This window comes from Oreochromis niloticus, linkage group LG23 (assembly GCF_001858045.2).
Source record: "Oreochromis niloticus isolate F11D_XX linkage group LG23, O_niloticus_UMD_NMBU, whole genome shotgun sequence".
Lineage (NCBI taxonomy): Eukaryota > Metazoa > Chordata > Actinopteri > Cichliformes > Cichlidae > Oreochromis > Oreochromis niloticus.
Genome location: NC_031986.2, coordinates 5411702 through 5483790, shown reverse-complemented (window position 1 = coordinate 5483790; position 72089 = coordinate 5411702). Strand labels below are relative to the sequence as shown.

At 41.8% G+C, this 72089-nt stretch overlaps 3 protein-coding genes and 1 long non-coding RNA gene across 5 annotated transcripts; 1 reads left to right on the top strand and 3 right to left on the bottom strand.

Moving 5' to 3' along the window:
• Nucleotides 1–9887: 9887 nt before the first annotated feature.
• LOC112843931 (uncharacterized) lies at nt 9888–14315 on the bottom strand. Its single transcript, XR_003216477.1, has 3 exons — nt 14191–14315; nt 11325–11359; nt 9888–11105 (listed from the first exon to the last, which is right to left on the bottom strand). It is a non-coding gene; the product is annotated as an uncharacterized LOC112843931 (long non-coding RNA).
• An 8728-nt stretch (nt 14316–23043) lies between these two features.
• On the bottom strand, nt 23044–26948 carry LOC112843757 (SH3 domain-containing protein C23A1.17-like). 2 transcript variants are annotated; one of them, XM_025902699.1, is made up of 2 exons: nt 25963–26948; nt 23044–24725 (listed from the first exon to the last, which is right to left on the bottom strand). In XM_025902699.1, exon 2 carries the CDS (start codon nt 24183–24185, stop codon nt 23418–23420), a length of 768 nt encoding a protein of 255 aa, XP_025758484.1. In that variant the 5' UTR covers nt 24186–24725; nt 25963–26948; the 3' UTR covers nt 23044–23417. Both variants share the same exon structure in this region, with proteins under 2 accessions (XP_025758484.1, XP_025758485.1).
• A 17811-nt stretch (nt 26949–44759) lies between these two features.
• On the top strand, nt 44760–65804 carry LOC100696783 (heparan-sulfate 6-O-sulfotransferase 3-B). The gene is made up of 2 exons (XM_005449937.4): nt 44760–45847; nt 64294–65804. The coding sequence occupies exons 1-2, from the start codon at nt 45306–45308 to the stop codon at nt 65063–65065; spliced, it is 1314 nt and encodes a 437-aa protein (XP_005449994.1). The 5' UTR covers nt 44760–45305; the 3' UTR covers nt 65066–65804.
• A 2253-nt stretch (nt 65805–68057) lies between these two features.
• Nucleotides 68058–70800, bottom strand: LOC100699730 (2-oxoglutarate receptor 1-like). The gene has a single exon (XM_003440883.3). The coding sequence runs from the start codon at nt 70798–70800 to the stop codon at nt 69811–69813; it is 990 nt and encodes a 329-aa protein (XP_003440931.1). The 3' UTR covers nt 68058–69810.
• Between the last annotated feature and the right edge of the window lie 1289 nt (nt 70801–72089).

The following is a 72089-nucleotide window of genomic DNA, read 5'->3' as shown; positions in this document are numbered from 1 at the left end:
GAGAGCTGAGATGAGGTGTTTGATGCTGAATAAAAAAAGTGGAGTCTAGCTATATGGAATTTTAAAGTGTATTATCAAAACCTATTTTTTAATAAACTGAACCTCTAACATCATTCAGTCCATTTCGATTACTGTAGGAGTCACACTATTTACCGCATCGTTTCGCCAGCAGGGTTCAGTAGAGAGCTGATCTGCGCTTACGCAGGTGCTTTGACTCTATTGTGGAGCAGCTGTGGAGGTTCCTCCCTCATTCCCTCTTTGTCAGAGTAAATGTTGCCCACTGCTGCTGTGATGGAGAGCAGCTAGAGGAGGCGACACAGTCTGAGCATTAATAAGGAAGAACAACTCAGCAGGCTTGTGTTCAAGGAAAAAATGTCAGTCATTCTTTCTATGTTTCTTTTAGACATAAGATTAAAGAATGCTTCATATTCAGGGTGGTGCTGGCAGTGGCACAGTTTACTTAAAGAGTGAAACAAAGTATGAAGTTGTAATGAGTGTGCTGTCAAGAAGCAATCTTCACGGACACATCGCAGCATGTTGAACTCTCCATCTGAGTCCCACTGTTGGAATAGGCTGCCTGTGTGCTGTGTGCCATTTTCCCAGTCAGTCCCCGGACAGCTTCAGTCGAGTCCTGATAAATAGAGATTTTAATTCCTCCGGACAGGGCCTGTGACTGTCAGGATAGCCTGAGGCGAGCAGGAGAGAGTCTCCTCGCAGGCTTTGCCCGGGTAAAGACAGGCAGTAAAGACAGCAAGCTCTCACCAGTGGCATCACAATGAGGTGTCGGAGTTCAGCTGTAGGACAAGATGCTGATGCTTGCTCGTGGACCCAAATCCCAGCTAATCTTACTTTTCTGTTTCCCCCCTCACCATTTCAGATGCTCCCACACTCACTGTAGCCTCCAGGCCAGAGTTACAATGTTTACTTGAAAATAAAATCCACACTTTTTGATGAGAGTTTACCAGAGTGTGTGTGAGAGAGAGACACACATGCAGGGGCACAGAAGTTGTGGTGTTGCATTAGTCATGCAGTAAAAAAGGAGCAGGGGTGTGTGGAGGAAGAGGAGCAGACCTCTTGAGATGAGTAAGCACAGCCCTACACTCAATTTACTGCTTGATTTATGAGTTCATTTCCTGCATGAAGTTCTCTGTGGGGGTGAGGTGGTATATCTTTCCTGCTATAGGTAGCAGTGGCTCCACTTCCAATTCCCCCATGAGACTCACTCTCACCACTGCAAGCCTTAGTGGGACTATAAATAATGGTTCCTGTAACAAGTGCACATTGAACACAGAGAGGAGAGGATGCCCAAACATCTTTATTCATGAAGGAGATTCTTATCTTCCGCTGCAGAGGACCAGATGGATTTAGACCAATCTGCATACCGAAACACTGCATGCACTTATGCTTACTGTATCTCTGCTCTCAGATTAGCATCTTGATATTCAGAATAATCTGATGATAAAAGGGTACCTTTTGTGTGTTTTTCTGTCTGTATTCAGGTGTGATTGTATGGAATTCATAAATCAGAAAGACAGAGAAACTGTCTAAATACTTAAGAGTTTTATTCTTGAACAGGAAAGTACTCAAAGAACGGTGTTAGCAAAGAAAAAGCTGAATAGTCAAGAAGAGGAAGAATGTAGACAGGAGTACTGGGAGACTAAGCATACGACAACGAGAGAGGTGGGAAAGGCAAAAGAAAGGGAGTGAGCCATATGTGAGGCTGGACACTAAGGAAGGAGAAAAGGATCGATTGGTTGGGCAGAGAGATTGAGCTGGAAAGGATGTGCAACAGGTTAAGGTGATTAAGGATAGCGATGGAAATGTACTAACAAGTGAGGAGAGTGTGTTGAGAAGATGGAAGGAGTATTCTGAGGAGCTGATGAATGTAGAAAATGAGGAAGAGGAGAATGGATTGAGGACAGTTATTGAAGCGGCAAGTGCAAAGGATTAGTAAGAATGACGTGGGGGCAGCTATGATAAGGATGACATACTTGTAGAAGTATGGAAATGTCTAGAAGAGATGGTGGTGGATTTATTAGGTTTTTTTTTTAACGGAATCTTTGCAACTAAGAGGATGCCTGAAGAATCGGGAAGTGTACTGGCTCTGATTTCCAAGAACAAGAGTGATGTGCCAGTGAGCTCAACTACAGAGGGATCAAATTGATGAGCTATACCATGAAACCATGGAGAAGAGAGATGATGAAAAGTGAGCTGCAGTATGATTTCATACCGAGAAAGAGCACTACAGATGCGATGTTTATTTTGAGAGTGTTGATGGAAAAGTATACACACGTAGAAGCATAGAGAAGGTCAGAAGGAGTTACATGATGTATGGTCTGGAGACGGCGGGACGTACAGAAGACAGGTGGCAGAGATGAAGATGCTCTGATTTTCATTGGGAGTGAACAGAAAGGACAGGAATGAGCCAATCAGAGGGACAGTACAGGTTAAGCAGTTTGGAGGCAAACTTAAAGATGTAAGGTTAAGATGGCTTGGACATGTGCAGAGGAGGATTTGTTGATATACTGGACAAATAATGTTAAAGATGGAAAAGAGGAAGACCTCAGAGAATGTTCAGAGATGTACTGAAAGAGGACATGCAAACAAGTTGGAGTGACAGAAAAGGATGCTAGGCATAGGTTGAAATGGAGGCAGTTGATCTGTTGTGGTGAGCAGAGGGAGCAGCCGAAAGTAGAAGAAGACTTTTATTCTTGAAACTGCTTTAAAACTCAATTAATTAAGTATTATATGATCCCAATCCACTTTACTATTAGGTGTAAAAAAATGAAAGTCCCCAACATAATTATTTACAACTCTATAGTTGGTGGTTTATGATTCTTTGGTACTTTATATTCCCTTACGATAATAGCATGCTTTGTTGCATTTATGATATTATACAACTGAAGTTCCAGTTATTTATTATTATTGACATTTTTTTTTAAAAACCCAACATAACAAAATGAGTGAAAAGTGGAGAAAGACAATATCTATTAACATGTTTAGGCCTACTTTGAAAGAGAGAGCTTTGTGTTCTACCTCTGTTTGCAACAGTAAATAGACAGTTCTTATATAGCACTTTTCTTCTCTACCTTAGCACTTCAAAGTGCTTCATATAAAATGTCATTCATCCATTCATACAACCACTTTTTTCTGTGTTCAAGTCCTTTCTATCTAACATTCATGCTCTAGTAAACCAGTAGCCTTCTGATTAGTGGATGACCTGCTCTACCTCCTAAGCTACAGCCTCCCAATGAGCAAATGAATGAAATTACCCTGTTTTTAAAAAATACATAAAAGATCTCACAGTACAATAGCTTTGAAACATGTGAACCCCCCCCCCCCAAAAAAACCCCAAAACAACAATGAACAATTTTTTTTATTAAATTTTGACTCAAATACTCACAGCAATAATGAATAAAAACTTTAATGTTAACATTTATATTTATGTAACTGTAGTTTTGAAGGACTGATGAGGTTATGGCATGGCAAGACATCTGTCAGCTGTCTGTCCATCCACAATTCACAAGAATTGCTCCTCATGTCACGTCTGCTGTGGAGTGGAGAGAGTGTGGACCCAAATGCAGAGAACGGAAATGGAGTGAGGAGATTAATAAAAGCCTTTATTTGGGGCTGTAGAAAACTACAAACAAAAGCACAAAGTGACAAAGACTAAAACCTAAACAAAACCTAAACTGGGAACATGGGAGGCAACAAGGGGGACAATCCAGCAACAGGCAAAGAAAGACAGAGGACTAACTACACAAAGGACAACGAGGGGATGGAAAACAGGAGGGAAACACAGCTAGAACTAATCAGACACAATGAGACAGCGAGGAAGCAAAATTAAACACACTGAACACTAGGCGAGTGACTATCAAAATAAAACAGGGAACATGAGACATTCACAAAGACGCAGACTTGACACTGTGACATGGAGACATGACCAACTAGGGAACCAGAGACAAGACTAACGTGGAACACAGGTAAGGCACAGTGACAGAAAACTAAAGACTAGAAACGATAAATACAACACAAGCAGAAAATAATAAAGAGAACCCAAACCATGAATTAGAATTACAGATACACTGTAAAATATAACTTGTTGTTTCAACTTAAAAATATGAGGTAAAGGGCTGCCTTAAAATTTTAAGTTAAGTCAAGAAATAGAGTTTGTTCTTATAACACAACCAATTGTTATCTTAATGAAAAATCACATGTTGTCTAAACTTTCATCTTAGTTTAGTTGACTGAGATTTATTAGTCAGTTCAACTCCTTTAATTGTCATTTTTACTTGGGAAAACCCTTTCAGCTAAATTAAAATAATCTATTGTTTAAACTCTTGTCCTAGTTCAGTTGACTTGGGTTTTTTAGTTAATTCAAATACTTTAGTAGTTCTTTTAACTTAGGAATCTATTTTAGCTTAACTAACATAATCTGTTAGCTAAGTTGATTTAAGTTTATTAATTAACTGAGCTCCTTAAGGTAGCTGAGTGAACTTGTAAATCAGTTTCATTTTAATTATCAGAGTTGATTGACTGGATGTAAAGAAAAATGTGTATTAAACATCTTAAGTTTTGTTTTGTTTTTTTAGCTTTCTAACATCCATTTCAGCAAAACTACCTGTTAGGTTTATCTTAGATCTCAGGTTTAAATATCTACATTCCTTTAAATTAATTTTCTGTTGTTTACAGAAAAAAAAATAAAACCCCACAGATTCCATTAAAGTCTATCTGATCATTTCATACAGAAAGTTTGTTTTAAGAACATGACAAGACAATTACTCATGAGCACCCAACATTCACCATTTATTGTGCCATCTTAGTCATCTGAGAAACAGAAAAATCAGTGACGTAGCTCATCAGGCTCACAATCCATCAAAACTCAAAGGCTGCTCCCTGTGAAACAATAAATTTGAACTTGGTCTTGAGCCCAGTTTGGGTGAAGATTAAATTCTGACCAATACTCTAGGAGCAGTAGTGATTCTTGTGAAGTAATAACATAAAGTCTGCATTAATGTAATGTATCAACGGGACACTTGCTATTTTAGAAAAGTTATTCTTTACATTTACAAAATTTTTAAACTTCATTGTGCTCAGTCACACCTGTTAGCATAAAACTTGAAATATTAAAATAGTACAAAACCTTTGATAAGTGACAGTAAAGATCAGTTTATAACAAGTAAGACATCAAACTCTTGTATTTGTCTTCGTTTACAATTGCAACAAATTCCACAGAACCAATATCTCTGAAAATGACTGCATGCTTCTGAAACATTTGATAATATGGATATTTCAGATACATCAGTTTGAGTCTGCTCAATTGCAAAACAAAGGAAAAACTACTGACTTGCATGAGATAAGCATCTGCAAAGTCCACCATTATATTGTTGTTCACATAAGTTTCTTAAACCATGAACAAATGAGTAATTGTCTAATCTGGAATGTAAAGTGTAGTCATTTAGTGACATACAAAAGTGAGAATGAGAACATGCAAGAATAAAAAAACAAAAAGTAAAATAAAAACTGTCCTTAACACTAAGGAACATACAATTACAGTTCTGCATGGCTTTCTGCAAGAGTCTGTTTCTTAGACCATGCACTAGTGAGATGCACTGCCTTCCACCAATGTTCATTAGGATGTTCTGAATGACTTCAAAGATGTCCTTAAGTTCCTTTGGATAGTCTATGTTGAGGGCAAAAAGAAGGCCCATCAGCATGGAAATGGCACTTGAGACATCCCTCAGATTAGACAGGATTACTGCCGCCTCAAGGACAACCAACACATCGATGATGTCTTCTTCTTTCACCATCGCAATGCCAACTTTCATCCTCTTAGAAAACGTGTCTTCAATACCTGTCGGCTATAAAAGGGTTCAAAGACAAAAAAAAAAAAAAAAAATTACACAATTACAATTACACAATATCCCTTGTGCTTAAGAATTCATGTCTTTCCAAAGAAGAGCCATACTGATGCTTTGGATGATGGTGATTGGCTTTGGGTAACACTTATTAGTTGTTAAAGTTTTTTCAGAATGAGATATGCACCCCCATGTTACAAATCCATTTCTTGCTTTAAACAAAGACCATGTTCATAAATAACTGAGCATGTCTTCAATTGCAGAATTCAAACAAAAATTTCAATTTAAATGGTAAATGTCCTGTATTTGTATAGCGCTTTACTAGTCCCCTAAGGACTCCAAAGTGCTTTACACATTCAGTCATTCACACACATGGGTGGATGACTGAATCGCGACTCAAGAGTTGACAGTTTGTCTTATAATTGGAAGGTTGCCGGTTCGAGCCCCAGCTCCGACAGTTTCAGTCGTTGTGTCCTTGGGCAAGACACTTCACCTGTTGCCTACTGGTGGTGGCCAGAGGGCCCGGTGGTGCCAGTGTCCGGCAGCCTCGCCTCTGTCAGTGCGCCCCAGGCGGCTGTGGCTACAATGTAGCTTGCCATCACCAGTGTGTGAATTTAAATCTAGTTATGCTAAATATTGGCTGTGCTCTAAACCAAATCTGGCTGAGAATACATGAAATGTGCAAACTGCAGCTACACTACAGGATCAGATTGTGGCTCCATAGACAATGCTTCTTTAATCAGTTTATTGATTAAAGTTTATTTTTCCCCCTATATTAACAGCATGAAAAAAGAGCATATAGACGTGGCTGAACAGGTTGCATAATTGGCACTGAATATCAACATCCACCTTTACCCAGCTGCCCAATGACTCTCGGCCAGTAACCTTTAATTGCTTACCCAGTCTACACAGTCTCTTTTCCAGGGTCCAGGACATTTCACCAAAGTATTGCCCCCACAGCTGTAGCAGCCACTGCAGCCCCTTAAATATCCTAATATCTCTGCCATTACAATATACAATGTGAGAAATCAAACGTAAAGCTGAAGTGAACAGTACAGCAGCGAAATGTCAAAGACCCTGGTGAAGACATGAATAAACACAAGACACTAATAATATCAATGCTAGCTTGCCAGTTAGTTTCTCTGAAACCCAGACCAAATCCAGTGTCAAAGATCTTGTAATAATACATTTGGTGAGGAAAAAGTACACATGTACTTTTTAATTTAAAATCCACTGTGGTGCTGTCATTATTAAATTTACTAAAAGAAACAATGCTAACCTTCACAGTCTTGAAAGTGTGTGAGGGCTCTTCCTTTAGAAAATGAGGTCCTCTGTCCTCTTCCTTTGTGTAGGGCTCTGGTCAAAGAAGTCAAAAAGAAAACAAAAACATTTTTTAAACAGTGTTTATGAAGCATGTAGACAGCTCCAAATTCACAGCTTTTTGATACATAATTCCATCAATATATGATTATCATTGGAGATTTTGAATCAGGCTTATCAGGACATTCAAGTAGAATATGATATCCAACCTACCACCAATATACACAGATTCTGTAAAAGTTACCACACTAAATGTCCAGTTGTGAAATATGATGACAGACTTTACTTATCAGCTTTCTTTCAATGAGTTCATCAGTTGAACTGGATAACCTAAAACTTAAACAAAGGATTAGATTTCGCAGTTGAACACTTACATCATCTCCGAAGCATTTTATGAGCCTAGTTAGCCCTCCTATGCCGCTCTTGATTTTGTACAGCTCTACGAACCTCTCCATAATGGTCAAGCACAGCAAAAAGGAACCCTTTCAGGTCAACAGATGTAAGACGGGCAAATTCTGCTTCAACCTGAGCAATAGAAGAAGAGGGGTGGAGAGTACAGGCAAAATAAAAAAAATGATTCTTTGAGACCCAAATTTAAGCAAACAGTCATCTGAGGCCCATTAGAGAAAACACAAACACACAAAGCAAACAAACAAAAGATGCACTTTACCTGCCGTTCAGCAAACAAGGAAGTTCAGAGAACAATAAGCTCTGTCTTGAAATCTTTTAAAGTAGAATGATTATGAAAATGACTTATGTGATGTAAAACTTTAGTAAACGTGCGATTAAAAGAACACTGAGTAAAAGGACAAGTAACAGTTTCCTTATTCCTCAGATGTTTACCTTGATGAGCAATACTGGTTTAGTCCAACTGCCTCATTAAAGTTACACAACAGGCTTTTTACATTAAAGCCAGCAAGTCCATTACATACTCCCTTTTTAGATCTGAAATACTGTGCACATTCTGTGTATATGTAGTGGACAGCAATTTACCCAAAAGAGCGCAAAGTTTGCAAGTCCACCTCATTTAAATGACAAAGACAGATGTGATCATCTAGACCTGTGAAAATAAATTAATGACAAACTTGCAGTTATGGATGTTATTACAACCACAAGAACCTAAACAGTCTGCTCCATTGCTTTTGTTAATGAATCACTTGTTGGTAACAGGTCTGAATATTTAGTTTATGCCACCTGCATGTGATCATCAATAGTGCCATATTACTTCTTAAGAAGTACCCTGACACTACAATCTTTATATCATTTGTTCTACAGAGCTATTAAGTTACAATATAATCTGTGGTGTTTCCAGTATGACAAAATGCACAAATTGTAACTTACCATTTGAGTCCACTGACAAAAATAAATCCCCAGCATCAAGTTTGGCTTCACAGACCTAAAATAAGTAAAATAAAAATATATGTTATAATTATATTGTTTTCGCCATTTATTCATGTTTGCTAATTTTCTGACATATAAACAATGTTAGTTTTGTTACAATACAGAGAATGCAGTTTAATTAAAAGGTAAATTATGCAAAAAAAAAAAAAAACTTCTGCAGTATACCATGCCAAAAATCAGTGTCTCTGATGCCAATTATTTTATCACTACAGCTCTTTTAGTATGGAAACTCACACAAACTAGTCATACTGATCACAAGAGTTCAAAAATAAGTCAAAATAGTGAGCTGTTGTTAAGCATAAAGCATTTCAGGGTAACAAATAACTGCACAATAGAATTAAAGCAAAAACTAAACACACTGGAGGACTATCTGATAAAAACTAATATAATGCTGGTTTGTAGACCATATTTTGTCTCAGTCCTCAGTGCACTCTTGCAGCTTAGCATGCAGCAGTTAATAACAACTTAAGTGATTACATAGGGGTAAACAGATGACAACAAGCATCCGAGTCCTGCCAAAAAGTTCTTTTTGAACCCAGTCAGTTATTGGAAATATTGCCAAAATGAACTTCCTAAAAATACAACAGCCTGTGAACTTGAAAGAAATTTACAAGTACAGAGACAATATGAAATAAGCTTTATTAATTAGCTGAGTTAGCTTGCTAATATCGCAACAGTGGTTGAGTGCACAACCTTAAAGCTAGCGGCACAATACTTGTGATTTGGTCAGTGCCACATTAAACCCATAAAAAAGGCCATGTGTCAGTTTATTAGGTCAAGTTTGGTCATGACACACAAGCTGGACCTTGTCGGCTAAAGTTACATTAGCTAAAGCAAACATTTCGGTAAAAGAGAAAAACACACATCATGCCATAAATTCAAAACATGTTCCAACTTTTGTAGCTCTCTTTCCTTATAGTTATAACCAATGTTACTCACCTTGAAAGCATATTCCAAAGAAGACGATTAGAAAACGTCCAAGTAAAGTGAGCATGTCGTTAACCGCCAATTCCCCATGATGCACCTCGGTAGCAGTCACGTGAGGCAGTTTTGAATCCTGCTGTGCTCAACTTACCCACATTGTCAAGTTCACATAAGTTGCTGATTTAGCTGGACATGAGTTTTCAAGTTAGCTTTTTTTGGTGTAATTGGGACGTTTTTAACTTGTAATTCTATGTTATAACAACAACTTCAGTCATCTATCGTCAAACTGATATAGAATAATATGTTGAAATAACAAACATCTAGAATTACATTTTTACAGTGTACTGGTTCACAGACCAGTGCTGTGACACCTCATCCTCGAGTATTGGTCAGATTTGAGTGAAATTTACACACAATGATCACCTAATGGATTTTCACCCAAATGACCAAGGTCAAGACCTCATGTGGCTCTGGAGTCACAAGTTTCTGCACTAAACAATGCAAAAGGTGTGTTAAAAGAGTTATCCATGAGATGCCAGGAAGTGTCATTGTGTCTGTTTACATATGTGCTACATACACAAAGAACATACCTAAAGTTTGAGTATTATGCTCATATTGTGACAGTCCTGGTTCTTTGACCCAGTGTTTTTGTGTTTTTAGTATCATTCTTTCTGTTGACCCTGCCTCCTGTTTACTTACTTCATCTGGTATTTTGATAGACATGTTTCCTTGTGTTTTGAGTTTACTTCCCCATGTCTCAGTCTCAGATTTAGTTTAGCTGTGTGTAGTTCCCAAGGTGTTTCCGCTCTGCCCTCATCACCTCGTGTGTATTTATACCCTTGTTTTGTTTCAGGTCTTTGTTGCACCATACTGTTGTTTCTGAGCTCCTGGAATTATCCCTAGAGTTTCTTATGTTTATTCATGGACTTTGCTATTTTGCTTTTGGGTTTCAGTTACACCTTCAATAAAAGGTCTATCCTCATTCAGTCCCTGTCTGCTTATGAGTCTGCATTTGAGGTCTTCACTCATCATTAAACCTGACAATTGCATTCAAAATTAAAAAGTACAGACAGGACAGCAGAGCCAGGGAGTGACATGTGCTAAGGATGCTAAGGGTCTAAAACAGATACTCATTCTGTATTAACGTGAGGTCACATTAACATGCTTTAGCTAATACACAGTAGCTGAAGCTGTCCCAGCTGTCATAGGCTGTCATATTGGACAGATCACCAGTCTATCACAAGGCTATTAAATAAAGACAAGCTCACATTCACATCGATTTGATGATTCTAATTTAGAATGACCAGTTAAACAGATATGCTAACCCCAAGCATGTCTTTGGGCTGTAATAGGAAGCTGGAGCACCTGGAGAAAACCCATGCACACGTATGTCTCATTAGGTGTTCCATAGTGAGATTACAGGTATGAATCTCTGCACAGTCAAAATGTATTGATGGTTAAATCCTATGGTGCAGTGGTTAGCACTGCTTCTTCATAGCAAAAAGTTTCTGAGTCTCTTCTGCTCATCTGAGGCAGTTGCAGAAATGTTGAGCAGGAAGAGTGTCCAAATTGTGACACCAAATTTAAAGCATGGATTCCAGCCTGGTGGCAGAAACAAAGAAAAATTTATAGGAAACCCATCTAACTGCTCATGGTATAATTTTAAAGACGTATTACACCAAACAAACACGACAGATTTCACATTAAGAAGCTAAAGCAAAAATATTATCTAATGTGACTGAGAAAACAAATAATCCACAACTTTATATTTTCATTGAATAAAGCAGAAATGAGGAGAAATAAAAACCTGACCCGACTCACATGCCTTTTAGTCAATCAAACTGCAGCAGATGAGTCTACAGGAAGCAGAGAGACACGCTATGGGTAAATGGACTGGTTTTTATATAGCCTTTTCTACTCCTCCTGAGCACTCAAGGCGCTTTATACAATTTGCTTCATTCAGCCATTCATACAAGCACTTGTTTTATATGCTTGCCCAATATCCAAGCATATTTGGCATGCAGACTGGAGCAACCAGGGATCAAACCCACCTTCTAATTAGTATCTTACCTATGCTACCTCCTGGGCTACAGCCAGAGTCTAACAAAAACTGAATTTACCCCTGACAAATGAAAATTTCTCCATAGCCCAAAAGCTAAAACTAATGTACAGTATTAGCTTCTGTGAGCTCTGGATTATTGGCTTATTGTCTGGCTATTTGATGTTCCCCTGTGTCTCACTTCAGTTTAAGATCTTTATTTGTTCAAGTAACTATCTTCCCCATATAGGAAGTAAATTCCTAAATAAAACACTTTTCAAGTGAAATACCACAAATGAAGATGTTTGAGGTTTTTTATTAATTCAGCAGACCATTTCTGGTTTGTAAAGATACAAACACGGGTCTCAGCAACAGCCAAGTGTAATAAGAATACTGGTTTTTAGGTTAGAACAGTCACAGTAGTGTCACACTATGTAATGATTACATTTAAAAAATCATAATGATGATAGGTTTGGTAACATATAACTGACAAACATGTGGTCTCTAGTGAAACATATGCACGTGACTGTATCTAGGCAGCAATAAATACCAGGGGAGACCTCGTTTGAATGAAATCTGCAGAACAATCAATGGAAAAACTCTGTTAGTTCTTTTTTGGCCTGCGCTATAGGGCAGCATGGTTCTGCCAATACTGAATGCAATGGCATTCATTTTCATGAAAAGGTGCAGAAGAGCTTTTTTCCTTTTCAGAAAATAAAAAAACAAGCAACTGGCCATGCATAGCCTAGGGGCTGGAACCATGGGCAGAGCTAGCTTGCAGTTGATTTCAAAGCTTTGGCGTTGAGTCACAGGTTCTGCTTTCTCTTTCATATGTGTCCAACCCTAACCTCAACCCCACCCTTAACCCGATCTGTATTATGATGCGAAGTTAGTTCGTTTACATTAAACATTATTGCTTTAAAAGAAGTTTACAGTTTAAACTGCCTAATCGATTAAATGTGACTCTACAGGATAGATGCATTTTGCAGCTTCAACATTATCTTGTGTTTAATACTCACAGCTGTGAGTGCATGAAAGTGCCAGCCTGCTCCCTTCTACAGTGCAAGCTAGACAAATGGATGTGTCAGCTAAGCTCAGGGAGAGAGATCTTGCCACTGCCCAGGCAACTTGAAGCTGAGCGGCAATCTAGCCTGCAACTGCCCACCAGTTTTCATCTCAGACACTTTGTTGTCTATTTTCAACGAGGCAGCCGCAGGGGTCACCAGTGGTGAATCAGCCTTGTAGGAAGGGGAGATGAAAGAGTGCCACGCTGGGGAGGAGAGAGAGAGAAGCATCCCACCGTTTCCTTTTATTGTCCCCTATGAATGTTGCTGGGGTCATAAAAGACCCCAGCACTAAAGAATTATATATAGCAGACAAATGACGAGGTTTGCACTGCTTTTTTTTTCTTATCCTCCCACTGAGCGAGGAGGCCTGGACTCTATAGGGCAAATCAGCCACAGCAGCAGGGAATCTTTGGAAGGGAGTGCAGGTAATGGAGATCGAATATATATGGAGAGTGTAATGTATGATGAATGTGCTCATGGTTGTACAACAAAACTCAGAATTTATTGTAACACAGTATACACTGCTTGAGCCTGCAGCATTACCAAGATGGGCACATTTGCTTTTCATCATTGCAAGAGTACATATTTATAAATGTTTAGTTTTAGACTTTTTCCCCACATGGCTGCAATCTTGAAAGCTTATGGTGAAGCTGACTGAAATGACAGATTCCTTCAATGTGTCTCCTAATTAACTGCTCTGAACACAAGCCACTGCTTCTTCTTCCCCTTGCAAGTAGAAGGTTTGAGTGGCTCTGTGTTCCTGGGCTTCTGTTGTCACATACTCATCAGCCACAGTATTGAAGGACCAGCTTTAGCACCTACTCCCCACCAGATTGCTGTCTCCCTCATTGTGCTAATCAGTCTTGATGAGTTTTGCTCTTTGTAACTGTTGGTTGCTTCTTCTGTCTTCCCTTAGTGAAACACATTTCTTAAGAGATGCTTAAGGAAGAAAATGTGCTTTTTTTGCTTAGTAATTTCTAAAGTTTATATCAATTGAATTCTGTTCAGTGCTGTTTAGACAGGTGCTTTACACTCCCAAATTACTTTACGGTATTGGTCAAACAGTGTTGGGAAGGTTACTTTTAAAATGTATTCCACTACAGATTACAGAATACATGCCCCAAAATGTATTCTGTAACGTATTCCGTTACGTTACTCAATGAGAGTAACGTATTCTGAATACTTTGGATTACTTAACATATTATCATGCTTTTTACAACTACGTGAATGTACTATTGCTGTGTGATTTATTACTGTTACTGAAGGTCCGCAGCTCCGAACCGTAGTAAAGGGACCTCTGGCTAATACGTCGGGTTTGTGTCGGGCTCGTAGCCGAAAACTAGCTTTACTTTGTTGTCTGGGTAAACTTCGCTTGCAAGACACAGAGAGAGGCGTTGAAAGGCTGCTCCAACGGAACTTTTTGTTTCGGAGGAAAACACGAACACAGTGTACAGTCGAGTCTTAATAGCTTACTTACAACTGGGCTCGTCAGGCACTCTTTTTGACTGCAGTGGTTATTATTATATTTACATGCTTCCATCTCCCGTTTTTGCTCGATGACAACTCCTATTTTTCCACTCACCTTTTTCTCCCTCCTCGCGTTCACAGACACATAACGAGTATGGCAGTCCATGCTCTCTGCAGCATGGACTACACTGCCCATGATGCTACATTCTTTAGAGCTATACCTGTATCATTCTTAGCACAACAACTACAACAACAACAAAAGGCGCTCTCTCACCCAGGAAACACGCAGAGAGAGAGCATCACCCTGTAACCATGGCAACCGTAACGCTGCCGACTAGGAACAACAGAACGTAGCTAATCCCAGGTTTGCTTCAATTCTCTGCGGCATAGATTCAGCAGCATGCTGGAAGCATACCTTTTTACATGATAGCATCATGCAGGTGCTTCAGATTTTGAGGCAATTTGAGTGCATGTTCAAGAAACCAGTCTGAGATAATCTGAGCTTCGTAATATTTTGTTAGGGAGCTGGACAATGGTACACTGTGGTCATAAAGGGATGGACATGATCAGCAACGGCAATCAGGTAGCTGTTTTTACTCTGTGTTTGTTGGGTAATCTAGAATAAACCTTACACTTTCAGCATCAGTGGATTCAGAAAGAATCAGACCCATTGTATAGTCTTGTCTTGTTATATCTAAAACAGTTTAAATCAATATTTCTCACTATCTATTTAAAAGGTTGCCTTTTTTTATCACTGGATTAGGAGTGCAACTAAAAAACACCTATAAAATAAACAGAAATATGCTTGTTAAATAAGCCTTAATTTAGGTCAACTAGTGATTTATTCAAAGATCACATTTTTCTCCATGAGATGTTTCAGTTTTTTGTTTTTAATACACTTTAATACACTTTATTATACAGAAATGTATATGAGGATAAGGATGCAATCTACAAATGTGGAAAATTAGAGTTCTCTGCATACTTGCTGAATACACGCTTTTTGATGTGCTGAGGACAACACACTTTTGATTGCTGATTTTCAAGGTATGTTTTTCCACCTTGTCGGCAGGTTTGCCCTTGTGAGTCATGAATGATGAGAAAAGCAGCACAATGAATGCTGCTATTAACAAGAAGGTAAACGGGAGACATTGTGTTTCTGTCTCAAAGTTGCTCAGGTGCAACTTCAGACAGCTAAAATAGCATCGTGTTATAACATTAGCAGTTAAAGAGTCATAGCTTCCTCAACATTGTCCTCTTGATATCTTCCCTGGGGAATCTAATTATATCTTCCTCTTAGTATTAAGTTACGGAGTGATTAGTAAACAGCTTGTGCTCATGCTGTTTTTAGATATATCTGTACAATGGTGAGGACTGTTTTAATTTGAGTTACACTGACTAGAATTTTAATCCTGCTCTTCCGAGCAGCCACGACTTGTGCTATATGAAAGAAATCTAGCACTCAAATTTAGTTAGGACCAAAAGTGGAAGACTCAGTCGTCCTTTGGGTAGCCCTATTAGAGGCTAAATGTTACTTCTGACAGTTTGAACAAATGAGGGAGAGAGCAGGAAAGAGGAAAGCAGATAACTGTCGCTCCCTTTGAGCTATGGCAGCCATCCAGTATGGGCCTTCTTTGTATTCAGAGAGCACCTCGTTTTCGTGTCAGTGCGGGACAAGAGAAGCACTTAACGTGACATTTAGAGATGCTCAGAGATTCTCTCTGGAGACCAGAGGGAGGGAGAAAAGAACCAATGATGTTATCGCAGACATGTGTTTTAAATGCCAGGAGGGCTGCTTTGCCAAAGAGCTTTGGCCACAAAGATAAGAGAATAACCCGGCCTCTGGTCTTGCACCTCTTGCACCCATTCTAGGGCTCACGTTAAGCTTTGTCTGAAATGGTTTCATCGCTTTTCTATCAAATATGCTCTTGTAAAGCTTACAGAACAATCTTCTTAGATTGTACATTAGGGCTGTGGTTATCCTTAGAAGAAATCCTTGCATGCATGGTGCATTTTAAACAGTCGGCCACAGGATACGACACACTTAGCTTTATGCGTGGGCGACTCATGCTTTCTGGGATTCTGGATCTTAACCAGATGGCTGTAATACACATCTTAACTGTGGATCATAGCCATTTTTAAAGACTCATGAATAATGTTGAAAATCTCCCTTTCATTAATACTGCACTAAATATGTTATTGATGCGGCTTTATCCTGAAGGGACAACAAGACAGCATGAATATTTAACAGGTAAGGAAAGGTCAGTCTTTGGCATGGCATACTAAGATTCAACTAATCAATCATCGTTTGTGTGAAATCAAATTCATTTAAAGCAAAACTGCTGCATGCTGTGGAGATTTGTCTTTCCTGTGATGGTATCAGAAAAGTTTAACAAATATGTGTAATTCCATGAAACAACCGTTTGAATGTTTTGCAATTCAAATGTGCAGCCCTCATCTATCTTACAAATGTATCTTTCCTGATGCAGTCTATGTAAGCATTTGTACTTGTGCACAAAACGCCTCAGTGTTTGATGCAAGTTCTGGTGACTGTGCCCTACCCTCCAATAAATCAGGCTCGGAGTTAGATGTATGAAGATAGAGCTGCATAGTGATGAAGCTGCTGCACAGGAGCAGCGTTTAGGAAACAAGGTTAGCCATTCATCATGAAAACATCACACACATACATCTTGAGAACTTTTCCACAGGCTCATTTTTCCCCATTCGTGTCTGATATGGCAAATCGTTCTTGTTGGTTTTATGCTTCATCACAGCTTCACAATATTTAACAATTTTCTGGAAATGGCGACTAATGTTACAATCAAGCAGTGGTATAACACCAGCTTTGTCTTGGAGATCTATTCTTCATTTATTAATCTCATCACCTCCCGTCATATTGAACCAAGTGGTTCAATTTGCCAAATGCTCTCTTGCATGCAGTTTTTTCTCCTCACTGTGTCACATGGTTCTATTCAGTGTGTTTACTTAAGGAGAAATCATCCATTTGTACATTACTTGCCATCTCAGGGCTCCTTGAAAATTTAAGGCTTTGATGTTTGGTTGTCTAATGCAGTTACCTAAGCAGCTTGCCATAACCGGCCTCCCAGAGATTTTCCCTGCACGCCTCTCTCCTATTTTGTATCTGGATTGTGACAATAAAGTATCCATTTGAAGCCTCTTCTTGCTGCATCTCGGGGAAGGTGTTTTCTGTAGATAATGACTTATTCCAATTCACACCTCAACCAAAGAGTGCAGCACACATCTTTTCCTTTTTTCTTTTTTCTTTTCATTCTTGGTAAGGGATTGAGAACCTGCAAATATTGTGACAAGAATTCAATGACCCACTGGTAGAAGCACACAGAGTAGATTTGGCCGAACATTAATTATTCCTTCCTAATGGTTAATATAACAAAGAACAGGTACTGGCATGGGTGCAATATGAAAAAAGAAGCATAAACATGCCTGAAGATCTGGACAGTTTCCAGTGGATGTGTGCCTGGAATGTGTGATGAGTGAATTCATGCACCCTGCAGTCTTGAACAATGATCCTGTAAATTGGCTGTAAAGTAGTGAACTGTTGGCTGCAACAGTTTTCGGGCTCGTGGCCCAGACAGTCACTGACTCAGCTCAAAGGCACAGTTAACTTGGCACAGACACACAGACCAGCTAGATAGACTGTTAACTTCCATAATCAGCCTGAACCTCACCAGAATGAATTTAAATCTTACAGACTAATGTTTTTATGCTAATATGATTTTTTGTTGGAATACAAATTCTCCCTTAGAAGGAATAAAATGCCTAATTAATCTTAACTAAAATAACACTTATAAAGAAAACATTGCCATGATTTTTTTATTAGTTAGTTAATAAAAAACAAAGTAATAAATTAAAAGGTAATTGATATTTTTGTACTAAAGTATGAATATTTTTATGAATATAAGTAACATGTTTTTTTCCCATTTACTATAAAATGTGAGAAAACAGTGTTTAGGGAGTGCAGAGTTCAGGATCTGACTGAGGGACACTGAATGCTCGTACTATACACTATATTGCCAAAGGTATTTGCTCATCTGCCTTCCCACATAAATGAACTTTAATTAGATTCCAATCTTAAACCATAGGCCCACTTGCTGTATCTATAACAGCTTCAACTTTTCTGGGAAGGCTTTCCATGAGGTTTAGCAGTGTGTTTATAGGAATTTTTGACCACTCTTCCTGAAGCGCACTTCTGAAGTCAGACACTGAAGTTGGATGAGAAGGTCTGGCTCACAGATTCTGCTCTAATTCATCCCTAAGGCGTTCTGTCAGGTAGACATCACTGCTCTGTGTAGGCCAGTCAAGTTCTTCTACTCCAAATTCGTCATCCATGTCTTTGTAGACCTTGCTTTGTACACTGGTGCGCAGTCATGTTGGAACAGGAAGGGGCCATCCCCAAACTGTTCCCACAACGTTGGGAGCATAAAATTGTCCAAATTGTCTTTGTATGCTGAAGCATTATGCGTCATTTTTACTGGATTTAAGGGGCTGAGCTCAACTTTGGAAAAACATTCCCACACCATAGTCCCCCCTTCAACAAACTTTACATTTGGCACAATGCAGGCATACAAATACCGTCCTCCTGGTGATTACCAAGCCCAGACTCATCCATTGGATTACCAGATGGAGTGTGAGTCCAGTGGCAGTGTGCTTTACACTACTGCATCCAACACTTTGCATTGTGCTTGGTGACTTAAAACAGCTGCTCGGTCATGGAAACCCTTTCCATGAAGCTCTCTAAACCCTGCTCTTGAGCTGATCTGAAGGCCACATGATGTTTGCATGTGATTTGTTCTGCAGAAAATTGGTGACCTCTGTGAACTATATGCAGCTTAGCATTGACCCCCGCTCTGTGATTTCACATTGGGTACTATCTGTGGGTGAATTGCCATTGTTACTTCCACTTAGTGGAGTGGAAGTAACAATGGCTTGAATTACTTCCACTTAGTTATAGTATCATTGACAGTTACTGTGGATTAATTGGAAATTTCACAACTGGACCGCTGTACCACACTGGAATTCACTGAGCTACTGAGAGTGACCCATTCTTTTATGAATGTTTGTAGAAGCTCTCTGCATGCTTACATGCTGGAGTTTTTACACCTGTGGCCATGGAAGTGATTGAAACATCCGATTTTAATTATGGGTTAGTAAATACTTTTGGCAGTGTACTTTTCAAGTTACCTTTACAGCATTCCTGGCTCCTGGCCACTAATTTTAATTTTTTTATTTTAAACCCCTTGTACTCCCACATGTGGGAAATTTCTTAGTCCTCTGCATTTAACACATTCACTCAGTGAAGCACTGGGCAGCTACCAATCCAGCGCCCAGGCAGCAGTGTGTAGAGACGGTACCTTGCTCAAGGGTACCCCAACGTATTCAGTGGATTCAAACTGCTAATGACAACCATAATTTCTAAAATAAACATTATATTGTTTTATATTGTATTCAGTTACTCTTGAAACTAGTGAATTGGGCCCAGAGTGCACATGAGAAAACTCATTAAAAGATGGACGTATCTACTGTGATGTCATCAATTGGTTTCCGAAGCCCTGTTTAGGAGCCTCAAGATGAAGAGGCAATGCCATTGCCATCTTCATTTCAATTCATCCATCCATCCATTCTCTTTGCTTATCCTTCCACTTATCAATTCAATTCAATTTTATTTATAGATCTCCCTCTTCCTAGCCACCTCCTCCAGCTTGTCCGGGGGAACACCAACGTGCTCCCAGGCCAGCCGAAAGATATAGTCTCTCCAGCGTGACCTGGGTCTGCCCTGGGGTCTCCTCTCAGTGGGACATGCCTGGAACAGCCCACCCAGGAGGCATCCTTGTCAGATGCACAAACAACTTCAACTGCCTCATTTCGATGCGGAGGAGCAGCAACTCTACTCAGAGCCCTTCCCGGATGGCTGAACTCCTCAATCTTTCGCTATGGGAAATGCCAGCCACCCTTCGGAGAAAGCTCTTTTCTGCCACTTGTATCTGCAAACGATTTGGAACATGATATATTAAATTTAAAAATGTATCTTATTACTCTCTGAAATTACAGTTTTTCAGATTTACAGCATAAAAATGTCCACATATTTAAAAAGATGAAAGCCATAAACTACAGTCAAAACATTGTGGCTGCAGAACAATAACTGGTGAATTTCAAAGCAAGAAAAAGTGCCTCTGAAGTCCCTACGTCAACAAACGTGCAGACACACATGACAGAGCTAGCTGACCTAAACTTCTTGATCAACTATTACAGTGGCTTGCAAAAGTATTCGGCCCCCTTGAACTTTTCCACATTTTGTCACATTACAGCCACAAACATGAATCAATTTCATTGGAATTCCACGTGAAAGACCAATACAAAGTGGTGTACACGTGAGAAGTGGAACGGAAATCATACATGATTCCAAACATTTTTTACAAATAAATAACTGAAAAGTGGGGTGTGCGTAATTATTCAGCCCCCTGAGTCAATACTTTGTAGAACCATCTTTTGCTGCAATTACAGCTGCCAGTCTTTTAGGGCATGTCTCTACCAGCTTTGCACATCTAGAGACTGAAATCCTTGCCCATTCTTCTTTGCAAAACAGCTCCTGCTCAGTCAGATTAGATGGACAGCGTTCGTGAACAGCAGCTTTCAGATCTTGCCACAGATTCTCGATTGGATTTAGATCTGGACTTTGACTGGGCCATTCTAACACATGGATATGTTTTGTTTTAAACCATTCCAGTGTTGCCCTGGCTTTATGTTTAGGGTCGTTGTCCTGCTGGAAGGTGAACCTCCGCCCCAGTCTCGAGTCTTTTGCAGACTCCAAGAGGTTTTCTTCCAAGATTGCCCTCTATTTGGCTCCATCCATCTTCCCATCAACTCTGACCAGCTTCCCTGTCCCTGCTGAAGAGAAGCACCCCCAGAGCATGATGCTGCCATCACCATAAATGACAGTGGGGATGGTGTGTTCAGAGTGATGTGCAGTGTTAGTTTTCCGCCACACATAGCGTTTTGCATTTTGGCCAAAAAGTTCCATTTTGGTCTCATCTGACCAGAGCACCTTCTTCCACATGTTTGCTGTGTCCCCACATGGCTTGTGGCAAACTGCAAACGGGACTTCTTATGGTTTTCTGTTAACAATGGCTTTCTTCTTGCCACTCTTCCATAAAGGCCAACTTTGTGCAGAGCACGACTAATAGTTGTCCTATGGACAGATTCCCCCACCTGAGCTGTAGATCTCTGCAGCTCGTCCAGAGTCACCATGGGCTTCTTGGCTGCATTTCTGATCAGCGCTCTCCTTGTTCGGCCTGTGAGTTTAGGTGGACGGCCTTGTCTTGGTAGGTTTACAGTTGTGCCATACTCCTTCCATTTCTGAATGATCGCTTGAACAGTGCTCTGTGGGATGTTCAAGGCTTGGGAAATCTTTTTGTAGCCTAAGCCCGCTTTAAATTTCTCAATAACTTTATCCCTGACCTGTCTGGTGTGTTCTTTGGACTTCATGGTGTTGTTGCTCCCAATATTCTCTTAGACAACCTCTGAGGCCGTCACAGAGCAGCTGTATTTGTACTGACATTAGATTACACACAGGTGCGCTCTATTTAGTCATTAGCACTCATCAGGCAATGTCTATGGGCAACTGACTGCACTCAGACCAAAGGGGGCTGAATAACTACGCACACCCAACTTTTCAGTTATTTATTTGTAAAAAATGTTTGGAATCATGTATGATTTTCCTTCTACTTCTCAAGTGTACACCACTTTGTATTGGTCTTTCACATGGAATTCCAATAAAATTGATTCATGTTTGTGGCTGTAATGTGACAAAATGTGGAGAAGTTCAAGGGGGCCAAATACTTTTGCAAGCCACTGTACATGACCGCTCCATGAGACATGAGCTTTCTTAGAGATGTAGGGTACATACTGACAAAGGCAGGAAGACAAAAACAACAAAACAACTGTCAAAATTATACTTCACACACATCAATAATCACAATATATGTCAGGAGTTTTCCTGTAGTGCAACTCAGGTCGGAATAAATGACACTCAGACAGGTTTGCAAGTTTAACGTGCACACGGGTGAGAGCTCAACGGAGACTCACACCCTGCAATAGTTGTCAGCCTTTATTTATACACAAGCATATTTGTGTAGCATGTCCTTCTCAGAGACGTACAGGAAGAGATAAAATAGAACTGTGCTGCGTGCAGGCTTCCTGTTGAGCTTGCACAGTTAGTAACATAACGGATAGCGTAACTTCTCTATTTGAGCTGAATACTAAATGAGCAAACACATCTAGAAAATAAAATGTACTTTTAAGCATAAACATAATAAAATCTTTTGACAATATACTTCAGGGTTCCACTTTCAAGACTGTCTTGCTCAGCATGAGAAACTTGTTTGAAAGTGTTTCTCAAGAACAACAGAATATTTACTCCTATTCCTTATTCAATATTTACCTGAAAGAAAAAACAAGGGGTTGGGGGTGATTAATGATGTATCAAAATTACACAACATGACAGATGACTCAACCTGCAGCTGGTGCTACGTATACTGACATGTGAGCTATCATAGGACTTGATGGTACAATCCTTGAGTAACCAGCACCAATTCCTGCCTGGTGTCTTGAACAGGAGAGGGGTAAATTGCTTTATTGGGGTAGTCAGGTGACCACCCTCTGTCCTTAGTGTTTTGTTGATTTTATGCCCACGACACCTCCTGGGGGCTCAATAGCACCACCTGTTGTCCCCCTCTGCTATCTGGTTGTGAAGTGATGACGTATGTACCCTCCTTCCGGATCCAAACTACTCTACGTTTATTAAGGCTGTTGTGTTTTTAACATCTTTTAATGCTTTGTATCTTGCTCTATTTAATCTAACAAGCCCCCCCCCCCACCAAAAAAAAAAAAAATAAAAAAAATAAAAAATCAGTGATCACTGTCGGTCTATCTAGGCTTTTATTACCACTATTCATCAGCAGCACGTTTCAAAGCTCAATTTTTAAAACGTTATAATGTAACTACAGCTCAGCCCATGCAACAGTATATTAATAACTAACCTCGTATTGTGGATGGATTATCTCAGTTGTTCTCCTGACTGAAGTTTGGTCCGTTTACAGCATCAAACAAAACAAAAAACAAGGAGCATGGGGCTAGATCAGTCCATAAACACACGAAAACAGTTCAACACAAAACTAGATCAATCACGAGTCCACCAAAACAAGTTCAGGGGATCGACCTGGAGGTCAACAGCACATGAGCCAAGTCCAAAACAGTTCGGGGGGCTGGCCGTGCAGACAGCAGCGGCGGTGGCAACGCAGGCGAAGCAAATCAGGAGGCCGGCCACACGGAAGGCAGTGGCGGCGACAGAACAGGTCCGGAGGCCGGCCGCGAAGCCAGTGGCGGCGATGAACTCGTTCCGGAGGCTGCCCTCGACGACCATGACGTCCAGCTAGAGGCCTGGAAAGCGGCCTGCAGAGGCGGTGGTACAGGCCGAGCTGGATCAGACGGCAGTGTGGCAACTGCAGGACCAGACGAGGTGGGACCAGACGGCAGCGTGGCAGCTGCGGAACCAGTGGAACCAGACGCTGCAGGTGACGGTATGGAAGTTGCAGGTGGTGATGCTGCAGGTGACGGTGTGGAAGTTGCAGGTGGTGACGCTGCAGGCGACGGTGTGGAAGTTGCAGGTGGTGGCTGAATGGGCTCCCCAGAGCCCTCAGCGGACACGAGGATGTGCTGGCAGGGTCCTCCAGGACCCCCAGCTGATGAGGATGAATATTGGACTGGCTCCTCGGACCCACCAGCTGACGGGGCGTGATGCTGGCCGGTCTCTCCTGAACCCCCAGCTAACGTAGCTTGATGCTGGCCGGGCTCTCCAAAACCCCCAGCTGACGAGACTTGATGCTGGCTGGGTTCTCCTGAACCCCCAGCTAAAACAGAAGACGACTGGACGGGCCCCTCGGACCCTCCAGCAGAGGCAGATGGCTGAAACAGTTCTCCTGAACTGCCAGCAGAGACAGACAGTGGCATGGCAGCCATGGAGTGCTGGATTCGCTCTCTAGAGCTTCCAGCAGGAGCTGATGCAGGACCAGAAGGCATTGAGACCCCTGGCTGAGTGAGTAGCTGAATGGATAGTTGCACTAATTGCTGCAGCTGCCGACTGGGCAGCCAACTGAAACAGAAGTTGTAGTGGTGGTAGTGATGGTTGTTGAACTCGCGACTGAGCAGGCAACCGACTCTCAGCAGCTCTCCTCCGGGGAACAGGAACAGGTACGGGTACTGGGCTTGGCTGAACACCAGCCATCACCACCCAAGGAACAGATACGGGTGCAGGGATGAGTTGCCTTTACCCTGGGAGCCGGTGTAGGTGCAGGAGCTAGCTGGACCTCTGCTGCTTCCACCCGAGGAACCGAAACTGGCGCAGAAATCGGCAGGGTCATGGGTGCCCTCACCCGGGGAACCGGGACAGGCATTGGCAGGGACTGGGTGCCTGCCATTCCCACCCAAGGAGTGGGTACAGGTGCAGGGATGAACGGAGCCTCAGTTAGCCTGGGAACTGAAGCAGGCACCAGCTGGACCTCAGCCACCCCCACCCGAGGAGCTGGTATGGGTGCAAGGGAAAGCCGGACCTGAGCTGCCCTGGGAACAGGAACGGGAGGCGGAGAGCAGAGCATAGGAGCAGTAACAGTTATGGGAAAAACCAGGTTTATGGTCCCCGGCATGGTTTTTGGAAACAGACTTATGGCAGGCTGGCTTTGGTGAAAATGTTATTTTTAAGTCATCCAGTTTAGCATTAGCAGTCTTAGGAAAGGTGAGTTCAGAGCATTCACAGGCACTGGAGAATTCGCACAAGCAGTATCTGAATAAACTGGGTGTGAAGCAACATTAAACACACACAAAATGTAGCCTGGGAAGTTGCACCCACAGTTTCCAGGACTACTGGCTGAAAACCATGACGCAGAGGGTTAAACAGACAAGATCAGTTAACTAAAACTTTAACTTGAGCAACCAACTCTGCAGTGCTCAAACCAAGTTCCTTTGCCAGCTTGTTAACCGCAGATGACACCTTGTTGGTCTTAACCTGGACAGTCACAGAATGCACACTCTTGAAGAGTTCACAACGAGTAACACAAACAGTCTTTGAATAGACATACTCTGGGCTTGTGATTTTTAACTCAGAAGAGGTTATGGAAACATGAGGTTTTTCACAGGCAGCCTCAGAATGAACTGGCTGGTGAGCTGCGTAACACATGGGTGAAGTAACACCAACAACAGTCTCATGAGGTGTAGTCTGAACAGCATAGATGGAATTTGGCTGGAAAATTGAACTGTCCATGTTTAGTTCAGCAGTTGGAGAAATTGTCTTTAGAGTAGCATCTTTAATATCCTGAGTGAGTCTACTATTGTCCAAATCAAAGCATTCCCTAACAGACTCACACATGTTACCTGCATCAAAAATCACACTATTGTTTTGTATCACCGAAGCTAACCTTGTACCATTAACTAATCCAGAAACAGGTGGCTCAGGATCAACATAACTTGGCTGAGAGGAGAATACAGAGACTCCAGTTTTTTCAGAATTACATCCAGAAACCCCACTCTCAGTTACAGAAAAAAAAACTTCTTTCAACTCTGGTGAAATAAGATCATCTGACTCCTGAATTATCTCAAACTTGGAAGAAACAAAGAATGGATCATTAGAATGCTCAGAGTCCCGAAAAGCAATCTCAGAGTCAGCCATCTTAGGATCATCAGTTTCTACTGTTACAGATTTGAAATTAACAGTCACAGAGTTAACTGACTCTGGATTTACTGGCTCTGAGCTTAAAATTCCTGGCTTGGAAGAAGCTGGGTGAAAACTGTCCTGTTCACTCACCACGTCCGGCCGTTTGGAGCAGGAACTGGACTCCGGCTGTGGTGAGGGGCGGCGATGACAAGAACGCCGCTTCCTCCTGGAAACGGGAGCGGCAAAGGAAACAGAAGGTATGGGAGCAGCGGTGACCGACTCCTCATCCTCTGACCACATTCCTGCCAGACATGAAGCAGGTTAGGGGTGGTCAGAACCAGACGTGAGGGAGGAAGAAGTCCGATGCTGCGACTGTAGTTGCTGCAGCAGTGCTGAAGAGAGCTCCGTCCGCTGCGGCAGCGTGAGAGGGTTGCTCGCTGAGGCGGTGTGGATGAGGAGATGAGGGTGAATTGGGGCAGCTCCCGGGCTTTGACTGCCTTATTAGCCTGGGTCAACGAAAGGCTATAGAGAGCTGGCGTAGGTGAGGAATTTTGCCAAATATGGCTTCTTTTGCACTCAGCCCGACTGAGAATGTCCGCAAATCGAGGTGTGGCTAATGTGACTCATCAGTCCGAGGATGCGAGCAAGATCCACCTCTCCCTCGAGGTGAGGCGAGTCTGCTGGATCCATGTTATGGTCGCGTCGTTCTGTCAGGGCTCTGTGTGCGGGCAGGCGGAGGTGAGGATCCAAATGCAGGACTCGTGGAGACAGGATTTCAACTCAAAAAACCCACAGCTTTATTGCTGGTAATGAACAAAACATAAACAGAACAATGAACGCTGAGAAACAGAAACACACAGGCAGGATCTGAGGGTACAACACGACACTGAGCAAAGGCAAACACAGGGCTATATACACAGGGGAGTAATCAGGGAATGGAAAACAGGAGGGAGACACAGCTGGGAGAGATAAGGGCTAACGAGACAGGGGGAGCGAAGCTGGACACACTGACAAAAGACACAATCCTTCAAAATAAAACAGGAAACAATACACAAAGACGCAGACTAAGAAACACGGCCTTTACACGGGCAGAACTAAACCTAAACCAGAATAAGCTGGAACACACTAAATCATCATCATCATCATCATCATCGCCTGACAATAGATCAAGAAAATAACAAAATCAAACCAAAACATGTGAACTCAAAATGCTGGGTCAAAATGACCCAGAACCGTGACACAGTTAAACTTCATAAATCCTGTTTTAATGGATGCCTGGATGTTAAACTTAAATGTAGAGCAGCCACACTGATCACTTTATTAAAGATGAAATAATTTAGACAGTTTGTAACTCTCAGTGATGCCCCAGTGTTCGTTTGACTTTGGGACCTGAAGCACAGTTTGGACCCCGAAATGGCTAATGGCATCAGACTTAAAGACTGGTTTACCCCTCAGTGGTCATTTCCCAGCCCAGTTGTAGTCATTTCTCTTAATCTACACCAAATTGCCCCTTCCCTCAGCATCATCAGAGAGTGACTTGACTGCTGCCTGGGAGGCCTGCTCTTGCACACCCTGCCCTCTTCAAGAGCCTAGTTGTAGAATTATCAATAAACCCTCTATATCCAACCACCACAGAGAACACCTTGGTACCCCAATCTCGTTGTTTTGTCTTGACTGCTATTTCAATGCACTCTAAGCTTTTCCATTTGTACACCTCTGGAACTTCCCAAAGTACTGTTAGTTCCAAGAGAAATAATATTATCTGTGAAGTTGACCACAAATCAGATTTGGCCTAAGATTAATTAGATTACATTATCTCTGTTAGAAAGACCAGTTTGTGATCAAGTTTGACCTACATCTTCCAGTCACAAGCAGAAGTCAAGGAAGGTCAGAAGGTCCTGTTACGCTTGCCGTGAAGTTCACCAGGCATTCTCACAAAGGGAATGGTAATAGGTGGTTCAGGAATTAGAGGAGCTGGGGCACTGGTGGCAGTTCTCCTTCCTGCTAGAATACTTGCAAGCTGTCGCAAGACTTGATTGTGTCTTCAGATCATCCTTGGGATATAGAGGGGATATATATACACCTAGGACCTCCTCTTCTCTATGTATGTTTTGAAGTGTAGGAAGTCTTGGATAGCTCTGATTATGAAGCTGATACTTTCTTCCATTTCCCAGAGATCCGTCCAGGTGAACCATGTTCCAGGTTTTCCCATTTGGTCTGCTGGGCCTCCTTGGATTGTGAGAATGTCTTTATGTGTCTCGTCTCATCCTGGCAAGAAAACCTGTCAATTATCAGCTTTCCTCTCTGGATCAACTTGTCAACTAGTCTTTGCGCCAACCAAAGTCCTTAGTTAGTCAATCAAAGTCCTGTCCTTCCTTGCTGAATCTGCCCAACTATATCTCCATGCCAGAGAGAAGATTTTGCTTCTACATGGCCTGTGATGGAGTCAGTTTCCTTCCTGTGGTCAATGTGGGAGCAGCAGCTCATATTGCTGCATCTTCAGACTCAGTTATTGGTCATGTCTAACTTAAATTTGGTGCACTTTTCAGTGAGGCTGGAGACAGGCAGTTCTAAAGCACCCAGTTCATACAAGCTGATACTGCTGAAGCGACACAGGAGTCCATCCCACGCATGTAGGAACTGACGGTCCGCTCCAGTTTTCTGATCTTCTTAATTGGAATCTTATAGATCAATAGAGGTCACAATAAACCCTGGCCTGAGACTTAAAGGTTTTCATTATACCACCATCCTAAGCTCTTGATCGGCTGCTCTGATACCCACAGACATTTCATATACATATATAAAAAGAACATTTACCCCCATTCTTTAGAAAAAAACATCATTTTAACATCTTGTTGTTCCATTATTCTAAATCTGACTATTTTAAAATTTACTACAGTGCAGTACTCTCTGTCCTTTGGAGTGTCTGCATTAAAACCTCCTTTTGAATCAGCAGGTATTGAGTGAATATGAGTAACAAATCTCTTTGAATTAATCTCCCTGTGGAGCATGAAGGTGTTTGAAATTTTATGTACTTTCCTTTAAAATGTGTCAGGACCAATAAGTGAGACTGCCAACAAAAGATACACTGATTTTTTTCCCCCAGGTTTCATGAGAACACCACTCTCTTTCAGGCTTTAACAGACCTTACCAAACAAAGTCATTTTTAGGAAAACGGTCACAAACTTAAAATATTTGAAATCTATGAATATATATACCACGGCTATTATGTGAAGCTTTCATTATAAGGTTACTGAAGATTCTACAACATTTTTATATTGCTCTGATATGGAGGTTAATGATGAAGTTAAGGGGACCTGAGCTGCATGTTTGCACTTGTGAAAAGGCGGTAGACACTATAGTACAGGCTGTAAGCCACATTTAGATCTGTAAAAACCTGCTTTTCATCAATCAAAGCCAAAAATAGGCCAATTTCATACTCTTTTGCTGAAACCACTCAACTGTGGACTGGAACAAAAGTACTGCCAGAATCTGTTTTCTATTTGTAGATACAAAAAAGTGTGATTCCCATGGGGGTTTTTTTTCTGCTACCAAATGACATCAGACCAGGTCTAGCTCAGACTAGACTTGTAGTCAAGACCGCCTAATCCGAGACCAAGACAAGACCAAGACCAGAGGGTATCGAGACCAAGACAAGACCAAGACCAAGACCAAGTAGACGAGACCAAGACCGAGACAAAAAAGTCTTTAAACCAGGGGTCCCCAATCCCAGTCCACGAGGGCCGGTGTCCCTGCAGGTTTTAGATCTCACCCTGGGTCAACACACCTGAATCACATGATTAGTTCATTACCAGGCCTCTGGAGAACTTCAGGACATGTTGAGAAGGTAATTTATCCTTTTAAATCAGCTGTGATGGATCAAGGACACATCTAAAACCTGCAGGGACACCGGCCCTCGTGGACTGGGATTGGGGACCCCTGCTTTAAACTGTAGCCAGATGCTGTTACGTTTACGGGTGTCAGGCATATTTATGTGTTTTTGCTTTCGCACAGCCCTCCCTCCTCACCACTGTCTACTGTCTCACTCACTTACTGAGAGGACAGACGCATGCTCCACTTGACTGTCGTGTCTCTCACCCTCTCTGTTTTTCACATAATGATATTATCCTATATCCTCGCATGTGATTGGCCACTACATGGAGGGATTGGAGCATAGCTGAGCCACTGTGTGAGAGCTGAGCAGCGAAAGGAAATTAAGTGAGGGTAGAAATGACTAAAAGATTATAAGGCTCTGTTTTGAGTTTTGTTCAAAAAAGAATGACTTCCATGTCCTGGTACCTGGTCAAACTTAAGCTCTCCTCTGTCTGCAGCAAACTCGCAGGGAGCAGCTTCTCCCCCCTCGATTACATGTGTGCTGCGCTCAGTCGCCTAGTGCCTGAGCTTGGATCATACCAAAATTGGGGGGAATTTATGACGGTGCGCTCTGTGCTTCGTGTGTTGTTTTTGTTTTATACAGTTGTCAGTCAGGCATCTGACTAATAAATTACACTCCAAAAGACCCCATGCTGCTTAAGCCCAGTATGCCCCCCCCCGCTGATGGTTGACTCCAAATCTCCCGAACACTACGTCCGAGACCAAAGTCAGTCGAGACCAAGACAAGACCAAGACAAAAGTCCGTAGAGACCAATACGAGACCAAGACCACGTAAAAGTGGTCTCAAGACCGGTCTCGAGACATCCAACTCTAGGTCAGACCCTTCGAAATTCTTCAAAATGTTCTCAGTAGGTCTTAGTAGGCACAATGGAACATGCTATGAAGACAGAAACTAAGTAGGATTCATGCTAAATAATTCATACTATAAATACTTTTAAACAAATGACTGTTCCAGTATTGCTCAGATATAGATGAATGACCAATAGCTGTGCATCCTTACAGGATGCTATAATCTTTATTTAATTTTGTTTTAAAATGCAACATTTTTGCAATGTTCACAGCATTCAAACGTCTGGCATTGAAGACCCATTAAACAGTTCCTACATGTTCTTCCCTGATTCTTCATGCAACTACCTCATGACTACCATAGATTGATCCTGACTACCAGATCATGATTCAATATCAATAACAAATTACAGGAAGCAGTTGTGTATGCCATATAACTGTAGAAGTAGTATTCAGGAAAGGTCAGCTGACCTTATTTCCATAATAGTTTGAATGTACATCAAAGAGGATGCGTATGACATGTGATGAATGTGCAGAAAGTTCTGGAAAATGAAGAATATTGCTGAAACACTTTCTAGCCTATAAATTCAGGGGTCTATAAATTAACAGCATACTTCAGTACTAAATATTCCAGTAAGTCTTGAAGTGTTAGCTTACAGACATAAAGAAATTTCCACTATATATATAAACTAATGCAGCAGATAAAAAATTGGGACTTAAAAATTCAACAGAATGCAGGAAATTAAATTCAATATTCATGATTCTTTATCATCATTGTTCAGTCACACAATAAAATTCTGCATGGTAATTCTTAGCTTAAAAAGACAGTATTTAGGATACAGACAGACGCACAATAATTATAACATATAAACAATAGGGAAATAGTATATATGATGGTCAAACAATTAAATAAATCAAATTACATTAAATGCATTAGATTTCCTAGAGTAGCTTTTTTAGACCCCCACATAATGTGCATCTTTTTTCCTTATAAGTGTACCAAAGGTTAAATTGGCTATTTTAACAATACAACTACTGTGATTTTTTTTTCAACATTCATTTACGCTTCTCTGAAGATGGTTTAGTATGCTGAAATTGGATTTGTGAAGGACTTAAAATAAAAAGTTTAAAATGCTTTTGGTCTGCTGTATTTTTCAGGTCCTAGCCCTACAACTGCAGCAGCATTATAAAAGCGACAGAGAGAGAAATGACAGCGAAAGAATTCTCAATCTCTGAAATCTGTGGAAAGATTCTGCAACACTAAGATGGTTAGAAAATACGCTCTTTAAAACCCTTATTCTAAACCCTTTCAGTCAAATTTGATTGGTGATTCTATACGTGCAGTCCTTGTGTCCAGATTAATTTAGATAATGCTTCAAAATAAGTGCCTATCTAAAAAAAAGGGAAATATTTTTATTTACAGTACTCAGTTTCCACACTTTCATACAATGCTTTCCAAGATCTTGTGCACAGACTTGATTAATATGATTAAGATGGCTATTATGTTTCCTGTTTTAATTGCCAGTTGGCATTTTGAGGGACAACAATCATTTCTATTATTTCAGAAATCTCCCGTAGACTTTACTATATTACGAAAACCCCATCTCACACATACACTGACTTTCTGTCTTTCTGAGCACCCCACCCCTCCAGTTTTACTTACTTAATTCCCTTTTGTTTCGCTACGTCCTCCTTGACTGCAACTGGTAATGAATTATTTATGGAACCTCGATAAGTTCCTCACATTCTGCCTCCATTTCTCTTCATGATATGGGCTGCTGTTTTCTTTGCCACTTCTGTTTTCCCAGACTGTCAAATTCACCTTATTTAAAATTGCAGCAGTGCCTGACCAGTGATCTATGACCTATGTTTGTTTGGTTTTTTTCTAATGGTGATTTGCACATTGTGTATGTACAGCACAGTCTTGGACAACAAACCACACACTTTATGCAAACTGATCCAGCTGACAATGGATACAGGCCTGTTTTGTGGCAAGGAATAGGAAAGAATAGTACAAAACATCAAATGGAGGCGCTTAACTACACAGTTTATTTGCCTCGTACTCCATATAGTTTGGTTGTCTGGCACTGAAAGTTTGCTGGGCAGTGACTATCCTGGTCACGTTGGCACTGGACAGTTTGAGTCTGTGTCGGAGCAAGCAGGCGAACAGATCCACGTGAGGGGCCCCCGGAGGCGAGAGGCGGTTGACCCTGTAGCGCAGCTCCACCAGCTGCAGCAGGGCAGAGTCCTGCGGTCCCTGAGTGTACGGGTAGTCTATCTGCAGAATCAAGTCCTGGATCACCTCGGGGTCAAAGTGCATGCTGTAACCGAACAGCTTCACCTTCATGTAGCCGATGTTGTTTGAAGGCTCCACTTCCTCCAGAGGCTCATAGTACAGTGTCATGTTTCCTCCTCTCACTCCCACAGGTTCCCTGATATTACTCCTCAGGTAGAAATGAATTGTCTCAAAAAAGCTCTTCCATCTGTTTCCCAGAGTCAGCGTCCAATTATAGCAGTCCAAGGGGATATCCAGCTTGGTCTGCTCCCAGTCGGGGTATCCGTGCTGAGCTATCGGCATGGTCCAGCTCTCCAAATGGCTGCCCCCAAAGGGATTCACAAACAGCGACAGTGCTGGCTCAAGAGTGCTGTTTCTGGTGAGGCTGTTTTTTAATGGTGATTTCCCACTCCACGAATCGCTACCTTATCGTGGTAGAGGGGTTTGTGTGTCCCAGGGATCCCAGGGGCTATGTTGTCTGGGGGCTTTTGTCCCTGGTAGGGTCTCCCATGGCAAATTGGTCGTGGGTGAGGGACCAGACAGAGAGCGATTCCGAAGACCCCTATAAAAAGACCATCGAGGGAACAGTTCACCCACCCCGGGATAGGGTTACTGGGGCCCCACCCTGGACCCAGGCCTGGGGAGAGCACCCGAGGGCGAGCGTCTGGTGGCCGGGCCTTAGTCCATGGGGCCCGGCCGGGCACAGCTCGAAAAAGGGACATGGGCCCATCTTCCTGCAGGTCCACCACCCGCAGGAGGCACCGTAGGGGTCGGGTGCAATGTGAGCCCGGTGATGGCCAGGAGTGGAGGTCCTGGTGGACCGATCCCCAGCTACCAAGACTGGCAATTGGGACATGGAATGTCACATGTCTGGTGTGGAAGGAGCCTGAGCTAGTGCGTGAGATTGAGAGGTACCGGCTAGATATAGTCGGGCTTTCCTCAACACATGGCTGGACTCTGTCTCAGTCTGGAGTTGCCCATGGTGAGAGGCGGTGGGCTGGGGTGGGTATCTTGGTATCCACTTGGCTTGCTGTTGGTATGTTGGGGTTTCTCCCAGTGGATGAGAGGGTTTGTTCCCTTCGCCTTCGGGTCAGGGAACGGGTCCTGACCGTCATCTGCGCTTATGCGCCGAGCGGCAGTTCAGGGTACCCAGCCTTCTTGGAGTCCCTGGGTGGGGTAATGGAGAGTGCTCCTCCTGGGGACTCTGTTGTCCTACTTGGAGACTTCAATGCTCATGTGGGCAATGACAGCGAGACCTGGAAGGGCGTGATTGGGAGGAATGGCCTCCCGGATCTGAACCCGAGCGGTGTTTTGTTATTGGACTTCTGTGCAAACCACAGTTTGGCCATAATGAACACCATGTTCGAACATAAGAGTGTCCAGAAGCGCATGTGGCACCAGGACACTCTAGGCCACAGGTCAATGATCGATTTTGTAATCGTATCACCAGACCTGAGGCCATATGTTTTGGACACTTGGGTAAAGAGAGGGGCTGAGCTGTCAACTGATCACCACCTGGTGGTGAGTTGGATCAGGTGGCGAGGGAGGACGCTGGACAGACCTGGCGTGCCTAAACATACAGTGAGGGTGTGCTGGGAACGTCTAGCAGAGGCCCGGTCCGCGAGATCTTTAACTCACACCTCCGGCAGAGCTTCAACAGCATTCAGAGGGAGACTGGGGACACTGAGTCCGAATGGACCATGTTCACCTCCACCTCCATTGCCGAAGCTGCTGCACTGAGCTGCGGCCGCAAGGTAGTTGGTGCCTGTCGTGGTGGCAATCCCCGAACCAAATGATGGACACCAGAGGTGAGGGGAGCCACCAAGCTGAAGAAGGAGTCCTACCGGGCTTGGTTAGCCTGTGGGACTCCGGAGGCAGCTGATAGGTACCGACAGGCCAAGCGGAATGCGGCGCGGGCGGTGGCTGAAGCAAAAACTTGGGTGTGGGAGGAGTTCGGAGAGGCCATGGAAAAAGACTTTCAGACTGCCTGAGATTCTGGCAAACCGTCAGGCGACTCAGGAGGGGAAAGCAGTGTTCTACCTGCACTGGGTGTATAGTATGCGCAGTATATGTGTATTATGTGGGTGGAGTGCTGCTGACTTTGACTGAGAAAATTGTCCATGGTGGAAGAGTCTGGGGACAAAGGGGATGATCCGCCAATCTCTGGGGGCGAGGTCACTGAGGCAATTAAACAAATCCTTGGTGGCAGAGCCCCTAGGGTGGACGAGGTCTGCCCCGAGTTCCTGAAGGCTCTGGATGTTGTAGGGCTGTCTTGGTTGACACGTCTCTACAATGTTGCGTGGAGATCAGGGGCAGTACCCCTGGACTGGCAGACCGGGGTAGTGGTCCCCATCTTTAAGAAAGGGGGCCAGAGGATGTGTTGCAACTACAAGGGAATCACACTCCTCAGCCTCCCTGGGAAAGTCTATGCCATGGTGCTGGAGAGGAGAGTCCGTCCATTAGTCGAACCTCGGATACAGGAGGAACAATGCGGTTTTCGTCCTGGTCGTGGAACACTGGATCAGCTCTTTATCCTCTCGGGGATACTTGAGGGTGCATGGGAGTTTGCCCAATCAGTCTACATGTGTTTTTGGACTTGGAGAAGGCATTTGACCATGTCCTCGGGGGGTCCTGTGGGGGGTGCTCCGGGAGTATGGGGTGTCTGGCCCATTGCTAAGGGGCCATTCAGTCCTTATACAACTGTTGCAAGAGCTTGGTCCGCATAGCCAGCAATAAGTCAGATTCGCTCCTGGTGGGTGATGGGCTCCGCCAGGGCTGCCCTTTGTAACTGATTCTGTTCATAATTTTTATGGACAGAATTTCTAGGCATAGCCAAGTGGCGGAAGGCTTTCACTTGGGTGGTCTCAGGATCTCATCTCTGCTTTTTGCAGATGATGTGGTTCCGTTGGCTTCATCGAATGATGGCCTCCAGCTCACCCTGGAAAGGTTCGCAGCCAAGTGTGAAGCGGTGGGAATGAGAATCAGCACCTCCAAATCTGGGGCCATGGTCCTCATCCGGAAAAGGGTGGAGTGCCCATTCCGGGTCAGGGACGAGTTCCTGCACCAAGTGGAGGAGTTTAAGTATCTCGGGGTCTAGTTCACGAGTGATGGGAGAAGGGAGCGGGAGATCGACAGACGGATTGGTGCAGCGGCCACAGCGATGCTGTTGTGGTGAAGAGAGAGCTGAGTGTAAAAGCGAAGCTCTCAATGTACCGGTCGATCTACGCCCCTACCCTCACCTACGGTCAGGGTAGTGACCGAAAGAACAAGATTGCAAATACAAGTGGCGGAAATGGGCTTCCTCCGAAGGGTGGCTGGCTTCTCCCTTAGAGATAGGGTGAGAAGTTCAGCCATTTGGGAGGGGCTCAGAGTAGAGCCGCTGCTCCTCCACATTGAAAAGAGCCAGTTGAGGTGGTTCGGGCATCTAACAAGGATGCCTTCTGGGTGAGGTTTTCCGGGCACGTCTCACCGGGAGGAGGCCCCAGGGCATACCTAGGACATGCTGGAGAGATTATATCTCTTGGCTGGCCTGGGAACATCTTGGTGTTCCCCCGGACAAGCTTGGGGAGGTGGCTTGGGAGAGGGAGGTCTGGGCTTCTCTGCTTGGGCTGCTGCCCCGGCGACCCGGCCCCGGATAAGCGAAAGAAAATGGATGGATGGATGGATGGATTTCTAATTAAGACTTAGACTTCAGGAGGTACAGCTCGTAGATGAAAGGTCTGCGGGTCAAGGCCCGTCTCCTCCAAAGTGTCCTTGGGCAAGGTTAGTGAAACTTGTTGTATAAATAGAGCTTTTAGTTCCCAGTAAGCCTAGAAACACACAATATAGCATTTTACCGTAATGCCTGTTTATTCTACTTTTAAAATGATTTCTCCTTATTAAAATCATATGTGTTTGTGGTGAGGCGTGGTCTGCAGTGCCGTGTAGGGAGGGCCCACGCACCTGCCTGGCATCTGCAATTACGCCCGCCGATCTACATAAGGGGAATTGGGTTGTTGTGTGTTAGTTTTTTGTGATGTGATGTGCGGCTGACAGCCGAGAGCTGCAGCCAGAATAAATAAAATGGCTCTCACACCGAATCTGTGGTCCCGCCATGTCTCAGGCATGCCACAGTGTTATTATGTTGACCTTGTAGCAAAAAGTCTACTAGTGTTACCAGTGCAGTTTTAATAAGACTAGTATTTTGAATCTGTCCCTTAGCCCATGCTCCCTTTGCACTGCTATCTGAAGTAAGAAATGCAAATTGGGTTTTTGTGCAGGATAAGAAAAAAGTACATTTTTTGGGCTGGGAATTCAAAGGTAAAAGAAATTGACTCTGTATTTCTCAAGGTATCAAATTGGCACAAGTGTTTGGAGCAGAAACCTGGAAAGAACAGAAACAAAGATTTAAAAACAGAAGAAACTGCACATGTAAAAATCAAGGAGTCACAAACATGGTGCTTCTTTGGAATGAAATTGCATGAAACTATCTAAATTAATCAGTGTAGCAAGAAAAGATGACCTTAATATTGGGGTATATTAAAGCTTGACGAGTGAAATTACAGCAATCTTCCCTATGACATTCATTCAGTGACTTGAATCAACTGCTGCGGGAAGTGACATGCAGGCACTGTTTGAGGAGATGATAAGCATCCATCAGTGCTGATAGTAAGGACAGGAAGGCTGATTAGACCGTGGAAGGCGACATCACCATCAACTGTCCCAAATGCTTCAATCACATGCTCGAAAATGCAGATTGTATCACAGGCTTCCTGTCCTATGTCTTCCTCGTGCTATGGGTAGTAAACCAATCTGGGCTCTTCTCTGTCAGGCTGCCAAGGTGCACAGCATGGGCCAACAGCTACCTTTTCATGCAACACCAAGTAGAGAGAGTGTCCCTTTTGATTAAGCGCCTTGTGGTGGGAGCCTGGCACAGGTTGGCGTGGTGCTGTCGCTGCACCGCAGGTCTGCAAGCCTGCTGGTGGAGTCCTGCGGTGGAGAGTTGACACATCTTTGGTCGCCTACACCACATGCAGCCAAGGTAAATGGCCAGCTATAAATTTAGACGATAGTATGAAGATAGTAAATTCTGTCAGAGCCAAGATGTTACTGACAGCCAAGATGCTGTAGTTTAATGCGCTCAGTTATCAGATGAAAGTCAAAAAGGGATTGCAGCTTCCCTGTATACCACTTTCTGCACAGGAAAGAGCAAAGAAGCATGAAGGACAACTTACAGGATCTGTTTGTTCAGGGATGTCAATATCTTAACTTGTCCATTAGTTTGGCTTATGTTCAGATGACTGAAAAACTAATAATATGCCTCAGCTGCTGCTCACTGCTTCTTTCAAAGCACTTTACCATCATATTGTTTAATTACTAGGAGTTGATTTGGAAAAGGTGCCATTTGACAAGGTTGTTAGGTACTTTTAACGTTTTAAAGCTACAATACCTCCCATTATAGCTATAATCAGCTAATTTATAACACCTTACTGTTTATAGGGTATATAGAAAACTAACTTTTCTTTGTTTATATCTTCTTAATATCCAAAGCATTGTTTAAAAATTTCTAAAATAAAAAAAAAACAAATCTAAGAAACACTATCTAACACAATATATGTACTAGATGGCATTTTCCTATCCTACTGTGAGGAGCCTTGGAGCCTTTAACTCCTGCATTAAACAGATGTCTAGACTGCTGAATATAGTCAAAATTAGGACTTAATATCCACACTGCAGTGAGAACATTGACAGAGATTAGAAAAAAAGATTGGATTTCTTCCATATTAGCTTTTTTTCTTTGGTTCCCAGTGAATGATCAAGCCCCATCATATCTTAAAGACCTCACAGTACCATTTTTCTCTCAGTGCAGAGAGGGGGCAGAGCCTTTCACTTTCAGGCTCCACTACTGTAAAACCTACCCCTGTTTGAGTTCAGAAATGGACAAGCTCTGCCCCTCCCTGAGCCTGGTTATGTTACAGGTCTATTCCAGTTGAAAGAGAGTTTGTCCTCTGTTGCTAAGTGCTTGCTCATAGTGGACTGTCTTTGTTCTCTTTCTGTTATTGTAGGGTTTTTTATTTAAAACATATAATGCTATGCAGTGGCCTCACCACATTGGTAAAATGCTTATGAATGACTTAATGAGCAGAATGAAAAGCCCAAAGTTACTGAACTGCTTGACTGAAAACTTTTAAATTGAGATGGATTTTGGATGGGGGTTTTTTTTGTCATAAAACCTGTTTAGTGCCAGTTTTTTTTTTTTTAAAGGACAAACATTTTCAGTTGGTTTGAAATATGTTGTTACTTTTTTTTCTGTGTTCTTAGCATCTGTAACAACTCATGAAAGAAGTGGGAAAAGTCAGTAAACCATAGGCTTGTAATCAGCAGCTGCTTAGTGAGCAGCATCCTAACCTATGTTCTTTAGAACTAAACTGTATTTTTGGTTGTGATAAGAGATTTTTTATTTTTAAAAAACAAAAAACAACAACAACAACAAACATGCAATTAGTTTGATTAGTGTGATGGTGAAGGAATGAGTTATTTCACGTAGTAAGATGTCTTTTCTTTCTTGTAACTTTTAATTTTTACCATGATTCATACTGCTTTGTGAAATGATCATGTCTTGGATTAAAATAGATAAGCCACACTAGAAACTTATCTCTATATTTTGTATTACCATGAGGGGGCGCCACTTTGTACATGAATGGCTGCCTGAAAAGGAGCAACAGCAGGAAAATAAGAAAATAAGTCAAGTATAAATAAGACAAGTATATTCTGATCGCTGAGGCATTTGTGACATGTCAGAAACAAATATAATCTGGAATAAAATAAATTCAGCCTGACATGCTATTGAAAATGGACCGGTTGTATAGGAATGTATTTTTACAGAACAGATCTGGGTACCCAGTCAGGTAACAGGTGGCTAATCAGGTGAAGATGGCATGGCACCTGCCAGCCTGACAGAACCACCATCAGTATGTTTTCCCTGGTGACATGCTTGATGCTTTCCCCCCTAAAACCACAACCTGTAGATTAAAAAAAAAAAGGTGATATGAATAGGTTTGTCATATTTTAGTTAGACTGGCCCCAGAAAGCCACATGTACACCACCTCATATTTTTAAACTAAGAAGAATATTAACCATGACTAGTTGTCTATCTTCCACCTTATTGCTTTGTCCAGTTGAATTAATCTTCAGTTTTATTAGCTGTATGTTGTCATAGTGAGCTCAATAGAACAAGTTTGTTTTATCATTGCGTAATCATTATTTTTTTCTCTGTAATTAATACAGAAAACCTCTTATAAACTAGCAGTCATTCCTCATAGGACTGCTGTAAAAGTGCAACCAACAATTATTTATGTTTTCCAAAATCTGGTAATTATTCTCCATTACAGTACTGCGTAAATAATTTGAGTCACCCATATTTTATTTATATTATTCAATGGGATATAGGTGCAACAACTGAAAAATGTTCAAACATAAAGTTAACATTTCATATAACCAACTTTATTCTTCAACACAACCTGAACTCTCTTAGGGAAGCTATCTTGTCATTTCTGTAAGTAAAGGTTATTAAGGGTCATTCCAAAGGACTCGGGCTGTTGGCTGGCTTTCATCCCATTCTCTGTCAAGATGATCCCACAGTTCTTGAATAACTGTTCCTGAACCACAAAAGAGGACATTATCATAATATCACGTATTTTGACATTTTGTTAATCTTCAGAATTTCCAATTGAATTCTCTGTCAACTCTTTTCAGTTCAGTTGTGCTAGATGTCTGCATGGGGAAATGATGAATCTGACATGTAAGGGGCAAGTGGGAACCAAACAACAGGTGCTTGCCCCAAAGCCCAACAGAATGTTAGTGCACTGCAATTGAGTTTAGCGACTTTGATTTTATATTTGCACCCAGTGTGATAGTAAATAGTTTTATGCATATGCATTTGTTAACATGAGTCATCCTTATAATTCTCCTTACTTTGTTATTCTCATTTTTTCCCATTCTATAGCCCTGAGAACTTGCAGCAAGAGGCAACTATGCCCTCATGGTACAAGGCTGTTGAGTTTGGAAACATTTTTCATACTCTACACAATGAATCAGCAGCTGAACACACCTCTTTAAAACCCTACAGTGCTTTTTTTCCCTTTACATTTTCTCAATTTTTCTTGTGCAGCAGTTTTACATTCCATTTGCTTTCCTTAATAGCATCTCAAGCTGCTCATTTACTACAAATGCCCCAAAAACTCTCAGCTCACCAGAGGTCCTGCTGCAGGAGTATTCTCGTATATTATTCTCAGTATTCAAATCAATACTGATTCTAATAAACATAAAATGCTCACACACGTGCGGGCCCAACAACCAGGCCACGCTGAAAATGAAAAAGACGAAGACAGATAAACAGAAATCCCAATCCAATCATAATTTCCAGGAAGCTTTAGTTCCATTACTGGGAGCTCCGTACTTTGCTGCAATCAGCTGAATCAGCACTTCCCAAGGGTTATTTCTCATAAGGCTTGTGTAGTGAGCGTCAGGGACCTCGTAAATATCCCACATGCACAGGCAGAACAACACAAGTCTTGCCTCACTGCACAAAATATTAATGGAGACCCTTTCTAATCAGGACTTTTTAATCCATTGGTAGAAAATGTTTCTTTTTACAAAATGAATCCTGCTGCATCATGTGTGGAAGAGGCCTCACTGTTAAAGAGCAGGCTGACACACGACATTACCATCACTGAGACAGAAGCAAACCTTAGGTCCAGCAGTTCACTCCTGCGTGACCTTTAGAAAATGAGATATTTCTTGTTCTGACACTTTCCATAACAGATTCCTTTCATGCCCCCTACCTTCTCCTAGGGTGAGGGATGTTGACTCTTCTCAGAGACAAAGACAGGGGAACCGGAGACTTAGCACCCATACAGATTAAGTTAGTGCCAGAGCAAGAGGGCAGAGGGCACTCAGTGCTGAAAGAGGATTGAATAGAATATATACCAAAGTAAGCCCTGGTTAAATCCTTTGATGGATTTCATCTTGGGGAAAAATAACAAAGGCTTCTGATCAGTGCAGGCTTTAAGGAAATTCATTATGGAGAGCTTGACTTAGTTAGAGCATGTAGTGTGCATATAGCGCTGTGCAACTGTAAAACTTTTATTGGAATCATGTGTTCAGCTCAGTTGATATCCAGGGAGACCTGTGTCAGACCGTGTGTTTCCCTCAGACACGTTGCCAATTATTGACTGCTGGAATCTGTCCATGGTGCTGAAATGACTGGCCTGAGGATTTCATTCTTTCCTGTTGCCTGCATGGAGCTCAGTTCATATTTTCAAAGTATTTTCTGCACACTGCAAAATAAAGGCCTACCTGTAACACGTGTCTTTATTGATGCTCAACAGAGCAAATCTCAAGCCTTTCATGACCATAATAGAATTATTAAAAATACTAAAAAACAAACCATGTGGAATAAACACACAGTTACTGTTTAATTTTGTCACCGTGTAATCTGGACGGGCATTTTCCCTTTATAACAAATGGGAAAAATGCAATTATTATCCTGCGTGCTTACATCATTTCCGCTTCAAGTCTCAATATAATTCCATTTTTAATTTAATTCTCGTGACTTTCCGCCTGCAGTTTTTTCCAGGGCACTCAAATAGCGCATGTGTGTGTGTGTCTGTGTGTGTTCGTGTGTGTGATTAGAGATGCGGTTGCGTCACCGACACGGCAGCCGGGACAGATGACTGGCGCAGATGTTGAAGCAAGGCAGCGACAATAAAACAGGAAATTATACTACTTGTATTTAAAAATAAAAGCATGAACTCCATGTGATTTCACTTATTGGCACTCCCTGTGTGATTGGAAGGTCCGTTATAAGCAGTGTTGGGACTAATGCGTTATTAAGTAACGCGTTACAGTAACTACGTTATTATTGTGGTAACGAGCACGGTAACTAGTTATTATGCCAAAACCAGGAACGCGTTACTCGTTACTGGGATTTAGATAGGCTCGTTACTCGTTACTTCGTGTGGTGGCTATCGCGGAGCTTCCACAGATTCAATAACATTAGCAAGTGGTGGAGGCCAGCAGGTGGATGAAGGAAAAGGGAGGCAAGAGGAGAGACCCGAAGCGGCCGCCGGTCCGAGTATCAGGTGAACTGAACTTCAGGTAAGAAGTTATGACCTGCAGTCTATCTGAGTCAGATATAAACCAAGTTTAGGTGGAGTTTATTTTCGGTATGCTGACATTTTCGTACTGCGTGCTAGCTAGCATGACGGAGTTTCTATACAGATGGGTGGGTGCTATGTTACTGATGTTGAACTTTATTTTGTTCATACGGTTAATTATTAGAGTTGCCAACCGTCCCGTAAAAAACAGAATCGTCTGGTATTCAGAGAAAATATTACGCGTTTCGTACTGAGGTGAAAAGGAACACAGTTTGTCCCGGACTTCAGCTACAATGAAAAAGACACAAAGCTGAAGCTGCACAGCTGCCTCTTCTTCTCTCATTCTCTCCCGTTTCTACTTCAATCACGAAACTGATCAATGATCAGCTGATCGGCTTTTCTCTCTTGTTTATTTATCGCCCACTTTGCGCCAGAAAGAGGAAGCCAGCAGATGTCGCGTTAAACAACAGCAGCACGTTTAAGCTTGATCAGCTGTTGTTAGAATTTATTTAATATTAATTGCTAGTATCAGCTGATGTTTGCTGGAGCCACAGCTGTAAAGCTGCTGGTCATGATATCGGTTTGGTTATCTGGTGAGAGGGAAACATGAAGATGAAACCAGGAGATGTCCTTACTGAATCATCAGAGCTGAACAGGTGATGGAGAAACAGGTTTACCTTTTAGGTGACATGGATGAGTTGAAGGGAAGCTATGAACTGTTTCTGAGAGACAAATAACACCAGGATCCTTTTCTATGTAGCTGACAGCTGGTAACTGTGCAGGGGCGGGTCTAGCAAAGTGTTGCCAGGGGGCCAGGTAGGGCATTAACAGGGAAAGGGGGGGGACAAGGAAATACTTTTCTTTATTATTCTCATTTAAAATGTCTCGCTTTTAAAAAAAAATAATTATCTGAGTCTTACAACAAATAATTGATAGATTGATACATATATACCATCAGAACAGTGTACATCACTGTCACAACAGTGTTTATTGTCATTCAAAGGCTTTATGATTTTTCCTATAATGGTGGGCCGGTCTCTAGTCAAAATGCCCGGGACGATTGTTTTGTCCCAGTCCAGCCCTGGATGCAGCTCATCTGCAGTCTGGTGTTACCCCCATCTTCCTATTCAGAAGGCAGAATTTCCAAGTTCTGAGTACAATCAAAAGCACCACGACTGCAGTTTTTGTGTTGGATGTAAAAAGCAGGCTAGAATCATGGCGGCGGTCAACGACGGTCCAGGCGTGGGATTTCTCTCGTGGAAATGTGCACATTATTTTTTCCTTTCTATTGGTAGGTGGCACAGTGCACTTGTGGCAAGTAAGCAAGCTAGAAGACTGGCACTCTTGCTGGGTATCCAGTTACGGAAGCAACACATTAACAAGAGAATTCTGAGTAAAACCAAAGTTACTTTCCCTAGTAACTAGTTACTTTGAAAGTAACGAGTAACTTGAAGTAACTGAGTTACTTTTTTAGAGAAGTAACTAGTAATGTAACTAAGTTACTAATTTAAAGTAACTTACCCAACACTGGTTATAAGTACATAAGTACCTATAACAGGCAAGGAGAACTGGGTTATTGAAGAATGGGGATGGACGATTTGGGCTGATGAACAGCTTATAACAGGCCCAAGGTCTAAAATACGTTAGCTAGTCTGTCTGGACTGAGTAATTAGTAATTTGTAATTTGACAGCGTGAATAACCTTCAAACCAAAATGATGCAGTGAAAAGTTTTATTTATTTATTGATTTACAAAAGCAATATTCAGAGTTAAAACAAGCTGAAAGAAACACCAACAACATTACACAAGAAAGCATTAATAAAGAATATGCAAAATATATTGCCTTGATATTTCTTTTATTTTTTAACTGCATATAGTCAAGCAATGTAGTCTAATTGGACCTTACCTCAATTGTTTCATGTTAGTTTAATATGGTAAAGCAATGTATTTTGAAAGTCTTGAGCGGAAGTTTCCCTCTTAGTTGTCTCGCTCTTGCTCCTGGCTCTACTCTTGGCTAAGATACCGATCAGCAGTTGGCAGGACAGCCAAGCCCGAACGTTCCGCGAGTGGGGATGCGTGGTTCCGCTCTGAGTGCTCGGGAGCTGTTACTGAACGAGAGTTATGTCAGTACTTTGACACATTTAAGCTGAAATATGTTTGAACCTCTGAGGAAGCAGCTGGACTCAAAGTGACAGCCTTAAGTTTGAGAAGTGGAACTGTCCTGGTGCAGGACGAGGCCGGTCAAAGCTTCCCTGCAGGAAGAGTTCTCACCTGCCGTCGGGACTTAGACTCCGGGCGATTACCCTGAGCTCAAAGTGCAGGATGAGACGGGGGGAGGAAAAGGACCCACTCGGACGTCACGCTACCGTTTGTGCCGACGGCGTGATTTAGGAGTTTTCCACCATGGAGGAGAAGTTCAATAGACTCATCTTCATCCCCATTGCGGCGGTGCTCTTCCTCATGATCGGCTATCAGTATGTGTGCCCCGCGGACAGCAACACCTGCTACTTCAGAAGTGACGAGAAGGGGCTCTTTCAGCGCTACTCTCCGGGGCTGGAGCTGGTTTACACGGAGCCGGAGGCGGACGAGGATCTCCCATCCAAAATCACATCCAGATTCAACTTCACGGAACGGGAGCTGGACCGGCGCGTCGACTTCAACATCCGCGGAGACGATGTCATGGTGTTCCTACACATACAGAAGACCGGCGGGACCACGTTTGGGCGGCACCTGGTCAAAAACATCCAACTGGAGCAGCCCTGCGACTGCATGGCCGGCCAGAGGAAATGCACCTGTCACCGGCCCGGGAAAGCCGAATCGTGGCTCTTCTCGCGGTTCTCCACGGGCTGGAGCTGCGGCTTGCATGCAGACTGGACCGAGCTCACGAGCTGCGTGCCTGTAGTGATGAACAAGAGGGACAAGAAGAACACCCCTAAGAGCAAAAGGTGAGGGCAGACCTGCTGGACAGGTGTGATCTCGTGTTTGTGAACGTGATTTGATTCACTTATTATTTCATCAGTGGATCCTTTTGCTCAGTTGTCATGGTCACGGTTATGGTTATTTCATTAATTCATTCATGTTTTAACTGCTTCTTAAACAGACAAATTCATTCAACCAGCTACCTCTTACTTGTATGTCAACCCACTATGTGCTACACATAGATGAGTGAGGCACACTGTCACTCTTGAATCACTTATTCATTGTGTTAAGCCAAACAATGAAATAGAAATAAAGTCTGCTTATTCCTCTATTCATGTTCGCCATAGTCTCTCCGACTTATGTATGCAACAGGGCACTGATTGAGTGATTGATTTCTAATTTATTCACCCTCAGTTATTCAGATTGATTCACTCATTTATTTACTTTAAGCATTTGGCTCTCTTATCAGCTTAAGAATGAATAAATCAATGAAATAAATGAATTAATTTGAAAATGAAACTTAAAGACATCTTTAACCTCTCTTTCACACTCACTCACTCAATCAGTCAGTACAGGAGAACAAAAGAATGAGTGCATGCATTAAAAAGCCAGCCAGTCAGCTGTATTCTAATTCAATCATTCATTAAGTAGGTAAACAAAAGGGCAAATGGATACGTGACTAATCAGGCTAAACTAATGAGTGAGTGACTGAACAAGCAAGTGTTAATAAGGTGGGTCTTTTACACTTTGTTCATGTTTTAAGCAATTTATCGTCAAAACCTGACGATCCTTTATGTATTCACCTTGCATATTTTTCCTACACATTTTTTGACACTGCTAAATACTGAACTGAATGTGTGAGCTACAGTCTTGGAATCTGTGCAACCCTCTCAAATGGAAATACATGATATTTAACCCTCTACCTAAATAATCAAGACAATGGGTTTCCTTGGAAATGGTATGGCAGAAAATATTGCTCCACAATCTGTGTATATATTTTTTTAGGATTAATGTTGCTTTTACAAAAATACCAGTTAGGTGCACCTCCCTAATAAAACAAATTCTGGCTTTTGAACTGAGTGCGGTGATTGCACGCAGACAATCGTCCTTTAGCTCTGAGGGCATTCATGAGATTTAAAAAGAATTTCAAATTGTGATTAGTCCACTAGACAGTTTTCCACTTTGCCTCAGTTCATCTTGAATTAGTTTTAGCCCAGGGAATTTTGCACGAGTCAGGGGTGAATTACATTGAGAGAAAATGCTTTTCAGATGTGTTCCAGAGCCCATGCAGTGATTTCCATTAGAGAAAGATTTCTGTTTGTAATACAGTGCTATCAGGACAGGTTCTAGGTCTTTTTACCAAGATTTTTTAAGATAAATCTTTTAATGTTATGTGCCATATGTTAATAGTTAAAGTTAATAACCCGGACTAAGATATGCATTGGGACAAATAATTATTTGATTCCTTGTTGAATTTGTAAGTTTGCTCAATTACAAAGAAATAAACTCTCTTCATGTTTATGGAGAGAGGCAGAATATCAGCCAAAAATGCAGAAAAAAACACATAAAATTGATATCATTGCATATCATTCAATAAAATAAGTGTTTGATCCCAAAGCAAAACATGACTTAGCACTTGGTGGAGAAATCCTTGTTGCCAAGGACAGTGGTAAGATGTTTCTTGTAGTTGTTCACCAGGTTAGCAGACATTTCAGGAAGGGTTTTGGACAACTTCAAAAAGTCTTTTAGTTGCTTGGCTGCTGTTTGGCAGCTTGAAGCTTCAGCTCAGCTGATGGAAGAAGGTTCTTGTCAATGATTTCACGGTACTTGGCCATCTCCATTGGTCCATCAATCTGGTGAAGTCATCCTGCACCCTTAGCAGAAAAACAATTCCATTCAATTCAGTTTTATTTATACCGCGCCAAATCACAGCAACAGTTGCCTCAAGGTGCTTTATATTGTAAGGTAGACCCTACAATTATACATACAAAGAAAAACCCAACAATCATATGACCCCCTATGAGCAAGCACTTTGGCGACAGTGGGAAGGAAAAACTCCTTTTTAACAGGAAGTGATAGTATATGGTATCACAATGAGATATATGGTAAGGTGATATGTTAAATCACCAATCATCAATATGTTAAATCTATTCCAAACATTGCAGATTAATTTGATGCCAGAGAGCTCTGTTTTCTCTGGTGGGGAGGTTGGAATGGAAGAAATTGATTCTGTGTGCTTAATACACATAACAAGCTGAGGAGTATTGATTAACTGATTGACTGTTTTTTTTGTTTTTGAACATGTAATGATCTGTAATTGATTGATACTAATGTAATGTGGCCTTGAGGGTCTTTAATGGCGGCTATAAATAAAGTGTATTATTATTATTATTATTATTATTATTATTATTTTTATTTTATTTCTTTGTAAGTTGCAAACTTACAAATTCAGAAGGGGATCAAATAATTATTTTTCTCCCACTGTAGATCTGCTTTGCTTATCTTGAAGTGCCAAATCAACATTGTAGGTCATGACACCAATTCTCCTTATTGGCATGTAATGCAGGGTGTAGGGCTGATAAAGCTGCAGTGTCAACATGAGCACCGCATTGCATGTCCACTCCAACACACTTGCAAACAGCTGAGCAGACAAGCCGCTTCCTCATCCGGAGGTTTGTTTCAATTTGCTGTAATTACAGGAGCAGCACAGCTAAGCTTAAGGTAGTAAATCACTTAAGAAGGGCACGGTCCTCTGAGGTGTTCCGGCTGCGTGTTGAAGCCAATTTGCTCTGCAATTGGTTGAGAGAGCAAATCTCCATATGTTACTGTGAGTGTTAAAGGGGCTAGACGAGGACGAGGAGTGCCTTCAAGAATCCTCCAAATCCATTAACTGCCCTCAGTGGCAGCCATCAGACTTAATTTAAGGCTTTGAAATAGTTTTGAGGAGTCACCTCAGAGCCAAATCAGCGCTATGAGTGAATCAACAACACTTCAGTCAACACTTGTCAACTCAATATAATAGCTCGAGAAAAATCAGCACTCATTAGCGTTGACATTCAGCTGGCTGGCGAGGTGACTTCATGTTTAAAGATGGAAACAAATCTGGTTTATGCAGCACTTTCTATTTAAAATAGTCATTTTATATTGTGTTGTGAGTAAAAGAAAACAGGAAGTGGTAGATGGGAGATCATGCTTCCACTCATGGCGATAATGACTGTAAAATTAACACTTGTGGGTGTCAATTATTCTGTGGCTCATATGCACCAGACAATCGCTGATATAGGACACCAAAGTACCTCGGGGGACGAGCTCACTGATAATGTGACATTGATCCATGCAGAGAACCACTCATTCTGCCATTCCACAGCAAGGTCAGAGGTCACTGCTGCTCCTGAGTGGCTTTTAGAAATCTGGCATCTTAATAAGGATCGAATCAGCGTCTGCTGTCTAATGGCATTCAGTGTGCTGCTGCAGTTTGCTGTGTGTATGTTCTAGAAGAAGGTATCAAATCAGAGCCAAATGCACCATGAGTCATAACTCAGCTTATACCCGTGAATTTGTTGGAAGAGTTGTGAGTCATAACTCACTTAACAGCCACAAATCTGTCACCCAAAGTTTTCATTTCCCGCAGCATAATGCTTGCTTGATTTTCTGTCCGCCACCTTTAGGAAGAAATATCGGGGAACCATTACGGAGCGCAGAGCGCCGTGGAAGGAAAGGAACAATTAAGGGAAGGCTTTCTGTCGTTTTAGATTAAAGCTGCTGAATTGCAGAGTCATCTGTATTGCCACCAGGTTTCATGTAGCTTTATCAGAACTGAAAGGCTCTTGTCTTGTCACTTCAGGCGATGCAGACCATTCATGATGGACTGTGACGCACACAGCAAAGGCAGCAGGAGAAATAGAACTGAGTCCATGTGTGTGTTTGCGTTTTTATAAAGACGTGTTACGACTCATCGTAATACAATATTTAATGCTACTCTGATCCATTCTGTAAGATCATCATGCCTTGCTAGATTTATTTGTATTTCAGCCTTGATCCCTGTGCTCTAAAGAGAGGTTAAACAGTGTTAGAGCTGTTTTCCCAAATATCTATAATCCTCGCTGCTTTATACTATACCAAAGTTAGGGCATAATCATAAGTAGCAAAGCACTCAAAACGTTTTCCCTTGTCTGACTGCAAAAGAAAATCCAACTTAGTCAAAGCATGTTGATATTAAAGTCACAGATAGCGACGAGAGTGCAGACAGTCAGTGATCAAACATCCTGGGAATAGATGAAGCCCACTTTTATCCCAAGGCTACATCAAGCAGGACGTGATGTAGTTTGCAGACAGAGACAGAGCACAACACATAACATGTGGTAAAAAGTTTATATTTGATCATTTTCTGCTACTTTATATGTTTCAGAGACCGTATGACTTTATTAGCTTGATTTTTTTCATCAAGGTTAAGCTTGTACTTTTGTACCTTTTTGGCTTGTGCACCTGCCGTGTATAGTTGGAGGGTCTGTGCATAAGTATCATTTATCTGGAGCTGATCTCATCACATCCCAGATGAGGGGGCATATCCTGCTCTCATTGTTTAACTCCTGCTATTGCAGATGTAGATTAACCCACATCAGCTTGTTCTTCAATATCGATGCAGCTTGAGTGGTCATAACTCTTTTCTTAAGTTGTTATCACATTAAGTGAAGACATGCAATTCAAATTCGTAAAGCATCAGCTTGCTCTGTTATCAAAGTTTGTCAATGGAAGCTTTAAAAGGATGTTAGAAACAGGCTTAAAAGGAAAAAGGAAGGGAGAAAATGTAGAAAATCCAGAAACTGCCATTCTTCTAACAGCTGCTTCAGGCTAGTCAGTCCCCACAGACTTGCAAATAAGGTTTTGTATGTAGTTTGTTGCCTCTTTCCTGTGTTGCCCCTTTAAATTTCATTGAATTAAATTTTCCAGCGTTTAATGGCTTTAATTAAATTTAGACTTAAGCAAAGTCCTTGTAGAAGCAAGTCTTGCAACTTGGCAGCCATATGGAAATCGCTCTGGTTAAGCTTATAAGACTTGATGTTAAAATCCCTAAGAATAATCAGCACCGGTGTCTTGTGTTGTAAAGGTGGGAGGGGTAAAAAATTCACCACACATCATCACATGGGTACTGTCCTTCCTGGGTTTCTCATTAATAAGCCTACAAAACTTCAAGAGAGCATTACATTATTACTTGGCATCCTGGGTGTGCCCTCCTCTGATTTTACCCCTTACGTTGGATATCTTGTGGCCTAGTTAAGAGTCCTTCCTCTTCTTCCAAAGGTACTGCTGCTTCTTCACTCAGCAGGGTGTAACAGTGGCTTGATGGTACAGTAAGTTGAAAAGCCCATCTTTGAACCCCCATGTTCTCCAGGAGTCTGGTTGTTGACGTGGCCACACACAAGTCTGCTGCATCCCACCTCTATAGGGAACACTTGAGTACACCAGCTACGTTGTTCTGCCTCTGCTGCTGTGTCTGTATATTTTAGCCTTTTGCATTTATGTGCTGCCCACTGCAGTCTCCTTTAGCTCTGTGTGCAGGGACCTCTACAAGATTCACCACAAGATCTGTGAGTAGTTGTAGCGATCTCTGGTGGAAATGAGTTTCTGCTCCGGATCTGCTCCTTTGTCTTTCGGTATCCAGGAGGGCAGCTTCCACTCTTGCAGATTGTTTTGATATAACACTTCTTCTTCTCACAAACAGGGTGATCTTTATAGGACTAGGCTTAGGGGGAGGGCATTGTGGGTACTTGTCCTTCCTTCCAGGATGACCATCAGTTGACTTAGGACCTCATTTTGCCTCCAGGTGTATCGCCCTTGACAATAGCAATTATATTTCTATAGCACATTTCATTATATATAAACTCAATGTGCTTAACACATAAGATAAAAACAAAAGAACCTGTGTAGGTTTACAATGGCCTAAGGCTGTGAGAATGGCAAAAATAAAACATGAAGAGAAAACACAGCTGTTAAGTGTAAGCCTGTGTGGGGAAAAAAGGTTTTGAGTCTTTTTTTGAATGTGTGCACAGATGTAATTGTTCTCAGGTCAACAGGAAGCTTGTTCCAAAGTACAGGAAGACAGTAACTGAAAACACCTGCAGCATGCTTGGATCTGATTCAAGGAAGATTTAAAAGATCTGCACCTGATGACTTGAGAGACACCATGTTTTTTTAGCCAATTAATGTAGTGAACGGTTCTTCTTCAGTCTGCTGGTTTAGGTTCTTGGATATGGTGAGAATAAGATAAGGCATGGATAAGCTAACTTGGATAAGGTAGCTCGGATGATGAAGCTCATTTGACTTCCATCTCTCTCTATGTGAACCGATGGCGTTCACATTTTCCCATTTTGTCCAGTGGGCATTATTCTGGTTAAAAATGTTTTTCTGAAAAATCACACAGAAAGCAGTTTCCTTATAGACTGCCATTATAAATAAGGCATCAGTGAAGCTGCTGAGAGGACTCCTCCAGCTGCTACCAAGGTTGATTGTCTTTTTCAGTCCATCAACATTTCATAGACTGAAGGTTTGCATAATCTTCTATTATGTGATTTTCTATGACTTTGTCCCAGTGTAAACACAAGGGTGGGTCCAGCAGGTGAGTTCCTTTAATAATCATTGTTTTTAATCATTTTGATTATAGAACTGCTTTTGACTGTGGTGGGACAGCTTTCATATTAATAACAAATAAAATGGAATGTGGCAACTGTGTGAATGTGGCCCCTAAGGTAGAGACCAATGCATTTGATTACTTAACTACAGTTTTTTTTATCAAGTCATGTCATGCAAAGCGACTGGTTACTAGCCAAGAATGTATATGTCCACTGATGCTTCCCAGCTTTCTCTAACTGACTGCATAATGAAACATATTTTGGTCTCAGGGGATTTTGAAATGAGGTGAAGTGTGTCTAAAAATTCTTCGCTGTACCCTGAATGTGGAGAATATTTCAGGGCATGTTCACAATCTACACCTTGGCTGTGTCGAAATCGGTCTCTTTTCATGGTCACACAATTCAATGATGAAATATCTTCTCTACCTGGATTCATCTTATTAATGTACCTCGGGAATATTTTGCACATTTGCTGTGTGTTGTTGGTCCTGCTGGTATGTTCTGGATACAGAAGCACCATCTGTCTGCTTTTGAGCAGCACTTCATAGTCACCTTGAAGTCACCTCTCTCCTACACACACTGCCAGTGTGGAAACTAATAACACAAGCAAATACATAAACTACAGCAGGATATTAGAGAAACTTGACCATACCTGCACTGTAATAGGTGGAAATGTTTCATATCTGTAATTATCATTTTATTCTCTTTATGCTGCTGTCATTGTGGGTTGTTGACATATGGAAAGAGTGAGTGTGAATAAAAAAACAACTAAAATTAGAGAATGATCACTAATCAACTCCTCATTTTTAGGTGAGTTGGCATAAAACACAGGTTCAGTGTTCAGCTATAGGGATGCATCATGCAAACAGGTTTTCTTGCTTGTAAGACCAGCAGTAAGCTGGTGACAGTGAATTTGATAACACACAACACAAACACTCCTTTCACAAAAGTAGACCATAATGAGAACTGTGATTGCCATTTCCCATTTTTTCCCCATCCACCCCTGACTTAATCTAAGCAGCATACCCAGCTATCCTTAAGTCTCACAATTTCCCTCTTAACACGTAAAACTTACATGGCCACTTCAAGTAGTTTTTGATAGGCACACCACTGCCAAAGCCTCCTTCAGGGCTGTGCTCACAGCACGGGGCTATAGCATTCAGATCGCAGCGGGGTATGAAATTGCTGTAAGGCCACATGTCAGCCCTGCTTGAATTGCCGGGCAGCCTTGCTCGTCCTCCGCTGCTGGCCTCACACTGAGCAGTCAGAGAGTGTAACCTTACTACTGACCTCATTATTTCAGATTAAAACAAAGAATGGCCAGAACACAGATGAGCCAGAGTTTTAATTAGGATTCTATACACATATAATGTGGTCTTAGCTATTAATCTGGCAATGGCACCCTATTACTGATGGCCATAATGGCTTTAAAGGCTTTAAAATATGAAAAAACAAGAAACAGGAAGTTGACATGGTTTAGTAACCAAGAAGGAAAAAAGGTAAGACAGATTTGATCAAAATACTGAAATACTGTATTATTTATGGAAATAATAGTCTATTAGTAGAAATACATCTCTTGACATTAATCTTCCCTCACAGAGGCATTGACTCAGAGAGCCTTATGTGGAGATTTCAGAGAGGGGTGTGTATTATTGAGGTTTTCTTTCATTCTGAAGGGGGAGAGCTTAAATGTCTGTGGGCATAATACTGTCTTTTTACTGTCAACCTTGCCTTTGACTGTAATTCAGTGTGTATGCTTACACATAAGGTCTTTTCAGGCTGCTGAAAACAACACAGCTGTTAAAAATCAGTGTGACAAATGCAAAAATAAAAAAGAACTCCAGGAGCCAGAAATCATAAAAACACTCCAAGTGGGTGTGGGATGCCTTTACATTACAATTTGTAACTTTTTAAAGACAACAACATTAATTACACCAGATGAATTTAAATAAAGTTCATAGTCAGTAAAATCTACTGCTTCTTTTAATTTCATACATACAATTTACATATCTGCTGGTATGACAGTAGCTTATAGTGGCTAGTTTTTATGAGAAATATTCCTGTACATGTTATCTGCTTAACTTATTAACTTAAGGTTATTAATCTGAAGCCAAAAAAAAGCTAGCATTGGCTGGTGTGACAATGCTAGTTTGTGCTACTGTTGTAGTACAATTTACAACAATGGGGGAACTGTTAGGAATGCAAAGTCGGCAGGCAGCATTCCCGACAAGCGACTGAAGAGACAAACAATGAAAGTAAAGGATACTGTTGATTTAGTGTTTTAAACATTAGTGGGTAGTCTAGGCAAGCCAACCCTGGAAAGTTCAAGCATGACAATTCTATGATTTAATTTTAGACAATAGACGTCTGATGTATGTTTCTGATATTCGTGTAACGTTTGATACCCCTAAGACTATTATGTCTACTATCTTTTTTGTTGTCTTTTTTTTGTAATTCTGTGTGACTAATTTTAAAAAATTAAAAGTTAGCCACTTATGAGATAAGTGCCATTATCTCATATGAAACTATAATCTGCCTAAATGTTACACTGTATCCTTGAAAGAGCAGAAAAATACCAGTCTGAAATGTAGAGTGTAGATTTTTGCACACCTCTGTATCGGAGACATTTCACAACTTCTAATTCGTCACTTGCTGTGGGTGGAAAAGTAGATGTACAGTACCTGACACCAGAGTTTTATTTTTAGGAAAGGGTAAACGTACAGGCCTTTTGGGAGATCCTATGCTGTAGCCAGATATTGTGATGTAGGCTGACAAGGGATAAAATCTCCACAGGTTTAGCACTGAGGGTTTTTTTTCCTTTGCAAATTCTTCCTATCCTTATACAGCTCTGACTAGCCTGTGGTGGTGGCAGACGAGGTATATGACACCAAGTGTTTGATGATGAGGTGTAGACGCTTGATGCGCTCAATCCAAGGTATGTGTTAGCGTATGTCTTTTCACACTCATGACACAACATATCCTCACCACATTCTTAGTGACGTCTGTCTGCATTCAAAATATCACATTTTGAATGACTTGTCAGAGGGTGATTTATGCCCTAGCCTGTTATGCCAGTATCATTGTAAAGGTGACCTCAATCACATGCTTTATGATTCAGGTCACATTTACAATATTTGTTTTTATTATTTTCTTTTCTTTTTACCGAACTGTTGACCTACTTATATTTACTCTGATTACTTATTATGCTTTATTATTTATACTTTATGTATGATTTATTTTTATTTATTCTTTTAAGTCTTTAACAGATCACTGATGCATTTGACATCTGATGAAAATCATGTATAACTGCCTTGAAAAACTACAACCTTATGGCCCCAGTGTAACATTGATTGCTTTGCTTGAGGAAAGTTACTTTGCCACAGCTATGTAGCGTTTACACCAGTGCTTAGGGTGTGGGTAACTGCAGCAGTATTCTCCTGAATGACAGGTGTCACTTCTCAGACAGCACCTTATCTCAGAGAAGTAATTCTTGTTTCTCCATTTTCAACTGGAAAAAAAAAATCGACATAAGTGTCAATCTTCCCCCCCTGAGCCTGGTTCTGCCGGAGCTTTCTTCCTGTGAAAAGGGAGTTTTTCCTTCCCACTGTCAGCAACTGCTTGTTTAGTAGTCTGGTTGTTGATTGATATCTAACCATAATAAGAGAGACGCAGAGAGTTACACAAACAAGTATCTTTTACATAGTCATTTCTTTAGTGTGTAAATGTCTGATTTAAATCCTTCTCCTAAAAAGTGCTGTAAAGAAATAGTGTTATAGTAGAACGAAAAAAAGTAAAACTGTCCGAATTCTGAAAAAAAAATCAAAGCTTTCACTGCACTGTTTAAGGCAGTGAGCAGTGTCCTGTATTTAATGAGAAATAAGAGATATTTCAGAGGATCTTGGTAATCTTCATACTCCTTCGGGGGATTAAGGGCAGTCGAAGGCAGACTTTATTGTGGGGGAGGTGGGTGGGGACTGGCTGTGTTTTGGTGTGTGTTTAGATTTTGTTCAAACAAAGGAAAAAAATCAAAAGCAGGAAGTTTTTGTTAAAAAGGATAAAAATCGGTTAGATCTTTTGGTATAAGACAGACGAGCCAACATTAAACTGCTAAATTGTTTAGGGACTACACTTCAGATTTAGGGGCGACCCCCCTGAGCCACGGTCGCCCCTGAGCCATGGTCGCCCTGTGGCTCAGGGGGTTGGGAAGCGCACCTGTAACCGGAAGGTCGCCGGTTCGATCCCCGGCCTTTCTGTCCTGGTCGTTGTGTCCTTGGGCAAGACACTTTACCCTACCGCCTACTGGTGTTGGCCAGAGGGGCCGATGGCGTGATATGGCAGCCTCGCCTCTGTCAGTCTGCCTCAGGGCAGCTGTGGCTACAAGCGTAGCTTGCCTCCACCAGTGTATGAATGTGAGCGTGAATGAATAATGGCATTGTAAAGCGCTTTGGGTGCCTTGAAAAGTGCTATATAAATCAATCCATTATTATTATTTAGTCCTTTTTACTTCATTTAAGTATCCTTTTCGAGTGCAGTCATCCTTTTATCCCAACTCTATGTACATGGACCGAGAGGACTAGCTGACACCTGACAAAGCTGCAAAGATTAAGATGTCAAAGTAAGGTTGAGGCTAAGACACTATAATGACTAAATCTGCACATGCCAGGTAAGTGTGCTGATGTCCCTGGTGCTATTCTTGACATGGTTGTGTCTAAAAAAGGAGAAAAAAAAGAACCTTATGGAGAATAAAATCTGAAAGGCAGACACCTTTATTTTTTTTTTCATAAATAGAGATTTCTGTTGCAAATATAAATTTATATTGAACTGTCGATTACTCAATTCAAATATAAGCGGCCTCCAGCTCTTCAGGTAGTCTATCACCCAGTTTTTAGCAAAACCACATCTTCACACCCGGCTTGCTTGGACACCGCATCTTTCTCTGTCCCCTTGTCTCCACACCACCATCCCTGAGGCTTTTTTTATTGCTGAAAATAGCTTTTGACCAAAATAGCTTCTCTGACCAATGAAGATCACAGTGCAGCACCGGTCTCCTTGCTCATCTCTTCTCTCCTCAAGCTCTCCCTCTAAATCTATGTTCCGTATCAGTTATCAAGCAGTGGTACCTGCAGATACTCTCCACAACTGGGTAATGTTTCGGAGGGGAGAGTGCACTTCTGAGACACCATTTAGCGCTCAAAGAGAAGGTACTGTGTTGTAGTTTCTGTGTGTGCTGTGCTTGTTGGACGGTGAACCCGCTGTGCTGCAGATGGGGACACGGATCATTTTGCTTGTAATTGGGACACAAAGATTAAATTAGTACAGAAGAGTGAAAATGGATCCCGCTTGACCTCTTGGTCCAGAGCCTGATGAGATGAGATTTCTGTGGTCTCAGTTCATCTGAGCAGCTTCACTTGATCATCCTGATAATGTGCCCTTTACCTCTGCCCTCTGACATTACACTTCTAGTTGTCTAATTGCCGGCCTCACTTACTTGTTTCTGGATTTGCGGATATCTGCTGTGTGGGGGGTTTTGTTGTTGTTGCTGCTGTTTTTTTTTAACTCTTCTCATTTTTTCCATCTGCTCTTCTGTAACCTTCCATTCACCAAGAGCCAAATTGAGAAAGAATGACAGCTAAATGCAGCATTAGCTGCTGCAGACATTTAGCTTCATATAAAGGCTTATTCTGGCCTCATAAAAAAACAAAGAATTTTTTTTCCATGGGTGGGACTGGGGAATTTATTTATACAGTTTAACACTCAGGTTATCTGCTTCATTGGGGTTATTTAGGTTTGTTTTGACAAGATTTTAATTAAATTGATGAATTAATGAAAGAAAAATATTTTCCACAACCTGTATTTGATGTTATTCTGACTGAACTACAAATACAAATTTACATTAATTTATTTGTATTAATAAATCTTAAACTTGGATAGACAAGGGCTGGGTGATCTTCTATGTAGCTGGATTGTGCTATCATACCAATCTGTGTTAGCTAGTAACTGATACCATACATCAGGGACAGGGTGGTGGATGGAATTAATGTGCACCAATTCATACACGTGCTATATCACCCAAATAGAAAAAGTAAATGCACAAAGAGGAGTTTATTTACAACTTCTAGCATGAAAAGAAAGGAAGTAGGTAATGCAATAATGAACTTACTTACTTAAATTACTTACTGACTAGTAACCACAAGTTACTATAAGCACTAATTACTAGTTGTTTCTTCTCTGTTTACTCAAATCATAAAATTGTAGGCAAATCAGTCATTTTTAGCTTTTGAAAATGACTTCTGGGAAGACAAAACTAAAATGTGGAAGACAGCAGGAGCATATGACTAAGGATGGCGGTGACTGAGGCAATTTGTAATTCCATGTTAGATCCCTTAGGGACACAGAAACACCTTTAAAATTGATCTGCTCCAACTGCGTAAGTTATCAACCCCCGGGCTTCAGGAGCGAAATTGTCCTGCCCTGTGCTTGTTTTAAGAGTCACTTCTTCTCCCATCTTGGCTGATAGAAATACCTCAGAAAGCGATACTTAATTCACAGCGTGTATTGGAACAGTACGAAGTTGAGCCGTAGCAAATACGAGGGCCTCAAATACAACATAACCCATTTTCAGGTTTTAAAAGAGAAAATAAACAAGATTGCTGTCGATCCACACAGCTTCTCTATGGGCTGGTTTTTCTGTGGCATAAAAAGCTTCCATCAAGGCTTTTATCATGAGTCTGATGGCGTCCTTGATGGTAGTGAGTGAATTAACAAGGCACATATCGATCTTTTGCTGTGAGTTTCCTCTGTAGCTTTTTGATGATGATTTAGAGAGTAAGAGAGAGACAATCAGGAAGAGAGATGGAGAGAGGGCGATCAATAGTGTTTTCAGGTTTGTTGTGTGGGGAAAGGTGACAGGCAGCGACGAGGACATTGACAAGGTGTCAGATTGATCGCCTGCAAAATACGACAAGCCGATTTAATTTTGTCTTCAGGACCAACATGCATGATCTCACACCCACTGTTGTGTGTTGGCAATGACTGAGCTATTATTTGACGGTAGCTTCAGGTAGCTTTGTTCAAACTTCTCTGAGGTTTGAATGAGCATCAGGTTTTGGCTCGATCGATCGAGAATCTGAAGACACTGAAAATGTTCAGGCCTTAAAGATTTGACACATGTGGAATTAACCAGGACTGATGGCAGACGATATCTGATATAAATGGGTGATAAAGAAGAGATCATGTTGGATAGAACTAACATGCAAAGGCAGTGAGCATCACAGGAAAAGGTTGGAAAGCTAGAGTTTCTCAGCTCTGAATAGCAGATTATAGAATGTCAATTACTTGGCAAAAATAATCATTGGCAAAAATAATCATTGGCAAGACTATGTCAAGTTTAACTAATGTTAATGTTAAGTAATTGGTGCACCTAATGCTAAATGATAGGGGGTATCTACAAACATAGAGCCTGTAATCTCAGGTAGCAATCAAATAGCCACTAGAACAGTCATTGCATTTATAAAGAAGCTTTATTTAAAAACCATAAAAAAGAGACGCTCACCCTCGGGCACCCTCCCCGGGCCTGGCTCCAGGGCGGGACCCCAGTAACCCTATCCCTGGCAGGATGAACTGTTCCCTCGATGGTCTTCTGATAGGGGTTTTCTGAATCGCTCTCTGTCTGGTCCCTCACCCACGACCAATTTGCCATGGGAGACCCTACCAGGGGGCGAAAGCCCCCAGACAACACAGCCCCTGGGATTCCTGGGAGACACAAACCCCTCCACCACGATAAGGTAGTGATTTGCGGAGGGGCTACTCCGCAATTCGTTTCACATTTTCTTTTATGTGAAAAGAAAATGATCCCTTCACTCTGCAGGCCTCCAAACCTCTGCCATTGTTTTTGCCCTTTTCAGCTAATTATGTTGGTCCTCGGTCCTGTTCACTCTCTGCCCTGTCACAACTAGTGGACAGAAAACATTAGCTCATGAATGCCGGGAAACATTTATTCTAACAAATGAGTTTATATTTCCAAGTAGCCAAAACAAATTTACTTCAGCTTTCAACAAATCCTCTTTAACAAGATGTTCCATTTTAGAGTGAAATGTTTCTACTGAAAGCACTTTAGCCACTTCAGATTCAAAAGAACACTTCCTACAGTTGAGGTCATGGTTATTTTCTGCTTTCATAAACACCATAAAATGCTCGATCAAAGTGAGAGTTTCTGTTTGCTGCTTGAGAAGACTCCAACTACACACCCAGTGAGGAATCATTCTTGACCTTCTTCGCGTGACCCCCGCCTCTGTCCCCGACACGAGTAAGCAGAGAGCTTTGACATTTACTGCTCTTTGTCAATAGGTCATGATGAAAGCACAGACGCACAAAGGCTGCTTTGCATGGACATTTATTGATCTGACTGTCTTGCGGTTAGCTGTACAGATAGATGATAGGTGCAGGAGGAGGAAAAGGCTGAGCTGTTTTCCAGGAAGTACAACAAAGGCTGTTTTTGTGAGGCGCTCTTGTGTGCCCATCCATCTACTCCTGTCTGTTCAACTCGGTAAAGACGGCAGAGTAATTCACTTAGCTTGCACTGTGCATGGCTATTATCTCTGGATGGTGTGTCTGTCTGCGGGTGTTCTGCTGTGATATCATTACACCACTCACTTAAGTATATATCACAACTGATTGATATTGCTGTCTGGCAATAATTGCTAAATTGCTGACCTTTTAGGGCTGTTTGGCTGTGCAGTCTTTACTCTGTAGCACAAATGCTCTCTCAATTAACCACATTTTTTTCAGTTTAGCATTGAAGTTTAAGCTATTACAGCTGTACAGATGCTCTTTTTACATCCGGTATACATTAGATCCAACAGTCCAGCATTCTGTTAATACCGCGTCCTGGGATTCATGTTTTTCAAAAAACGTTGCCAAGAGATTCAAACGTCAAATTATTCAAATCAAAAGAATTCACTACAGCCTTTCTGGTGAGATAAACTACAAGATGTCTCTATCTTGTAGTTGGAGCCTGGTTCTGCTGGAGGTTTCTTCCTGTTAAAAGGGAGTTTAGTTTTTCTTTCCCCCTGTTGCCAACGTGCTTGCTCATAGGGGGTCATATGATTGTTGGGTTTTTCTCTGTATGTATTATTGTAGGGTCTACCTTACAATATAAAATGCCTTGAGGCAACTGTTGTTGTGATTTGGCGCTGTATAAATAAAATTATATTGAACTGAATCCAGAGGTCCTGTGTCCATACCTCGACGAGTCAAAACTGTTTTCACAGCATTCGGGGAACCTAAACGATATTTGGCATCTGGTTTTAATGTTGTGTTGCATCACCCAAAGAAGCATTTAATGCTACAGTCAAACACTTATGTTTTTCTTTCACTAGCAAAATGAGATGAAATCCATCTCCTTTTTATTAATTTCTTTCATAACATCACTGCAGACAGCTCTCCTTTCATGATAGGTGTCCTTTTTTGATTTTCATTTTGTCCTTTGTAAAAATGTAATCAAAAGTATTTTTCTTAAAGGACAAAGACTAAAAATTTAAAAAATATGAAAGAGGAATTTACAAAAGCTCAGTAAAACAGGAATGAAATGTATAACGTCTTGAAAAGCAGGTGAAAGAAAAGCAAAATCAAGCAGAGAAGCTTAGAGCGAGAGGGCTTGAACAGTATAGAAAGCATAGAAGATATTAAGGACTGTGTAAAATCACAATATAAATAAAAGAAATCTGAGCTGGTAATGATAGAAAAGCCACATACAGTAAACGATTACACTTTGCTACCCTTCCTAGATGGCAGCAAAAATCCAAGTTCGATAGGATAATTTTTATCATTGCAGTATACACTCATCGGTGGGATGGTGGTGTTATAGCGAGAAGGTCCTGGGATTGAATCCCTTCTGCTGGAAGTTTGCATGTAGTTTCATATCTGCACGGGGCTCTCTCCAGGTACTCTAGCTTCCCCCCAGAGTCCAAAGATGCAACTCAAGGTTTATTAATTCTAATTAATTGGCCTTAGGTATGAATCGTCTTTTCCTCTGTGATAGCTATCTGCGATTTTGAAATCTCAGAAGTTGTCGGCTGTCACTCAGGATAGTTTTCAGTGTTTTGTTTTATAAAGAGGCTTCACAACAACTGTGAAGCATTTCAAGCCTGACCGATAAAAACTGTAACTCAAATTAAAGCACCATGTGAAATGTGCGTGTTCCAGCACTGCTTTTATTAGCACCAGCATACTAAACCCACCTTCAGCTAATCACGCAGTCGCACACATGCACACTCATATACTACACTATAGAAAGAAACACACAAGCCATAAGGGATTATTACACCTGCAGGGTAACAGTTGGTTCAAGAAAGGTACACCAACAAGTTATAAGACCAGTAGATGAGGAAATTTCTTTTTGCATCATGTGCTAAAACCATTCCTGCAAATAGGTTTAAAAGAGAATTTTCCAGTGCAGCATTGCTGGTAAGTGTCCTTGGACCTGAGCTGTGTATTTGACTGAAACCTCCCAGAAAGTAAAATTCAGCTGTGCGGAATGAAAGAAAGAAAATGTTCCGCTTTTTATTTTATTTAGGCCTTATGTCGGGCTTCTGCATGACACGGTAAGGTCATGGTGATCTGTGCACACAAGACGAACGTTTTCAATTTCTCCTTTATCTATGCTGTTTTCGTTTAGAAGAAGGAATAAAAAAAACTTTTTGAAAATGGCTGAATTTCTCCTGCCGATGACTCCCTCAGTCACCTCGCTGTTATGCTGGTCATCACTGAAATCAATAGATAAGAGCAGAAAGCTGTGTTTGTTCGCTGAAAGGCTTCCGTGCAGCTAGGTTACAGCAATTTTTGAAACGCTGTTAGAGGCAGATCAGAGACAGGAAAGGTGCTGGAGATGAAAAAACTCATTACTAGAGGCAGGAAGGAGCAAATTGGTGTGACAAAAACAAAAATAATTCCACATTTGCAGGATATTAAATGCTATGCGTGCTTGGTTTGTGTTTCTTTCAATGTCATTATTCTCTAACACCCTCAGACATACTCAGTGATGTTTTTCATTTAAACCCTAATCAGACTTTCAGTACACTCCATATACTTCCAGCGCTCTGGTATTTTTTTTCCGCTCATATTTCTTTTTTAACTGTGGTAGGATATGAGAAATTTGATGTAGAGTTTCATCCTCCTTTGCTGTGCTGAAAATGTGACTTGCTGACACGTTTCTTCAACCTTAGTATCTTTCTCTGAGTACTGCCTGTACTCAATACCACGTGCTGTTGTAACTCAGTTGAAGTTTGAGGTTTTAAAAGAGAATGATAAAAAAATATCTATGTAATGGTTGAAAAAACATCATAAACTGTGAGCGGATCAGCTGAAATATGAATATTTATTTTTTTAAAAAACAACAAAAAGCCTGATTTGTGGTATTACGGGGAGTCAAGTTTATGACTTTTTTAGCTGGTAAACGTTCTTTTTTATTTTCCAGCTATGCTAATGTAAATATTGGCTTATTTTTACTCTTCTTTTTTTGTGCCAGTTAGGCTACGCCCACACATACACGGTCATTTTTGCCTGTAGTTTGCGTGAAAGACACCAACTCGTTTGCTAACACTCGATGCAGACTGGAAATGGAGACCTTTAAGACCTTCAAAAGTAAAAGCTGGACCTTTTTAAACATGTTTGCTCCACGTTCACTAAGTGAACTTTATGTATATATAGAAATTAGTGTGGGTTGGGTACCTCCTCCTGTCTTATGTCCAATATTGTTGGGTCTTCACCTTGGAATTTATTTTTAAGCTAGTGCGATGTGCATGCCGAACACCTCGTCTAATGTGTCTCTTAATCTGTCTCTGCAGGAATTTCTACTACATCACTATGCTACGTGACCCTGTGTCACGCTACCTCAGTGAGTGGAAGCACGTGCAGCGTGGGGCTACCTGGAAAACCGCCCTTCACATGTGTGACGGCCGCCCTCCCACTCAGGACGAGCTTCCTGCCTGTTATAGCGGTGAAGACTGGACAGGGGTGCCCCTTCCTGACTTCATGAACTGCCCTTCGAACCTTGCTAACAACCGGCAGGTCCGCATGCTGGCAGACCTGAGCCTGGTGGGATGCTACAACATGTCGTCCATGAGCGAGCTGGAGAGAGGCCGCGTGTTGCTCGCAAGCGCCAAGTCCAACCTACGCAACATGGCCTTCTTTGGCCTGACGGAGTTTCAGCGCAAGACGCAGTATCTGTTTGAACGGACGTTTGGCCTGCGTTTCATCCGGCCCTTCACGCAGATCAACAGCACGCGAGCTGCTAGCGTGGGAATCAACGAGAAGGTGCGGTGGCGCATCGAAGGGCTCAACGCCCTCGATGTGGAGCTTTATGAGTATGCCAAGGAGCTGTTCCTGCGGCGCTACCAGTATAACCGCCAGAGGCAACACCAGGAGGAGCGGCTCAGGAGACGGCAGGAGAGGCAGCAGAGACAGCGGCTGCACAGGACCTATTTGGCTGAACTGTGGAGACTGGGAATAGGAGGAGGAGGAGGAGCAGAAGAGGCGGAAGAGGAGGAGGTGGAGGTGAAGGTGCTAGAGGAGGTAGCCACCACAGAGGACTATGGCAGCCAGGTCGTGCGGTGGTGAGGAGAGCACGGGAACTGCAAACACCTCATCGGTGACTGACGGCTGGTTGATTCGTTGTGCTTTACTTCCTTCCCTCTGTCTCCCTCCGTCTCGCCTCTGCTGTGAATCTGCCAAAACCTCCTGCCCTCCCAGCCTCATAGCGCTTTGTCAGACTGCCGAATGGTGTCTTAACATTTATGATGGATGTATTTCTCATGGCGACATTTTGTATTTACATTTTTTTCTTATGGCTATTTTTGGCACTGCAGTTGTGAAATTGATTTATTTATTTGTTAGCAAGTGCTCTGAGTGTTCTCAAAGCAGCAAATATGTTTCTTAAACCATTGTTAGAAGAACTAAGTGAAAAACAAGTGTTTCATTAAGGAGGCCCATTTTAGTACATTTGAAACTGGTGACTGCCTTGTGGTGAAGGATCCTCAGTGTCATGTGTGTGATCTTGCGCTGTGTTGAGCAGTGAAATCTTGTAGTTAATCTGTGGTGTTTGGCTTTATAAGAATATCAAAGCACAAACCTGGCAATAGTCTGCAGTGTGTTTCTTCTTTCCGACTGATTAAGCTGCAATATAAGAGAAACAGTCGGAGCAATTTCTCACAAGAAATGTATTCAATAAAAATATGCAGCAGCCAGTGATGTTAATTTGTACCTGATGGACTCTCTGTTATGCATGTGTACATGCAAGTGTTCTTGCCTTGCTCCTTTTTTTCACAGCATGTTCTCACCATAAAAATCTGAAATCTTTCCTCGGTGTGCCAACTTCTTCCACAACCATGCACGCACAGATACAGTGACGCACGCTGATGAAGCTTTTTCTCAAGGAGAGGAGGAGAGCTGTAGGCCTGACAGACAGGCTGTCAGAGCCAATTTCAGTGCTCTTACATCACAGAGGCAGAACATTGGTATTTCCACCATTAGGCCATTGATTATGGGGCTCTTTGCTTCCAGATTCATCATTTAAAGTTCAATTGACCATGACTCCAGCACAGCACAAAGTAACAAAAACCCAGCAGCTTGCTGAACACATTTTCCTCCCTAATTTGACAAACATGTTGCTCTGCTGAAGTTCCATTTACACTGCAGTAGCTCATATAGCAAAATTGGTATGGCCCAGATCTGGCCCACACAATGTGCTTACACATGGCCCACATCTGGTTTGCCAGATGTGGCCCACACATGGGCGAGCACAAGGCCAGTGGTCCTGTGCTGGCCCATGTGTGGATTACCTCTGGCAAACCTGATCTGGGCCACCAAAGGGGCGTCATTCTTTGCGGTATCTGGGCCATGTGTAAGTTGTGTGCAGCCACGGGCCAGTCGTAGACACACTGCTGGCCCTGTGCTGGCCCAGATATCAGCCTAATGTGTACCTTAATCAAACCATGTAATAACAACATGTGCCGGAACATAATAGTGCAAAAGTAACATGACAAAACTCTGTTCACACAGTGAATGGACTGATTCTTATATAACGCTTTTCTGCTCTCCTGGATTACTCAAAGTGCTCTATACAACATGCCGCATTCATCCAATCACACACACTTTCTCTTCATTGAGTGCTTCCTAACTACATTCATACACATTCACGACATGCAGACTGGAGGAGCCAGGGATCGAACCACTAGCCTTCCAATCAGTAGGTGAGCTGCTCTACTTCCTGAGCTACAGCCATCCACTGGCAAAAAAGAGTAAACCTCACTAGGTTTTGGATAAAGTGTACACTCACAAACCTGTCAAACCTGCATTTGAAGTATTGGCTACCATAGCAGTATAGTATTGCAACATGACATTTGGGTCTTCTAACTAAAACAGGAAAATGGGAACATAAATAGTGCCATCATTGCCAGACCTGGCCCACATCTGGTTGACATACACCCTGCCATGACACCAGTCAGTCAGAAGTGCCGGCTTGATGCCAGATCCGGGCCAGACCTGTTTTCTATGGGCCTGGGCCAAATACACCAAACCACGATTGAGCCAGATGTGGCATGCCATCACATAGACAGGTCCATCTATGCCAGGCCTGGCCCATATCTGGATGACATACGTCTTATCGTGCCGGAAGTCAGCCAGCAGTGTCGGCTGGATACCAGATCCGGGCCAGACCTGTCTGCTATGCTCCATGCAGGTGTTTCGTCCATGAGAAGGCAAATAAGGATGAGGAGAAGATCAGTCAGGAGGCAGAAAAGGAAATGCCATAGACAAAAATAGCCTCTTTATTCCCAGCTGTAGCCTCAATTCTACTTGCACAGCTTGTAGGAGAGCAAAACAAAACAAAAAACATGTTAGTGATGCAGGGTTTTTTTCCACGTATAAAAACAAAAAAGAAAAAAAAAAGACTGATGGCTTCCTTAACATTTACAACAAATTATATCACGAAATTTAGGCTTTGATTGTAAATGTAATCTCAGATATAAACCAGGAAAGGGCACAACAGCAGAACAACACACTGTATCCAGGAAGAAGCAGCAATAGGCAAATGATGTAAAAGCTTCTGTTGAGGATGTCTTTGGGTTGACAGTATGAATTTGTTCCTGGACTTCTGGGTGAGTATTTGTGTGTTCTCACAAATTTTGTGCTTTGGTTTGACTTAGTATTATTGGCCTCTTTGAAGGGCCCAACACTTTGGCTCTTGCTCTTTGAGCATTTAGGCTTGAGGAATGAGAAAATGTGCAGCCTGTCTTGTTAGCTCATGGGAAAGGTGAACGCATCTGCACAGAGAACTCTGCTAAGTGCTCACATATCTCAGAGTCTTTCACAGATCACTGACTGGAGGAGGTGTTGTCGGGCTATATAATCATTTTATGGCACTGTTGGGGAAATGCAACAAAGCAGGATGACTAATGCAGTGTTTTTAGGGTCAGCAATTAAAACATTTCTGACCATTTCCAATGTGACGCAAAGAGAAACCTCAAAGAAAAAAGTGGTAGAGGTGGATGGTGGAGGTGAATTAAAACAGGTGACAATTTGCTGATTCTAAATTATATTTGATGACTCCTGTTAGAAAAAGTTCACACACTGAATACATTTATTTATTTTGTTTAGTTTTTTATTTAAATGTTGCTTATCTTGTCCAAAACCATTATTGCTCACATTATTCATACTAAGACCTTCAACAGCCACATCAAGCACTGTACATGAAATTTATATTTCCTGTTAGTTTCACTAGATTTGGATATAAAGATTGCTGTCTTTTAATATGCTTTAAATAACAAAGTAGCATGTTGTGAATCACAAGTTTAACAAAATGGTAATCCATCCAACTTTAAATAGGTTTGTTCCTTTATCAAATTTAGTCAAATGAACCAAAGCCTTTGGTGCTTATGGGGAAAAAATCAGATTCAGCATTCCAGTATAATAAAATATGCTCAATGCAACATGATACGTTTGACAACATAATATTTTAAGATTATTTAACCAGACAATGCCAGGCTAAAACGACTCAGCTAGCTACAACTCCTTTTTGAATTTTAGCATGTTGTTATAGTAGATGTTTTAAAATGTATAAAATAGTTGTAACAGCATGCTTGTAAAAGGTGCACATATCTATCTATCATGTTGCCCATCAATTTTTGACATATTCTGGAACTTTAAGGTGAGATCTAGCAGTTCTCTGTATTCAGCCACCACTGTGGCATTCCGTCGGGGTAAGCAAGGCAGGCAGTGCTTGCCTTATGAAATCTAAAAATAGACACCAATGGAAAACAATGTGAGCAAGTCTCATAGTATCTCAATGTTCTGTCCTAGAAGCTGCCCTCATTGTATCTTGTGGCTTATTTTTCAACCGATTGCTCATAGGGGGTCGTCTGATTAGCTGAAAGAATCCGATTAAAATTTGCATGTCAGGGGTTCAGGCATTCTGTTAGGAAATCTGAATCACAAACAAAAGAGTTTAGAAATACAAGCTTTCTTCAAAGGTCCATAGCAACACAGTAAATATTTTTGGGGCTTCAAACAAAGGAATCCATTGTAAGTCAGGTAAATATACTCAGGGGACTTCCAGTCAGAGAAAGAAAAACTGTAGACAAAGGTCTTAACTATTGAGTCATTAATACATTGAGTCATTATTATTTTCACTTCTGGGTTGCTGCACACTTTCCCAAGACGAACCTACGGTAAAGACTACACAAGTCACAGAGCTACTGAAGAAAGAAAGTTAGGTGCTGTCAGTTATTGTCATGGTCCTGGGTCATTTTAACCCAGTGTTCTTAGTTTTCCTGTGGTTTTTGTATTTTGTTCTTTATGTTCATAGGATTGTTTGGTTTGGTATTTGGATTCCCCCTGTGTCCTTGCTTATATTGTGGTGTTTGTTCTGGTACCGTGTTCCCATCCCTTGTGTTCTGTGTTCTCCTCATCCTCTCGTGTATTCATTCTTGTTCTCTGCCTCTCTCTGTGCTCATCTCTGTGTACTCTGTGTTGTGTTTAAGGTCCACATCTTAGTGTCAGTATTTTCAGTTTCGTGTCCTCCCCACTCTGTCATAAGTAATTGTCCTCAGCTGTGTTCCCCGTGTGTTCCTCACTTCCCTTCCGTGTATTTATGTCAGAGTATCCCTTTGTTCCGTGTTGCGTCGTCCCTCTAGGTTGTGTGCATTCCCTCGTGTCTTCCCAGTGCCTCAACTTTAGTTTCTCCCAGTATAGTTTTGTATGACTTCTTATGTTCCTATTAATAAAGACCTGCCTTTTGAGTTATCCCCGCGTGTCTTGAGCCGTGCATTTGGGTCCTCTCTCGCCTTCACACAGCCGCCCCTTGACAGTTATGTAGCAGACTTGTCCCTGCTTGCCTCGCTGATGACGGCCAGGTGGAACAATGACCTTGTTTTGGTCAGGCAGCGTTCCCAGTGGAAAGCGTTGAGAAAGGCCCTCCTAAATGCATCACCTGAAAGAGTGTAGAGCACCAGGTTGAAAAAAGTGTTAAATCCAGCCAGAGGCCTGGAGATGATATACGCTGCATGCACGATGTTCTCTGCCGGACAAGTCGTGTTATGATATCTCGATTCTATCCGCAACACACGCAGGACGTGATATGGCAGAAAACATACAACAAACACCACCAGGATCAGTACAGTCACACGCCGTGCTCGCATCCGACAGAGACTTGTTGTATGTGGTCCTTTTGCCAGCTGTTTTACTATCCCAGTGTAACACATAAACACCACCACAAGGGGAAGTAGAAATCCAAACGCAGTAAGTAGCCAGCTGTACAACCGCACAGTAGCGACGGGTTCGGTACTTGCAAAGTCTATGCACTTCTTGTTATCTTTCACTGATATCATGCTCAACATGGGTGTTATTTCAGCAGCAGAGATGATCCAAACAGCTGAGCAGGCAATTATACCCCAGCGCTTCTGCTGTACCTGTGCTGCACTCAGTGGTTTAATCACCACTACATAACGAAAAACTGCCAGACATGTTAGAAAGAGGATGCTCCCATAAAGGTTCAAATGAAACCCAACGCGCACGACACGGCACATGAATTCGCAGAGAGGCCACTTGTCCCATCTGGTATAGTAGTAGACCAGGAATGGCAGGCTGAGGACATAGAGGAGATCGGTCACCGCCAGGTTGACCAAGATGATGCTGCTGCTCTTCCAGGGACGAAGCTTTGTCAAGTAAATGCTGATGGATGTTACATTTCCAACCAAGCCCACAATGAAGATGAGACTGTAAGCCACAGGCAGGTAGTAGCGTTTCATCAGTTCATCCAAATCGGTACAGTTGGAATTGTTGGAATGGTTGATCGCCATAGTTCAGTCCTATTGAGAATGAGAAATGATTTTAATAACCACACTGAAAACTAAAAAAATCCCCCCCAAATAGAGTGTCCTCTGCATTGATGAAAATGTAACTGAAGTTATTTAAAAGGAACTGGGGAGACACAATGCAGCAAAATTAGCAGTCTTATAAATTAATTCATTTTTAATTATTCAAAATTATTAATATTACAAGAAGGGCTGGTTAGAGTTTGCAAACAGACTTCCTATATGGCAAATATTCACATTTAATTTTAGTGATGTTTTTCGTATAGCTGCTATTTCTGATCACTAAAATTTGGAAATCACACCGTGAGAAACATGGGAATGAACAGAACATGATTAGTGCAGGCCTTAACATTAAAACAAACAGAAATATTAATATATTAAATATAATTGGCACAGATGTGCTGAACAAATGCCTTTTCTTTAACAACACCTCTATTCTTGTGTACTGTATTCATGACGTATATGTTTTCTGAGCAATACAATAGGCAACACGCAAATCATTCCATTTCCCCCCAGCTGTCAGATCACAGCAAGCAGCAATTACTGCTCGTGGAAGGAAGGCGAGAGCAGGACAAGCAAAGAAACAAACAATCAAGCAAAGTCAGTGGGAAAGAAGCAAGCAAAAACTATTCTTTGTCAACAGTCTGATTTCTGAAAGCCTCTCAGTATATGACAGTGCCCATGGCATCCTGTAATGCTGTCAGTACGATCTGTTCTCATTATGGATGTCAGGGGATGTGTGAGGTGTCACTTACACATCATGAACACTTGGTTTTCATAAGGCAGGAACTTGCACTCATTAAAATGATTACATTTTGAAAAAAAGTACAAACTGTAAATGATTATTTCAGTGTTACATCTCAGCATAAACGTAACATTCGATTATATAAAAGGTATTTACTCACTTCTACTGCCAGTATCCTCACCAGTATGCACTTCAGTCCTTTAGCATCTCATCTCTATTTTCACGTCCATCCCACAGTCACACCCTCTTTTATTCTTTCCTTTCACCTTTCACTGTTTCACACCACAAGTGGGAAAGTCCAGAATATTTTTACTTAAAGTCCCGTGTTGCGTGCTTCAACTTCAGTTATGTGAAGTGCATACTTCCTGGTATCACGCTTAAGCTGATAAAGCTCAAGGGTCAATTTGTCTATGTAGCTAAGGTTTCAGGTGGTGAGGTGAGGGAGTGGAATGTCGGGGATCTAGCAACACAGGAAACAGTCCAGTGTTCGTTTACAAGAATGAACTCAAGACTTTCTATTGAGGTCTTT

Excerpts from the sequence above, each read along its gene's own strand:
- LOC100699730 (XM_003440883.3), bottom strand. The coding sequence starts at position 70,800 with ATGGCGATCAACCATTCCAACAATTCCAACTGTACCGATTTGGATGAA.
- LOC100696783 (XM_005449937.4), top strand. The coding sequence starts at position 45,306 with ATGGAGGAGAAGTTCAATAGACTCATCTTCATCCCCATTGCGGCGGTG. Across the intron at positions 45,848-64,293 it reads AACACCCCTAAGAGCAAAAG|GAATTTCTACTACATCACTA; the intron begins GTGAGGGCAGAC and ends CTGTCTCTGCAG.
- LOC112843757 (XM_025902699.1), bottom strand. The coding sequence starts at position 24,185 with ATGCCTTCTGGTCCTGCATCAGCTCCTGCTGGAAGCTCTAGAGAGCGA.